Below are 72,089 nucleotides of genomic sequence, written 5' to 3' on the forward strand. Positions count from 1 at the left end.
CACTTGTGTCAACCGACTCCTACGACATATTTGACTCACCAAATGAAGGAATTGGAAGATGCTTCATGGCCAAAAGTCCTAAGGTAACACACCCCGAGTATGTTGATTTCAATAGTGATGAAGATGACTTGTTAGGTGATGGTTTGCTTGTTGACAACTCTAGTGATGAATACTACGATGAAACGTCAATTAATCATGCTAATCAAGATAAAACGAATGACAATGATAAGGAGAAGATTGAGGCTCTAACTAAAGAACTAAACACTCTTAAGTTAGCTCATGAAACTATCTTCGAAGATCATCAAGAACTTTTAAGAGCTCATGAGAAATTACGCTTTGAAAAGCTCAATCTTGAGCAAGAGCATGAGTTCTTAAAAGCAATCAATGATGATCTCCGCAAGAAAAGTTCTTCTTACATTGCCAAGCGTTTACTCTTATCCACTTACATGCCTCAAGTCAAGTCTAGTAACAAGAACAAGAAAGATTCTTCCTCTAGCAGTAACAATGATCATGTTAAATCCAATATTGTTGCTTCTAGTAGTTCTCTTGATTCTACTAATGATTCTCTTAGCCAAGTTACACTTGAGCAAGAAAATAGCTTATTGAAGGGAATTATAGAGAAAGGAGTGTACAAAAGCCTTGCCGGGAGTAAGCAATTCGAGGAAATTGTGCGCAAGCAAGGAATGCACCGGAAGAATCAAGGTGTTGGTTTTGAACAAAAGTTCAATGCCAATGGAGTTGAGTGGGAAGAAGATCAATACCCCAAGACAAAGTTTATTCCTCAACAAGAGAAGTATACTTCTTTCAAGGGGACACAAGCTCAAGATGATCTTCCACCACAAGACTACAAGCAAAAAGGCAAGGACAAGATTCAAGAGGAAATTGACGCATTTGAAGAAGCTCCAAAGACCTTAGTCAAGTGGATTCCCAAGACTACTTCAAGTTCCACTTCATCAAGTACGACCACAACTCCAAGGATTCCCATCAAGATGATGTGGACCCAAAAGAAGAAGAACTAGAGAGTTCTTGAGGGTGACTCCGCCAACATACTTCACTCTTATCATTTTGGCAAGAACAAGTGCAATCAACTTCCACATCTTGCACTAGTTCAAGGAGTCACAAACCCTCTTGTTGGTAAGACAAGGGACAAGGTAACCTAAAAGTTTTCATGGACATCATCTTTTGTGTGCATCACTCTATGTCTATGGATATCCTTGTTTGTTCCTTGTGGGACTAACCCATGTAGGTATTGAAAGTGCAATTCACTCAAATGGATAGCTCCAAGTGATCTACATCAACATTGAGCATCCACATCTTCAACATCTACATGAAGTCATCATCGACAAAACCCAAGGTTAGTTCATCCCTCTTAGGGGGGATATCACATCTAGGGGGAGCTTTACTCTAAGACTTGAGCTAAAGCAACTCTAAAGATGTGAACACAACAATGCTTTATGTAAAAGTGGTAACCCCACTAGAGCTTAAACGATGAGTATGACCTATGATCAAGTGTTCTCACTTGACTCCTAAGTCAATATACTCATATATAGATGACCTAGTCATCGCAAATTGCTTGATAGATGCTAGAATTGGTTGTGCATGCCTTGTCACATATTTCATTTGCCATCTTATTGTGTGAGCATGTTGGTTGCATCTTTTACTCATTCGAGGACATCCACTTGTTGTTTTGATTGTTTGGTTTTATCTTCTTCTGCCAAGTGGATGGACAAGAATGCCTAAGAACCTCCTCTAGCTATCTATGCTTTTCTTGTCTCAAACTCTATTCATGCTGCATCACAAAATTTGATCAAGTCAGATTCGAACCACTCTGTGTGAGGAGCGCTCGGAGTCCCCGATTCGTCATAGACTTAAACTTCCAAAACCTCTTTATGATTCTCGGTCTGACCGATACTCCACTTTCGGTCCTACCGAGATCATTAAGTTGATCTAGGTTTTCGATCTCGGTGCAACCGATTTCAACATTTCGGTCACATCGAGTTTCAGTAACTGCTTGCAGTTATGAATCTCGGTGCCACCGAGTTGTTCCACTCGGTCACACCGACAGGGTCGGGCTATATATAGTCACGGGCAAAATTTGGAAATTTCTCCGAACCCCTTCGCCCGCGCGATAGCCTGCTCTACCAACGTGGTCTCTGGATCGTCTTCTCGCCGCCAGCCGCCTCCAGTCGCTGGTCTCCGTCGCCGTCAATGGGAATTCTGCCCCGCCGTTGCCGCCGTAGCAAGTCTCCGCCGAACTAGGGTATGGACTTGATCACAGTGCTATTCCCCGTCCAATTCCTAGCATATTGTGTTCTTCATGATTCTTGCCACGATTGAAACACTCCTATCCAGTCAATGCGCCCGTAGATTAGCTTTGATTCAAAAAATTTAGGGTTAGGTTTCCGCCGAAACCATCTTGGACCCACCGAGTTGAAAAACTCGGTCCCACCGATTTGGCTTATGCCATTGCACAAGTGAGACTCGGTCTGACCGAGAATTACTTATCGGTGTGACCGATTTTGGAACTCAGTGAAACCCTAGCAGTCTCGGTGCCACCGAACTGTGACTCGGTCTGACCGAGTTCACTAGTTTAGGTGCCAAAACTGCTTCGGTATCACCGAGTTTAAAAATCGGTAGATCCGAGATGATTTCAGTGGGAAACTAAAACTAAGTTTTTGGATCATTCTTTTGCAAAAATCTCTGCATTTTGTGATGCTCATCTAATCTATCTCATCTATAAACTATTCACAGGGTCAGCAGTCAGAGTTTGCAGCATGTCTGATCAAAGTGATAGCCAGAACATGTCAGAGCAGCAGGTGCACATGAGTGAGGGCACTAGTCCCTCAAGTTCTTCAGATGAGGGCAGCAGGAGCACCCCTAGCAACTTGCCAAAGGCTGCCACGAGACAGAGGAAGAAGAGAACTTCAGACTCCGAAGATGAAGACTATGTGGCAGAGGAAGAGGCCACTTCCAAGAGAGTTGAGCCAGCTCAAGGCACAAAGCCAGGCCTAAAGATCAAAAGGCCAGCAGGCAGGCAGCCAATGTCAAAGGCCAGAATGTCAACTGAGAAGCCCATAGAGCCAGTTGCAGCTGAGGGCAAGAAAAGAAAGGAAAGGGTGAAGAATACTGTGGCTAGAGTGCTTGGCAAAGCTTCCATCATGAAAGAGGAAGAGGAAGAAGAGGTAGCTGCACCAGCGCCCAAGGCACCCAAGCTAATGGGAGATGCCATAAAATCAGGGGGAGCTGCTTCCAAGGCCAAGCCAGCTCCAAAGCCAAAGCCAAAGAGGAACACAAGAAGCATTCCTGCAGCTGAGAAGAACAAGGCCCCAGTGCCTGAGACTGTTGCTGAAGAAGAGGAAGAGAATGTTCTGAGAAAGCTCAAGCCCAAGATCCCAGACCACAACGATGCTCATCCTGTGGCTGAGGACATGAAGCTCAGGAGAGATTCAGGGCTGAGGAAGTGGAGAGAAGCAGATCCGTATGCTTCAAGGAGAAGGACTGCCGTGGATTACAGATTTCACACCAAGGAACAGCAAGACTTCTATGAGACAGTGCTGCTAGATAAGAAGCCCATTGTCTGTGACATGAGATGGGTCGACTGGACCTACATGAGGGAGAAGGAGGAACACTACCCGGGAGTATATGACAGCTTTAGTGCTTGTGGAGTTGCTGACTTTGTTGGGCAGAAGCTCACAAAGTGGAACGAGGAACTGATCATGCAATTCTACTCCACGGCACACTTTTACCCAGATGGAAAGATCACATGGATGTCTGAGGGTACAAGGTACCAATCTACAGTGGCTGAGTGGGCACAACTCATTAATGCCCCAGAGGAGCATGATGATGACATGGACATATATGCCAAGAAGAAGATGGACCACAATTCCATGTCCAATATGTATAAGGAAATTCCAAATGAGGCACTTGACACTTTCAAATTTGGCTCAGTGCACTATCTTCTGTCAGGACTGCCAACCATCAATTGGATCTTGAGGCACACCTTGTTGCCCAAGTCAGGTGATCACAAGATGATCAGAGGCCATGCGATCAACTTGCTACATGTATTTGATGTACCTCAGAAGTTCAAGGTGATGAGCCTCATAGTGGAAACTATCAAAAGGACTGCAGCAGATCAGAAGAGGAGTTGCGGATATGCCCCTCAGATCCAGGAGCTCATTACCTCCAAGATGGGCACGGGCATATATTTATTGGACAAGGAACATTTGCCCATCCGTCCAGATTTTGAGGACAATCAAGTTGTCATGACTGAAAACGAGCCATCATCTGCCCAAGCATACGCAAAGAAGGGGAAGGCGAGAAAGGAGAAAGCTGCCAAGATGCCAACTCAAGAGGAGGCATCTGAGTATTTCTTGAAGACTAAACAAGAGCAGCTTGGTTACTTGATTGCATCCATGCTGAGGATTGAGCAAAGTCTGGCCAACCTCACTCAGAATCAGCAGAGCCTAGAGAGAATCATGGAACAGAAGTTCTATGACTTGGATGTCAAAGTAACGGAAGTTCAGTCTGCAGTGGAGCAGCTCCAGGAGGACATGCAGGAGAGGAGAGGCAGGACTACCACTCATGCCTTTGCCAGAGTGCCACGAGGCCCGAGGTCATCTGCCGTACCAGTTGTTGACACCAGAGCCACCACTTCAGCACCAGCTACAGCCTCAGTTCCACCAGCTCCAGCATCTACTTCAGCTCCAACTCCAGCATCTACTTCAGCGTCTACCGAAGCCTTCGTCCTTGGAGTGATCCGGACTCCACCACCACCAGAAGATCAAGCCTGAGCGTCGATCTAGCACTATGCATTTTCTAGGAACTTTTTGGTAACTTGTTGCCAAAGGGGGAGAAGATGTATAGATCATAGGCTTCGAGAGAGAGTGTGTTGCTTTTTTCTCTCTTGCTTTATTTGGTGGTTTTTCGAACTTGTTTGCTTTTGAGTGCTTGAGATACTATGCTTGTGAGACATTGATGATCATGTGTTTGATCATAAGCTACACTTAATGCTTGCTTAATGCTATCTATCTTGTGTGGTCTTTCACTATTCTTTGTGATGAGTGCATGTATTTCATTCTTATCATTTTAAGCGCTCCACCAAGATGTATGTGACATGGAAGAGTAACCCATGACTCTAACTCTTTGTGCATTTGCAGTCCAAAGCAAATTTTAAATATGCACAAATTTAGGGGGAGCTCTTACTTATCACATACTTCTCAAAGCGACGATATATTTCATGCTTATTATCATTTGTCGAAGCTTTGATCTATATGTTGTCATCAATTACCAAAAAGGGGGAGATTGAAAGTGCAACTATCCCTAGGTGGTTTTGGTAATTCATAACAACATATAGCTCATTGAGCTAATACTATTCCAAGATGATTATTTCAGGAAAGCTCAATGATTGGCATGGCATGGATGTGAAAGTGGAACCCTCAAAATGCTAAGGACAAAGGATTGGCTCAAGCTCAAAAGCTCAAGACTCTTCATTTTATATTTTAGTGATCCAAGATCACATTGAGTCTTTAGGAAAAGCCAATACTATCAAGGAGGGATGAGGTGTTGCTTAATGAGCCTCTTGCTTCATGTGCTTAGTGATATGCTCCAAAACCCTCAACTACTTTCCCATATCCACATATAACCTAAACCCTAAGCCAAACTCGGTCCTACCGATTCTTCCTATCCGGCGCCACCGAGTTTTCATTTGTCATAAGCCACTGCCAAACCCTAGCAATTCGGTCCTACCGATAGGGATCTCGGTCTCACCGAGATGGGGTTGCAAACTCTCTGTTTCCCTTTCGTAACTTTTCGGTCTCACCAAAAGAGCGAATCGGTCCCACCGAGATTGCAATGTAAATTCAGTGTTTCCCCTTTGTAACTTTTCGGTCTCACCGAAAGAGCAAATCGGTCCCACCGAGTTTGCCTGACCAACTCTCTGGTTAGCTAATTACCAAATTCGGTCTCACCGAGTTTGTGTAATCGGTCTCACCGAGATTACGTTATGCCCAAACCCTAACCATATCGGTCCTACCGAGTTGCATGTCAGTCCCACCGAAAATCTCTAACGGTCACTAGGTTTACATTTTCGGTCCGACCGAGTTCGTTGATTCGGTCCCACCGAGATTGGAAAACTGTGTGTAACGGTTGGATTTTGTGTGGAGGCTATATATACCCCTCCACCTCCTCTTCATTCATGGAGAGAGCCATCAGAACACATACACCATTCCAACTCATATGTTCTGAGAGAGAACCACCTACTCATGTGTTGAGACCAAGACATTCCATTCCTACCATATGAATCTTGATCTCTAGCCTTCCCAAGTTGCTTTCCACTCAAATCTTCTTTCCACCAAATCCAAATCCTATGAGAGAGAGTTGAGTGTTGGGGAGACTATCATTTGAAGCACAAGAGCAAGGAGTTCATTACCTACACACCATTTGTTACTTCTTGGAGAGTGGTGTCTCCTAGATTGGCTAGGTTTCACTTGGGAGCCTCCGACAAGATTGTGGAGTTGAACCAAGGAGTTTGTAAGGGCAAGGAGATCGCCTACTTCGTGAAGATCTACCGCTAGTGAGGCAAGTCCTGTGTGGGCGATGGCCATGGTGGGATAGACAAGGTTGCTTCTTCGTGGACCCTTTGTGGGTGGTTGCTTCTTCGTGGACCCTTCGTGGGTGGAGCCCTGTGTGGACTCGCGCAACCGTTACCCTTGGGTGGAGCCCTGTGTGGACTCGCTCAACCGTTACCCTTCGTGGGTTGAAGTCTCCATCAACGTGGATGTAGGATAGCACCACCTATCCGAACCACGGGAAAAACATCCGTGTCTCCAATTGCGTTTGAATTCTCCAAACCCTTCCCTTTACATTCTTGCAAGTTGCATGCTTTACTTTCCGCTGCCTATATACTCTTTGCATGCTTGCTTGAATTATGTGATGATTGCTTGACTTGTCCTAATTTAGCTAAAATCTGCCAAGAACTAAAATTGCGAAAAGGTTAAGTTTTTATTTGGTCAAGTAGTCTAATCACCCCCCTCTAGACATACTTCGATCCTACAACATCTAACTTGTCATATTATTCCATGAGCTTCTTCTTATTTTTTCTAAGGCCAGCCTCTATATTGGCACTCCACCCCTTAGTGAGTTTCCTAAATCTTCTAACCTTCTCTTGCCACACCTCTATTGAAGTTTTGCCAGAGACAGGGGCCTTCCAAATGTTTTCTACCAGAGCCTTAAAATCCTCTCTAAGAAACCACCATTTCTCAAATTTATAACTACTTCATTTAGCCTGTCTATTTAACCCAGAATCCAAAATAATAGGGATATGGTCACTCCCCAACCTGGGTAGTGCACTACTAGAAGCTAGGGGAATTTTTTTTATCTAGTTCAGTATTGCAGAACATCCTATCTATGGTGGACATAATCATACCAGCTTGATTATTGGCCTAGGTATATTTTCTGGAAGAGAGCTTAATCTCCAATAAACTTCAGATCTCTATCCAGGCATTAAAGTTATCTGCCCATCTATGATTTATACTACCATTACTTTTATCACTACTGTATCTAACCAGGTTAAAATCCCCACCAACTAGAGTGGGTGTGCCTGAATCTATAATGATAGAGTGGAGTTCAGAGAGGAAATCCTCTTTACCCCTCTCATAAGCTGACCCATAAACAGTGACTACTCTCTAAACTTAGCCTGATTGCTTCCCAACTTATGGTTGCAGGAAATTGAGGAATTTCTCACTTCCCAACTCATTACTTAAAAAATATCTAAATCTACTCCCACTAGGATTCCACCTGCAGAACCAACTGAAGGAAGATGCTTCCATTCGAATAATCTATTGCCTACCAAAGATCTAAGGTAAGAATCAGAAAAATCCATTTTCTTGGTCTCCTGGAAACCAAGTATGGATGCATGGGTTTTATTGATGTAATGTAGTATGAGAGGTTTTCTACCTGGGGTATCTATGCTCCTGACATTCCATAACATGCAATTCATTGGAAAATTCCATTCCTAGGGTGCTTGCCCCGTCTATGGTCACAAACAACAGCCCATTTACTACTATGATTTAGAGCTCCATTAGTTCTATTTAAAATAGAAACATCTTCTTTATGAAATTATTAGGAAAAGCCTTAGGGGTAGAGGTGCAACACAGGGAAGTTTCTAGGGCCTGTGATTGGTCGTGAGGCATTGGGTTAGATGAAAGGGGTATATGTAAAAAATTAATCAAGGGCATTGGTAGTTTGAGTGCTTTACAATCTGATTGATCCTTCTCAATTAGTCATGTACAAAGCGAGCTAGCTTTCTTTGGCGGCTGATGGGATCTGATCTGATTGATCCTTTTACTAACGGCTGGATGGTTCTGATTAATGTCGGATTTTCTAGCTAATTCCTCTATTTTTGCACAATAACTCTGCAATTACTGTTACGGAAACACCTTCCTAACCAAGGTTGGAAATCAATCTCTGATAAATCAATCTCAATGGTTGCTCCTAGGTAATGTGTTTGTTATGTGGCTTTGTGCGGGTTATAATTTAAATTTGGCTGATTTGACATCTACATGTTGTTGCTCATGGTCTCTTGCTCCTTTTAATGTTGGCTCTCATTAAGTTTGTACAAGACTTTGTAGCGGAACAACTGTGCATCCGAACGAGGGTATCACTTGTCCACATGCACTTCAACTAATGATCGACCATCTTATTGTATTTTGGAAAAAATGGTATGTATGTTGGTGATGCTGCTGATCATGAACCTAGGTGACTTAGAAATGTCTGTATTTTGTTGTCATTGCTCTAAGCAATGTGATGAATGAGAATCAGAGTGGTGTCATGTATGTGTAGAACTCTTGTTGCTTTTTAGCAAATCCATGTACAACTTCTCATGTCAATTACTGGACGTACAACCATTGTTTAATGGATTGATATGTATGTAAACATTGTTTTTGGATGCCTTTCCTAATACATGTGACATTGAATGTATGCCATGTATCAACTGAATTTGTATATATTAGAAGGTTCTAGAACTATCGATTACATGGTGAACACTGCCAAGAGAGCATGTAATTTCTGAAAGTATATACCCCGACGGCCATCCACCACAAAATGGTCTACCATAAACCTGGCGAGACTAACGATTTTTAACTTTATGTACAATTCAAGTTGTTCTTACTTTCTGGTAATGAACCAGCCAATCTCCTATTAATCTTGAAGGAATGCACGAAGGTTAATATAGATGCCAAATTTTGAGAGGTGGCCAAATATTTTGAATATGAGGCGAAGTCCTTTAAGGCTTACAACATGAATGTGTATCACTTCCACACTGATAAAAATACACGTGAGAAGCCCAATCGAAGGTCAATAAGTAGTAGGGTCTATTGTCTAGGGACACACACAGATAGAGAGAGAAGGTGCTACACATTTAATGATTAGTTTCGTTCTACACATTGCATGATTCCCAATTTGATGGACCATTCCGCTCGTCAATCGAAATGTTAAAATATCACACACAAAAATAACCAACTTACATGATAGCTTGCTAAGTACACATTTATTCGATGCATCAGTGTAATATATTCTGGTAGATTATTATTTTCCTTTATATAATATCATATACAATTATAATAGGCTGCCTCCCAGCAAAAATAGATCATCTAGCCATATACCTGGCAGCCCCCGTTTTAATCGACAAAGCATGACCAAACATATTTGAACCGTCGATCTAAAATATCTGTATTAGTTGAGAACAAAAAGGCAGATCCATACATCTGATAGACAGTCTTTTAGTTAACAATGTACCAATAGGTCTAAATTTATCGTTGTAACCAGACGTAATAGAGACCTTAGATATTCATAATTATTTCAGCATGTCTTTCAATCATTAACCTATATAATGTATATATGATGATCACAATGATAGAGCCTCTCTATGTAAGAAAACTCGAGACTTTGATTATGTATATAACTCCATGTTTAATAATGTCGTCATGTCATCAAAATGTTGCCACTAATCTGCCACATCCTACAATTTCATATACTATAGTTGTGGCTGCCAGATATATGGCCACAAAACATGCTTCTGTTATAGCACGCGCATGAAAAAAAAACAGCTTCCTGTAGGGGTGGCAAAACAAGCGTGGAAACTAGGCAAGGTGCAAGATAGTAGGTAAGTTAGCACACAAACGCAAATCATGTGCTCAACATTTTCAACATTTTCCATAGCACGAAGGTTCAACAGGGCGGGCAGGGGGGGGGGTACAAAGGGGAAAATCCATTTTGGTGCAAGATAAAAGTCAAGGTATTCAGAAGACATGGTACAGGAGACTTTTGCAAACTAGAAACACGGGAGGTGGGGGACAGTCACACTAGTTTACAAGGGATCATGAATTTTTTTCCTCAGAGAAGGAGGCCCTTACCTGTGTGTTTTGGGGGAGAATTTGTTGCACAGTTGCTGGTAGTTTCTTGCAGAAGTTTCTTCCATGGTGTTGCCTGATCCACAACACATAGTTGCAAGGCAGAAGCGTATGTGTTCTCTAGATTTCATTTGTTTTGTTGCCTGTTCTTTTTTCTCTTATGCTCTTTGTTGATAGGACCCCCCCCCCCCCCACAACACACACACAAGCGAGGCCATGGCGGTGCGGTGCGGCTGGGGGATGGGGGAGGAAGAAGTTGCCGGGGGATTTGGTGGTCGCCCCCAGGCGCCGTATTCAGCCCAGCTTTCGGCCCAAAAACGGCCCGATATTTGCGTGAATCGACCCATATTCTGACCTGTTCGGCGTGTTTCGGCGTTAATTTTCGCATACAAATATATAAATCAATTATTTCGTCACATAGTTCGGCGTGGTTCGGCGTGTTTCGGCATGTTCAACAAATAGTTCACTACAAATTATATAGTTTAACAAATAAAAACTCAAGTTTCATCGCACGTCATTCCCGGCCTCGCCCTTGAGCCTCCATAGGTGCTCCACCAGATCCTGTTGCAGCTGATGATGCACCTGTGGGTCTCGGATCTCCTGACGCATCCTGAGGTAGGCAGTCCAGGTTGCCGGTAGCTGGTGATCAACTTCGGTTAGAGGGCCTTGCCTGTAGTATGGTTCAGTGTCAAACATTGGGTCTTTTTGCTCGCTTTCGATGATAATGTTGTGCAAGATGACACATCAAGTCATGATATCCCACATTTGATCTTTCGACCAGGTCTAAGTGGGGTACCGGACAACAGCAAATCGAGATTAGAGCACACCAAATGCCCGCTCGACATCCTTCCTGCAAGTCTCCTGTATCTTCGCAAACCAGGCGTTCTTGCCTCCTGCCACAGGGTTTGAGATGGTCTTCACAAATGTCGACCATCTCGATAGATGCCATCAGCTAGATAGTACCCCTTGTTGTAGTGCCGCCCGTTGATCTCGAAGTTCACCGGAGGAGAATGGCCTTCAACAAGCTTGGCAAAGACAGGAGAGCACTGCAGCACGTTGATGTCATTGTGAGTTCCTGGCATACCAAAGAAGGAGTACCAAATCCAGAGGTCCTGTGTGGCCACTTCCTCAAGCACCAGACTACAACCGCCTTTGGCGCCTTTGTACAACCCCTGCCAAGCAAATGGGCAACTCTTCCATTTCCAATGCATGCAGTCGATGCTTCCAAGCATCCCAGGAAATCCTCTTGCTGCATTCTGTGCTAGGATCCGAGCAGTGTCTTCCGCATTGGGTGTTCTCAAGTATTGCGGTCCAAACACTCCCACCATTGCCCGACAGAACTTGTAGAAACACTATGCTGGTGGACTCGGCCATGCGCCCATAGTCGTCGAGTGAATCACCGGGAGCTCCGTATGCAAGCATCCTCATAGCTGTCATGCACTTCTGGATGGAGGTGAATCCAAGTGTGCCGGCGCAATCCTTTTTGCACTTGAAGTAGCTGTCGAACTCCCGGATAGAATTCACAATCCTGAGGAAAAGCGTTCGGCTCATCCGATAACGGCGCCGAAATGTTTTCTCACCGTGCAATGGAGCGTCGGCTAAGTAGTCCGAGTAGAGCATGCAGTAGCCTTCCAGACGATGCTGGTTCTTTGCTTTCACCCGCCCAAGTGCCGAGCCACCTCACCGTGGCTTCTCACTGCTCGCGAGCAGGCCGGCGAGGGCGGCGAGCACCATGAGATGCTCCTGCTCCTGGACGTCGGCTTCGGCTTCCTCATCTTCGGAGTCCATCGCCGGACCGGGCAATTCACCGAACACCTTGTGGGCGAGGTGGGTGCAAGCCCGCCGGTCTACAGGCCCTACGCGGCCGGAGCGTCGGAAAAGGTGCCTGGGCGGCGGCTGAGAGGCTGCCTCGGCAAACCCCCTTCTTTTTCCCGGCTGGGGATGGTCTACCTAGCTGCGGCAGGCGATGGTCGGCGCCGGGATCGGCGGGGGTGGCGCAGGGTGGCGGCCGAGCGCGGGGGGTAGGAGGCGAATCTGGGCGGGTGGCTTGACTTTTCGCCTGTCAATGTGGCCCCAGGAACGCTTTTCCCTTGCGCCAGAGCCCCCGAGCGCCCCCCCCCAGTGCGCCGGGTTCGGCTTGCGAGCGCCGGGCGCAAAAACGGGCCGGGCCGGCGGAATTCGGCGTCCTGGGGGCGCGACTGGGCCATTTTTCGGCGTCGGCGCGAATAAACCGCCTGGGGAGGCCGTTCTGGAGGCGCGACTAGAGATGCTCTTAGGGTTTTCTTGGTTGGGCTACTGAGGGATCACGTGCGGTGGAAGGGGGCCTTTTTTTGGCGGGACATGGCAACACGGGGATGGATGGAACTACCTTTTTCAGCAGAGAGGTGGCCCCATACGTTGGAACTTTCCTAAAAAGACCGGCCGCTAGATATGACCCATAGCGCGCATGCGTTGTACAGCATCGTCCTATTATTAATATCAATCGGTTTTGGTTTAAGGATCTTTTTGATGGAGTGGCTTAAGGATAATAATAATTAGTAAAAAGGAAAAAAATTAAGACGTGCGGAAGGGAAACGTTATTTCCATTACAATGGCAATGGTGGGTAAATTATTTTTACACGAATCCAGTCTAATGGCTATAGGTTTATAGTTTATCGAGTGAAGTGCATCCTATAAAAACATCAAATATCGAGTGAAGTGTATTGTAGGTGTCTGAACTATTTTAGGGTTGTTATGTAGGTCTTCAAACTATGAAAATTGATATCCAAGTCCTCGAAGTGCTGTTAGTGTGTCATCTAGATCCAAAATGTACCGACCCCGCCTGACCGGGCAGCCGGCGCCATTAACCCGTGACACGTTGGACAAGGGGTCCCACAAGATAACGGCCGGTGACCGAAATATGCAAATAAATTCAATTAAATATCAAGGAACGATAAATGCACTACACTCCAAATAAATTCAAATTCATGGTTTCAAAAAATATTTGTGAATATGGAAAAAGTGTTCGCGAAAGTTAAATTGTAAATATGTTCATGGACCACAAATATTTGTGGTTCACAAACATATTTTTAAAGTCATGAACACATTTTCACTATTCGCGAACATTTTTTGAAATCATGAAAATTTAAATTAATGAACATTTTGTAAGTACATAAGCGTATTTCCTAATTCATGAAAATTTTCTTTTAACCTCATTTTTTTTTTAAATTCATTAACATTTTTAATTCGATTTTTTTAGAAATCACTAAATGTTTTAAAACATGGATGAAAATTTATTAAATTTGTGTGAATTTTTTTCGAATTCATCGCTCGTGAACATTTCTTCCAAATTCACGAACATATTTTGCGGTTCACAAACATATTTTCAAATTTATCTTTCGCAAAGAATATTTGTTGTTTGCGAAGATATTTCCTTTTCTTTTAAAATTTATCGTTCGCAAACACCTTTTCAAAGTCATGAACATTTTTTTCCAAATTCATCATTCATGAACATTTCTTCAAATTCATTGTCCGCGAACATTTTTTTAAAGTCGCGAACATCATTTCCATAAACAATATTTGTGGTTTGCGAAAATATTTTTAAATTTACCGTTTACGAACATTTTTTGTTGTTCGTGAACATATATTTAAATTTGTCATTTTTGAACACATTTTTTTCTTTTAATATTAGTGGCCGGACAGATTTTGAGGACCCGGATGCCTATTTTTACAGTTTGAGGACCTACATGACACCCTTGAAATAGTTTAGGGACCTACGATGCACTTCACTCTTTCTGATTAATGTGGGATTTTGTAGCCTATTTTCCTAATTTTGTCCCGTATTTTTATTTTATGATATAACAGATAGATAGAAGATTTCATTAGCATCTCTTGAGTTCAGATGCAGCATGATCTTGAGAACTGAGTTCTTTAAGATTATATTTAATTTGAAAGTGTTCATAACTAACTAAATCTGCGCGGGCAAAGTCATGCGCGTAAGAGCCGTACCATTCACTTCCAGAAAAGTGAGAAGAATCTGTACCGAGAGGGTGAGCTCTATGCAGAAGCAATGCCCAGGTCCGAGTGGTATCGACAAAGCCAACGAGTGGGATAAGCTGGAGGTAGAAGGCGATCTCATTCTGCACCGGATGGAGCTGGTCAGCTTGCTTCCCACTCATAAAGCAGCTGTACAGGTAGCTGCCGTCCTGACAGGATCTGATGAGCATGTACGTATGCCGGAGCGTCTCCTCCAGCTGCTCAACTGGGTTCCTCGTCTCCGTGTGCTGCATCAGCTGCGTGCTCTCGAGCTGCTGGAGAAGGTCTCCAATCATCTTCACAAGCCGCGCCAGCAGCTGGCAGGTTTCCCGGTTCCTTCTGACTGTCTTTGCAGCTTCCACGATCATCGTGATGAGCCCATACGCGTCCACCCCGGCAAGCTGCGCTATGTTAGCCACCTGACTCATGCCATTCCAGAGCATCATCTTCTCTCAGTTTGTTGACGAAGAAGACCGGAGTGTGTTGAAAACAGCCACTCAGTAACCAGCTCCCATACCTTGGAACTTCTCTGAGCAGCGAGTCACAGTCTTCAGACTTCATGATTAACTATGTGGTTGAGAAGTTGTACAAGGAACCTCCCCTGATAGGATGGCCACATCCAAACTGTTGAGGTGGTGACTGGACTCTGATTTTTCTGAAAGTAGGTACTATACTACAAGAAAATGACTTTTCAGAAACAAACAATTTGGCATGGCATTTCAACACCACCAACAGTCCAAGACTACTTCCTACACCCTAAGAATATCTAACAGAAACGTAGATATTATCCTGGCACAATCAGAAGCACAGATTCTCCTCCTGCGGAATTTCCACAAACGCCTGGCCTGCGGCTGGAAGAGGCCAGTCCACAGAGAGAGATAATCCTGAATATCGGCCGGCGGAGACCACTCCACAGTCCACACGAACCCATGACTGAGCAATCGATCAAAGGGCAGGACATCCATTAAATGGCAAGGAGGAGGCACTGCCATCTGGACAGCTCCACGCGGGCATCCATCGCCGATCGAAACCAAACGCCGTCGCCAGACCCCCGGCTGACCGCGTGAGGCACTTCCACGAGCTCCCGACCACTGTTCTGCCACGAACACGACGCCGTCTCACTCACACCGCCTCCCACTAGCTAGGCGAAAGCGCGCGTGCAGGGAGAACCGAGAACGCGTCGCGACTGCTGCGCTGCGTGCGGTGGCCCGGCCTCTCGGAGAGAGGACAGAGGTGGACGAACGGAGACGGGCAGGCTACAGGTGGCGGGGCTCCGGCGAGCGGCGTTGTAGGGAGGATTCGACCGTGGTCGTGGGGAGGAGGACGTTGACAAGTCAACTCACCAATGCTGGTAAGAGCATCTTCAATGACCGCCCAACGCGTGGCGCGCTAAAAATCAGTTTGCAGCGCCTTAATCGCCTGCTTTGGCCCGACGAGGAGCGCTATCTTCAACGGCCGCAATAAATTTAGCGCATGTGTGTTGCTCTAGCAAGCGCGCTAAAATACAGCGCGCGGCACGCTAAAAATCAGTTTGCGGCGCTCCGATCGCCTGCTTTGGCGTGGCGAGGAGCGCTGGCTCCAGCGGCCGCGATAAATTTAGCGCGCGCGTGTTGCTTCATCAGGCACGCTAAAATGCAACGCGCGCACTCTCGCACAAACAACATATGTGCTTCAAACACATGCAAGAAGATCAAACACAAACAAAAATAAATCAACAATAAATAGTTTAATTCGTTATTACAACTCAAACAAATTGTTTATCTTTTAATCCAACAAATAATTCGACAATACAACATCAAACGCACAAATCATGATGCTTTTTGTCGGCCATTTCAAGCCCACCACTCCTTAATGAGATCCTTCTGAAGATCATCATGCGCTTTAGGACGTCGAATGGCATAATAGGAGGCAACAAAACGGAAGAATCATATGATGAACTCATCATGCGCTTTGGTTTTTTATTGATGTGCATAGCTAGGATCATTGCAAGATCCTCCTCCTCTTCCACATCAAATTCTTTTTCGGAAGAATCATACGATGAACTTATCTACAATGTTCAATTTAAACTAGACTATAAAAACTACAAACAATATGCACCAAATTCATGTAAAAATGTGAAGTTGAAGCAATACATACCTTGCGGGCGTTTTGTCGAACATCTTGCGGGCGCCGAGCGGCAATGAGCGGCCGGGCGCTGTTCGTCGGAGGACTGCCACGCGCGACGGGCGGTGGTGACTAGAGGGAGACGGGGGAAGTCGCGGCGGCGCGGCGATAGGCCGGGGAAGCGCCAGAACGGTCCCCGGAAGAAATGGGGTGGCCGGGCGGCGGCGGCGCCAGTAGCTGGACGGGGTAGGTGGAGTTACGAGCGAGCGCTCGAGAGTCCAGCGCGCGGGAGCGGACGCAGCAAATAAGCGGCGCGCGATGGCGTTTCAGCCCACGTGTTGAACTGGATATGCTGCGCGCACGGTTTTTGCGCCTCCGCTGGAGCGCCCGGAGCGGTAGCGCGCGCAAAAAAGCACCAAATTTTCAACGCGGCGCTTATATAGCGCGGCTGTTGGAGATGCTATAAAGACCCTCGAAGACATCTTTTACCGCCTCCATGTGATCCCGCTGGATACCAACTATATAACCTTAGATGTTCTACCTGACGTGTATATAAGATAAGACAGAGGGTTTAGCCCGTAGAGGGGGCTGAATCACAATTACATTTACCTAGCCCTAGGGTTAGAACATAACTTACGATCTCAAGATAGATCAAGCTTGTACTCGGTACATCTTCATCAATATAAACAAGAGCAGGACGTAGGGTTTTATCTCCATTAAAGAGGGCACGAACCCGGGTAAATATCGTCTCCCTTGTTCATGCTACCATCTGTCTGGGATCCACAGCTCGGGACCCCTTACCCCGAGCTCTGCTGGTTTTGACATCGAGACCGATGCATGTGCATTCTAGATTGACCATGGAGCAGGCGTAGGCGTATGCATGCACTTTGATGCCGCCATGGCGGAGGAGGAGCAGCCTGCACCGTCTACTATGTCGGTGTTATTGCAGGCATAGGTGGAGCAGTAGTACAATCTCTTCTTCTTCCAGCAGTATCGGTTGGTGGAGGGTCAAATCTACTACGAGCGCGCAAGCGAGGAGGCCGTGGCCGCCATGGTCACTGCGAACCCGAACTTCTTTACAAAGCAGTGGGTCGTCTACGTGGCTGCGCATGCTCAACGTGCCACTCGTAATGAAGCGGCGGCGCAGCCGGACACAGACTCGGCAACACACGCACATGCGCTGGCGGCCGAGGACAAGAACACCACCAGCTGCGTGTCCTATGTGCGGCCATCCAAATTTTGAGGGCGCATGTGGCAGGTAGACAGTGACGGACCGTCCACGTCCATCATCAAGCTCACATCCACCGGCAACGACGACAGACAGGTCACAGACTTGTTTGGGGATGAGCAAAGGCATAGTAGGCGGTAGTGCCTGGTGTCTCATGTGGGCCGGTCCTTGTCCCATGTCCTACGCTTCCTGGTGTCTCAAGTGGGTCGGTCTCCGTCTGCCATGTCCTATGCTTCCTTGTCGGAGACGGCACATTCACTTCATCTTCACAGGTCTTGAACCACGTTGGCGCTCATGCAGATTGCAGATGAAGGATGTGGTCATCAATGCGGAATACAAAGGAATTGGAAGTCGCACGCCGCTTTGGTCTAGCCGCTTTTTTTAATGAAAAATGTTTGAAATGTAATGAATTTCGTTTAGTTTATACGAAGATCAGCCGTTTACAGGATTTACATCTAGTATATTTAGACCAGTGTTTGAATTGTATGTGAATAGCGTTGAATTGCCGGCTTCTGTATTTGTGTTTCCGAACTGGTCCTTTGTCCAACGAATGCGGAAGCAAATTTATGGCCTTATGTGTTAGAATAATTCGAGGCACTCCATTGATCTATCGAGGACCAAACAATTATACAAGCACGACATCAAGATTTGTTAATGAGGTTCACCGATATGGTTACATCCCCAAGGCATGACTATGACGCTCCTCTCTATGACATCGCTACAATACCGCACCCCGGCCGCCCGGGCGCCGGCACACGCCGCCGGCTCCCCCGCGTATCCGTGCTATTATGTTGGCATATGTTACATCGTGTGTCTACCCCCGATATATATGAGAGGCCTAGGATACAAGTGTCCTATTAGGACACAATTCCTACCCTGTCTACACACAGTCCAAAACCAAGTCCAACTGTAACCTACCTTGTACAATAATATTCGACACAACTCTAACAAACTCCACCTTGGCGAATATTCTCCACCACCTTGAATTCGTCCGTGCGTCGAACCTCCATGTATATTGGACTTGAGATACGTCATGAGCACCGCTGCTACTCCCAGACTCCATGTGACTCCATTTGCAATTGTAGTCCCTTCTCGTTTTCTTCACAGTCAACACTCGAGCAAAATTAAGTTCCTCATTACTCTACCTTGTGCTTTGAACTTCCGGAGTATCCGTTCAACGACATCACACACCAACCATTGTCTGCGTGAAAAATGAACAACTCACATATTGGACACCACATATAAGAGTTACGTGAACTCAACGTCACTGCTCTTTCTATACTGCTTGTCTAAAACTTGAAGGAATTTCACCGTCGCCCTGTATCACCCTGAGTCAAATTCACAGTTGTCTCACGCTTCTTTCGGATAGTCTCTGACATGTCCCACCGCTATAGCACTCCGCCTCCTTCTGCCTTGTCATCCGCACTTTGCCATGTGCACTGAACACCACAGAATATACGGCCATGTACTCTCTCAGCTTTAGACAATTTTGTACTTTCCGCCACTTTCTCAGATTCTTCATGGTCAACTCTTGTCCATCAACTAGCACCGATAGACCCAGTCACCAACTTGAATCTGGTACTCGTCAACACTGCTTCAGCACCCTTGCAAACTTTGTCTGACCACATGTCTGACCACTAGTGCATTGGCATGTCGCTGTTTCCTGTACTTACCGCACACCTCGTCGCTATCACCGCATCGAGCCTCTGCTGTCCTGGTCGAGTCTCCCAAGGTCGCGAACCCACATCACTCAACCCCCAACTGTAGAGAAACATCGATCATCACCGACCGATGCGGAGTATCACGTCTCCATCAGACCATTGGTACCCAATCCGATCCACGTGTCTCTCGCTATCCCGCTGAAATAGGCTTCGACTCTTCATGCATTTACGCCATAGCCCCTCCATCAGCACAGAGTGAAGTCCTCCGTCAGACTCCAGCTCCACCTTCAACATGACTCCATGTAGCTGCGCCCCGCTACCCTGCGCCTTGTCGACTTCAAGCTCTCTCATGTGTGCACCATCTTGAATCAACCCCGCGTCATAGTCTGTCGAAGCCGCACAAGCCCTTAGGCATGCACCACGTATTTCCGCGTCCCAGAAGCCGGCCACCATCAGCATCACGCTCCTATGTCGTCGTTGCTGAAATTAGCGCCGTCTTCTGTTTTGACCGACATCCCCGTCGATCCGTCAGACAGTCCAGTCCGACCCAACCGAAATTATCCAACTGCAACCATGCTCCACCTTGCGCTGTGTCCGCCCGCACATCTCCATGAATTGTTTGACGCCCTGTGTATGCATGATCACGCACGACACGCTCCAGACTCCCAAATTATCTTCCGCGAATTTCCATCCAATACATGATAGTTCTATCTTAGCTGTCCTGACTTCTGCAACACCTTCAAACATCACTGCTATGCCAACTAAGTTACTCCTCCTACCGTAAAATCCAACCATGAAAATTTCATTTGGTCCTCACGGGGTGGTGCTTCTCTTGGCACAATCCCAATGCTTGATGTTGCTTTTTTCAGCCAACGTAACTGCCACCAGATGCAAAACTACCCATTGTATACTAGCTTCCTTCGCTGATTAATTTTCTTCTAGCCTCCATGCACGTGCTTTTTCTTTTTCACAAACAAATCTCGTGTAAAGCCGCATCTTGCACGCCTCGCCTCAGCAGGCCCAACCAGCCACGCAGAGCCATTGGGCCGCCTGCCTCGTGCACCTTGGGCCACGTCAGCCCTCGCCTCGTGCTGCTACGACCTCCAGACGCTGTTCCGCGTACGCCGCCGCCGCCGCCTGATTCGAGTCTGCACCGAAGATCCCACGCCGGCTGCCTGCTCGCCCCGATGGACCACGCCCTTGCCGCGTCTGGGTGGCGCACTCGCACTGCCTGCCATCTGAGCCACGCGCCTAGCGTCTGCAAGCGGGCTTCTCCTCTGATTGCATCTTATCGCCAGCACGCTTCCGAGTTCCCGTCGAATCCTGTGCTTCTCGTCAACTTCAATCTTTCCGAGTTTCATTGCTCCCGATCGCCGGACGTAACACAGATCAAACCGAACCGTTCCGTGATTTCTCTAGCCTTTTCCTCTAGATCAATAATCCACGAATGATTGCTTCCAATGCCGCCGATGCGTTTCCCTTGCTTCATTGCATCGATCCGACCAGCTTCTCATTCGATTTATCACGAGCGATAGCTTCCGATCTCACAATCATGCACCGATTTACATCCCGAACAATCACAACCTTGTCAAACCTTGCTTATGATACCACTTGTTAAAATAATCTGAGACACTCCATCGATCTACCGAGAACCAAACAATCACATAAATACGACACCGAGATTTGTTAACGAGGCTCACCGATATGGCTATATCCTCGGGGCGTGACTACGGGCGCTCCTTCCCATGACACCGCTACAATACGGCTCCTCGGCCGCCCGGGCGCCGGCACACGCCGCCGGCTCCCCCCCCGTACCCGTGCTATTATGTTGGCATATGTTACATCGTGTGTCTACCCCCGATATATATAAGAGGCCTAGGATAAAGTGTCCTATTAGGACACAACTCCTATCCTGTCTACACACAGTCCAAAACCAAGTCCAACTGTAACCTACCTTTGTACAATAATATTCGATACAACTCTAACATTATGGGTCAACATTGAAAATGCTCTTAGTTTGGGTAGACAAGACATTAAAGCTGGTTAGTACTATGATTGAAGCTAGCGTATGTTTGAAGCTAGCGCGTGAGTTTAATTGTGAACAGGAGACGTCCTCTTCTTCCAGAGAGAGAGAGAGAGAGAGAGAGAGAGAGAGATGATAGGTGAGGACCACACGGTTTCCTCACGCTGCTCTTCCGCGTAGCTGGACGAAAACTCGGTAAACACTCTGTTTAGCTGGCTCTATATTAATTAATTAGCTTGCTTGATTGATCTCGTCCAAACCCAGATCGGAGCTGATCTCACGCTAGGAACGCCACTCATCCGACACGCTCTCCACTAGACAGTGCAGGTCGGGCTCGTCGGGGTTCTGCCGGAGCACCGATCTTTTCATATTGATCCGCCTCTCTCCCCTCTGGTCGTCTCCTCCGTCGGCGCGGCACTGAAGCAAGGCCGAGCGGACGCGTTCTGCTCCGGTGGGGAGGTGAGCTGTGCTTGTGCTTCGCTTCCTTTGGCGATCGCATGCCTTGCTTGTCGATTGCTCTTGTTTTATGTCAAAAATGGAAGAGAGGACCCGGCGGTCTAGATTGTACTAGCAAAGTTCTTAAATAAAGGTAATATTATGATGGTGCTTAAACTTGTCACTGATGTTTACTTTTAAGTGTTTAAACTTGAAAAATACGCCGAACTAGTTCTAGAATTTGGCATGAGCGTGCAATTACGGTGATGATCTCATCCGTAGATGTATAATGCTCTGATGTGTCACAGTGGCTAGGGCAGCCTGTTTTCTACGTCTACGGATGGATTATTACGGTATTTGCACGCTCGTTATGGCTTTTGGTTGAGCCGCCGCTAAATTGCATAGCCCGAACGCTATTTAAAACATTGGATTGTAGTAAAACTAATCCGCAATCATTCCCAACGCAGAAACGCAAAAAAGGACTTCAGCTGTGAGCACTTGCTCTCCTGTTCAGCCTTGGCCATGGAAATCGCCTGCACAGACCTCACCCATGTCTTGCGCTCGGAACGGCGGTTCAAGTACACCGGGTATAGCAAGAGCTTTCACATGCCGGGCAGGGACAATCACATCAAACGCAGATGGAATTTCGGTGGGCATGACTGGGAAATCCGTGTATATCCGCATGGCGGTGAGCCATCGGCTCCCTCCTGGGTGGCAATCAATGTTGTCCTTCTCAGCGAGTGCGCTGTGGCTGTGGTGACGACTATACGTGGTTGCTTGGTTGACCCGGAGGGAGTTCGTGAACCATCCGAGGAAATTTGTCAGTCAGTAGCATTCAGGAAACCCCAAGATAAATCATCTCAAATGCTTCTCATGCCATGGTATACCCTGAATAAATCGCGTTATCTCAAGGATGATTCTTTCATTGTGCAATGCACCCTTGAAGTTCTCAAGGAGCTGCCAGATATACCAGAACCAGAAGTGCATGTGCCAGTGCCAACCTCTAACCTGCACCAGCACTTCGCTGAACTCCTGCAGAGCCAGATGGGAGCGGACGTCACATTTCTCGTGTCCGGTGAGTCCTTTGCTGCGCACAAGTACATACTCGCGGTCAGGTCCCGTGTCTTTAAGGCCGCGTTCCTTGGTGACATGATTGAGAGGGGCTCGGAATGCGTGGAGATTAAGGACATGGAGGCCGTGGTATTCAAGGCGTTGCTCCACTTCATCTACACCGACACTGTGCTAGAATTCGAACAGCAGGAGGGTGCAGAGGCCATGATTACCGACACCGTGCCAGAATCCGGACAACGGGATGAGGCGCATGAGCAGGCGGCATCTGTGATGGCTCTTGCTCAACATCTACTTGCTGCTGCTGACAGGTATGGGCTGGACAGGCTCAAGCTCATCTGCGCCAGCAAGCTCTATGATGGCATCAAAGTGGACACAGCAGCGACAACTCTGGCTTTAGCCGAGCAGTACAACTGCTGGGAGCTCCAGAAGAGGTGTGCTGATTTCATTACCAAAACTTATGCCCGGAACTCATCTCTTGATGCTGTGGCGGCGACGGAGGGGACCTCTGGTCGTGATTGATCTTCTCAGGTCTACGTGTGGGATAACAACGGGGCATATATTTTATGGTCCATGGTATTATTGTATCTGTTTGAGCTTGCCGGGCATGCTTGTCTACTATGTGCTGATAAAAATGGTTGTATCTAGACTTATTTTAGTTATAGATACATCCATTTTTAACCATTTCTAGAACAAGTATTTCCGGACGGAGGGAGTATCTGTTTGACCTTGCCGGGCATGCTTGTCTACTACGTACTTTATGCCTGTCTTTCAATAAAATTACAGTCTTTCTAATTTTCATACGTCTGCTTTTAATTTTGCTTTAAGTCGTTTTTGTGGCCGTCGGATGTGCACGAATCTTGGCGCTGCTCGCTCTGTCTGTGTCATCTCATTGGGGCTTCAGTAGTCTTTGTTGGTCTGTACCCGGATCCGTTTGCAATCTGTGTTGGTCAGGAGAAGGGAGGGGGGAGGATAGGTGGAGGCGGTGGAGGGGAGTCACCACAGTCCGCGAGCAGCAGCGAGGAACTAGCGGGAGGTAATGGAGAGCGGGACTCTGCCAGCGAGCAGCCCTGGGGCCTGGAAGAGGGAGCCTAGCTGTCGTGGAGCAGCAGGAGGAAGGAGAGAGAGTGGTACCGAGAGGAGGCCGGCGGAGCTTCTCCGCCAGTCCCGCCACCAGCAGGTGTTAGCTGGTGAGGTCGGAACCGGGCGGGAGGAACATATGTCGTTGCCGCTTCTCATGTCGTCTGTGTGCTTACACCAATTTCATGAGGTATCAACAACAACGTCTCGATTCTTAGTTCAGTGGACCTGTGGCGTCCGATGTTTCGCCCAAGAATTTTGGGGGCTGTGCGTTCAGCTATTTTTTTCCCTTCAGATTATGTTTATGTGGGGGTACTCGATATCAGTATATTGCCTAGTGTATTTTGTCTGTCGATCAGTATTGCAGTTCAGATTAGTTAGTCTTTTAAAAAGATATTCAGATTAGTTAGCCTGTCGTGAATTTTGGTTTAGCGTTTTTCGTGAAGTGTGAAGAGACAGCAAGCTCTGCTGTGCTTTGGTGGCTTATTTTCTGAATTTTAAGCAATGTCATGGTTTAAAAAAAAATTGTTGCCTCTTAGGTTTGTAATCATGCTTTGGGTAGTTTTATTCAATATTTTTCTGATCGATCGTCCTTTGGAGTGCATGGATCCTTTAAATATTCAGTTTTGCAGGTACCTTTTTTTGTGTAAGTGATTTGCCGATTGCTTACACTATTTCTACAAGTTTTCCCAGGAATTTCCACAATTTTTTTGTAAATGTACTGTCCCAAGAATTAGGGGCTGTATATACTTGATGAATGGCACTGTTAATCTGACAGTCTATATTTTTTAATGAACCAAGTGCTTAAGCTAGGACGCGGAATGAAAAAAAGACTGCTAACTTTCGACTGATCGGAAGATAAGCAACAGATCCAAACACCTCCTTCTTCCTGCCTAATCACGCATGCATGCAATCTTACTAACTAATCCCGTGGATGGTGGCGGAGGAAACGCATCCAACCAGCCTTGATTTGATGATTCCATGCATGCATGCAAAGTAAAAGATAAAACAAATAATGTGAGCAAAAGATTCTTCCAATTTTGAAATTTTAAAATGTTTTGTACCTCAAACTGTCGCTTCGATTAAAAATCTGTTTTCACGTAAAATACTTCACCACGATGAGAGCATCGAAACAAGATCCCATGTTAGTATGTTTCGATGACATTTTTTTCAGGCCAAAAGTTACCACGCCCATAGTATGTAATTATCATGGTGTTACACTGAAGTTATCAGGGGTATGTTTCAACTACTTTTTTTGCGCATTGTGCTTAGCTAGACTGGTTTAGGTATGTGCCAGACCATACAATGCTTAGGTCTATGATGCGTAGAATACCATGGCATTTACGTTGAGGTTATTGAGGGTATGTTTTTTATTTTGTTCTCCCCGGATTAAAGTTACTGCGGTCTGTGGTCGAATATTACCATATTATTTACACAGAAAGGTATCGAGGTTATGTCTTTTTCAAAGAAAAAATGAGTGAAAGTTACTGTGGTGTTCGTACATGAGTTATCAGCTCTGCTGTGCGTATATTATCATGTTATTCACACAGAAATTATCAGAGGTATCTTTTTTCAACAATTTTTATTCCCGGGTCAAAAGTTATCGTGGTATTTGTACATGAGTTATCAGCTCTGTTGTCAATGTATTATCATGTTATTTGCACAGAAGTTATCAAGACACCTACTCAAAAGTTACTGTGGTGTTTGTACGTGAGTTATCAACTTGGATGTCAATATATTACCATGTTATTTACATAGAAGTTATCGGAGGTGTGTTTTCAACCCCCCCCCCCCCCCCCTCCAATGTTTTCAACAACAGTTTCCCCCTGGGTCAAAGTTATCATGATGTTCGTACGTAAGCTATGAAATCCACTGTGAGTAAAGTATCATGCTATCTACACAAAATTTATTAGGGGTATGTTTCCAACAACTTTCCCCCAGGTCAAACTTACCAAGGTGTTGTATATAAGTTATCATGGTTGCGGTGTGTAAATTAACATGCTATTTACACAAAAATTACCGGGGTATCTTTTCAATACTTTTTTCCCGAATCAAAGCTATCATTGTGTTTGAACGCAAGTTATCGGAAATGCGGTGACTAAATTATCATGCAATTAACACAAAATTTTAACCGGGAGGCAGGGGGTTGCTTTCGACAATTTTTTTCTCGGGGTCAAAGTTATGATATTTGTATCTTAGTTATCATGTTTACGGTGCGTAAATTATCACGTAATTTACATATAAAGTTACTCGGGAAACTTTTTAACCCCCCTGTGGGTTAAAGTAATTACCTTGGTTATAACAACTTTTTTCTTGGGTTAAAGTTATCGTGATGTTTATACCTAAGTTATGAGATCTGCGATGTGTCTCCTATCATACTACTTATCACATAAGTTGTCGGGCGGTGCATGAGCGGTGATGCATGCATAGTTGGATAGCAGGTTTTTCCCCTCGGGCAGGGGGGGGGGGGGGGGGGTTGGGAGCTCCATCGCAATCTCGAGCATCTCACCTGACAGATGTCGAGTTGATCGGGACTGTCGGAAAACACAATGTTTGGTACTTAACTGTTTGGAGGCTTGCGGGCTGGCATGGCATGCTATGGTATTTACACAAAAATTTACCATGAGTATGTTTTTAATTTTTTTCGGATGGAAGTTATCAAGTGTTTTTATGTAAGTTACCAAGTCGGTGGTAAGTGAATTACCATGCTATTAACGGGGTATGTTTCGACACTACAACAGAAACCCCCGTATAGCAACGCATGTCTTCCAATGATATGATAAAATGTGTTGTTGGCTGTGTTCCCACCTCCCACGTCCCACGGAGAGCTAACCTCCCTCAACCCACCTCCACCTTATCTGTACTTCCTCCGTGTAAATATCACGCACCGAAGCAGATTTGTAAAGAAAAAAGTTTTTCTCCCTGCCACCACTCTCCGCCGATTCCTCTCTCTCTCTCTCACCGGCGCGGCTCCCCCTAACCTCTCTCCTTCGATCCTCCACCTTGGAGACGTCCTCCACGCGCCTCCATGCGCCTCCTCATCCATGGGTCACCGGCTCGGCTCGGTGCCTCAGCTGGTGTGACGGCCCGGCGTCTACGCATGCGCGGGAGCCAACTTGGGCTCGACGGAGCTGCTCGGCCTCGGCCACCTCAACTTGGATGCTGAAAGTTCAGTAATGCACTCATCCCCTCTCCTCTTATCCTTCCCGCCGCTTCCCACCTACATGCCCGCGGCACCTCACGCGCGAGCGCGAGCCCAAGGGCGCAAGGCACACCGCCTCCGTGCCCCTTCCCCGGCGTCTTAGCGCTGTTCGACGCCACCGCCCAACCCTCCACTGCAGAAGGTGGCTGATGCCTTCCCCCAAAGCGACGCCTTGGCATCCCTCTCCTGACCACGACAGGATTGATTATTGCGCCTCCATCATCTCTTTTTAATTGTGCATTCCTCTCCTAGTTAAAATTTGGGTACATCTTCTCTGCTCATTAAGATGCAAGTAGTGTGTGCTCCTCTTCTGGTTGATATGCAAGTAATGTGTGCTATGCCCATTGGAAGTTGATGAGTATGTGTCAGATGTGGAAGACGAAAGCACAACAATGAACTGCAGTTGAGTCTGACAAATAATTGTTCTTATAATAAAGTTTGAGGACTATTCATCGTCAGAGCTTAGTTCGTGAGCTCTGTTTCAAAGTCCACTTTTATAGGAGTAAGTACGGTGCCACAATCCTGACCCCCCTGTTCATGTTAGTTCTTCAAGGACCTGATTGTGCTTGACCGTGTCGTTTTGATGTTGTGAATCACAAGCTAATAATAATTTTCTGTGTGCCTGCACCAAATCCTTTTTAAAAAATATGCTTTCAACACTGTTTGTATGTCAACTCCTCTGAAATAGGAATGCAACAAATGACACCATTGGGAGTTTGGGTACTACATTTTGATCAGTTCCTAAATTCAGTAATTTAGCTCTGGGTGAAAAACTAAATGACTTGATTCTTATACGATTAGAAGAATTATCTTTCTTTTTAGTGTGCATTTTGAATTAAATTAACAGTATGCATTTAACTTTTAGCAGTGCATGTGCAAGTCAGCTTTAATGGCAATCACAAACCGAAAGGCTCCTATGAGAAATTACATCGTCTATGCCCTATGGGCTTTTTTTTTGAATTTTTGCCCTATGGGCTTTAGCATACTTAGTACGTCAATAGGAGCAGGATCATGCCATACATGTCCGCTTGTGAGTTGTGAATAAAAGGTCTAATAAACATTCCCAATTGTCAGATGCATAAAAAGGTGATAGTAGTTTCCCTGTGTTGTTGTAGTTGGATTGTGTTTATATTATTCTGTCATCGAAGTTAACCATGGGTTCTGTCATATTCAGGGTTCTGTTCAAAGAAGTACGTAGCTTGCCTTAATTCTTCTCATCGGAGTTGTGCAGAATCCAGGACAATTCCTTCTTCCCATAACTACTTTGGTGTCCTGTTATGGAGCCAATTATACATCACTCAGGTACATCCACTGCCCACTTATCTTTCATGCCTGCATATAGTGATAGTGTTCATATATAATTCTTATGTAACTCCCAGCTTGCTTAGTAACTAGAAAACCCCAACAAGGCACTCTTTCTGATATCTCTAATTTAGATCCATGCTCAAGCAGGAATACAGGTAGAGCTACTCTTGACTCCCCTTTATATGTATACATGTATTGCAGGAATGTTACTACTGTTCGTATTTAAATTTTGTTATGTTAACAAAAAAATGTTCAAAATATGTGTATGAGATGTCCAACAGGGCAAACAATGTGTATGACCGATGTATATCTCTAGATACCTCTTTGAGTTTCAGTACAAAACATGCTGATGTACTCAAGTGATATGGGGCTTATTTTGCAAGTGGTTTATGGAAGAAAATAATTTGTATGCGGAGATGCTATGTTCATTATACAGAGATTATGCTTGGATTTTGTCATGCAACTTGTACACGTACATTGTTATAGATAATTCCATTGAGAATGCATAAACGTCAATTTGAGAATGGTGCCAGAACAACCTGTATACTGTATATTGCTATTAGTGGGATATTTTTTTATCCCTGATTCTTATATTAGGACTCAGGACTCCATGTACATCAAGTCGCGTGTCTACAATAATCAAAGGTAAAGCCATTTGCCATCACCTCTTCATAGACCATGTATCGATTCTATTCTCATCGCATTTTTTATTTTCAGAGATCTAAAAAATGGTGAATACTGGATAGCATCTTCAAATTTTGGGAAATACTCCCTCGGTTCACTATTATAAGAACTTTTTCTGAATCGGATGTATATAGATGTGTTTTAGTGTGTCTGTTGACTCATTTCAATCCGTATGTACACCATATTAAAATATCCAAAACGTCTTATTATAGTGAACGGGGGAAGTATATAAGCAAAAATGCAAAATCCATGTCCCTGTTGGCTGAGAGAAAATCTGATTGTTACACTGGTAGTACCGACCTAGAATATAAAACTGAGGCTATTAACTTCGGAAATGAATTGTAAGCAATCAGCAATGCCTGTTGATGCTACATTAGAAAATATGATCAGTTGATATGACCACTCAAAAATGTCAGAAGTATTTTTCATGCAGATAGATCAGTTATCTCATGGCCTTCAACATTTGTATTTGCTTTTTTTTTTCAAATTTATTGCTCCGTTAACCTTTTTTATTCTTTGTTTAATAATACATTGTCCTTACTCATGTCAGCTTTTTGTTGTTGTTGTAGATCGCCCAGATAAATGGATGGTGCATGACTAAGTTGATTGCAAGGTGGAGAGTTGGGCCAGTACCAGATAGTTCTACATTATGTTACAGAATGTCACTTTCATGGTCAATGTATGGAAATCATGTATATATTCTTTGGATTGTGTTCTATGTAATGCAACCGACTGGATTTAATAAATGAGATCTTTCTCTTTACTGGATTTGCCACTCATGCGCACTTTCAATGTTGATTTACTAATATTGTTGGTAATGTATAAAATACTACTTCATATAACGGTTGAACTAATCTGCTATGTCCATTTCAAAATCAGTTTGTGTAGGTTACCCACCAACACCAACGCATGCGAAGTGTTGTTAGGCTGCAACCATATACGTTGCTACCCTGCAACGCTTTTTCACGTTGATTACCAACGCAATTATATATGTTGTTGTAGACCCTTGCAACACCACCAACGACAACGCATGATAATCCGTTGGTGTAGACCTTAGCAACGGTTATATGGACATACGACAACGCATCGATGCGTTGCTAAAGGGGGGTTTGTGTTGTAGTGCGACAAAAAGAATTCCTCGGTCAAAAGTTACCAGGCCCTGGGTGCGAAAGTTATCGGGTCTACCTTTCATAAATTACCATGTTATTTACAAAAAAAAATTCAGGGTGTGTTGTTAACAACTTTTTCCCCGGTCAAAACTACCACGGTGTTTATATGTAATTTATTAGATCGGCAGTGCTAAATCATCAGAGTTTAATCCCCTTGTCAAACACTTTTTAAAATGTATTTAAAATTGATGTAAACATGATTTATAAACGTGTATGCCTCTCCCACTATAGTCAGTAACATGACGCACTAGTGAAAAAGAAAAAATCAGTAGATATAATGCTTTTTTCTGATGCGTAATAAAGAAGGATAAAATGTTCAGTTGCGTTCAAGTGCACAACAAGTAATGCTAGCCAGTTGGTTAACCTCTTTGAGGTAGCAGTAGGTGACCAGAGTTTAAATCCCTGCTCCAGCAATTTTTTTCTTCCACACAGCACAAAATCGCGTGGGGAAAAAGAAAACGGGATCGTGCGCGAGGGAAAACGGGATTGTTCGGATCTTTCGCTAACTTCCAGTCGACTGGAAGCTAGCATTAATTTGTAGTTAACTTTACAGTGGTAGTAGGCTAGTAGCAGCAGTTCATCTTTTGTAGGTCCAGACAAGTAAAGGATTTACAGCCTCGAAAACCCAGTAGCAATGTAGCATGACCTTTTGTCAACCACCTGATATGTAGCTCTGCCGAAACTGTTTTATTTTTCTGAAGTAGCTCCATGTTGCTCCAGTTTAGGTTCAGATCTGAAGGTTTTCCAGTGATGTTCATCAGACGTCTCAGTGTGTGTTTATGCTCTTTTTTTCGCAAATACGCAAAGCTTACGTATCATTTCATTGATAGAAGAAAATGGAGGAAGTACAAGATAGGATACAACACACTACACGAACGCTAAAGCGCGAGTATGGTGCCCAGAGTAGAGGGAAGAGGGATGCTCGGCCTAAACAAGGGACACATACGGCTAAACCCACCTACCCCGGCCTCCGGCCACATAAGGCAAGGAGACACGGGGCACAGGACACCCATACCGCGTCACGACTAACACAAGCACCACCACCGAATGGCCGCGGCTTCAGATTTGACATGATCAACGTACTCCCACCGAGAACGCTTAGAGATCGGCGAGTGGGCTGCAGGACCCGGCCAGGCCGAAGACGAAAACCATGGGAGAAGCATCTGGTAGGATGTACATAGCGCCTAGGATGCCCATGCCATGAGATGCAGCACGAATCGACGCGATCGCTCTCAAGACTCAAGATCCAACACCAGGGACGCCGAGCAACAAGACAATGCCTTTAAGAAGGGGAACAACGTTATAGCGTCGTCGTTCTTTTTGAACTAAACCAAGAATCCCCAGGATTGCATTCGCTTTTTAACATGGGACTACATATAGTCTAGAGGGCAATGATATAGTATGAAGGGAGATTGGTATCAGAATATGTTGAACTCTTAATTTTACATGGATGTTGGATGATTTGGGCAACAAGCAATGCATGAACATATGAAGAGTCCACAAAATCACTAAGGGAAATGATTCGTTAGACTTGAGAGACTACCTATGATTTGCTATAAGATGGAAAAGAAAATAAGCCCAAAGCCACATGTGTCAGAGCTCGTTGAAAGTCACCTGATGGTGACACTTCCAAAATCAATGTCAACTCATCGTTCATTGATTATGAGTGTCAAGGTGCTACGTGACTAGTAGTGAGAAATAGGCATGGCACCCTCATTTCAGCTCACACTTTTGTGGTACTAGCAATGCGACGTTGCCTATATGTTGTTGGAGGCCCAACCAATTCAGGGTGGAGTCCACATGATGTTGGATAAGGGCAAGGGAGCAAACCAAACACTACCATATAAACTCCGTCCAACTACAGGTGATAAACACCCCAAAGTGATAGAATCTAGTGCCCCTTATAACTGGTTCGACAAATTTCACCTAAATAAAGATTCACAATATTATTGATTTATTGATCCTTTCTTTTCTTCTTGAATATAAAAGGTGGATGTTTTTCTTTTTTCAGTTGATTGCTAGTTCAAGCCAAGATTGATGTATATTAAAGTTCATAGATGTCTCGAGCCATCTAGGGTGTAATCTAAGATTCTATACAATTCTCACGTGAACGAACAAAAATAGTACAATTCATCTTATATACTCCTTCCATTCCATAATGCAGTGCGCCCATGCTTCTTGAGATTTAACTTCGACCATAAATTTAACCAACATGGGCGACTGCGGCGGGAGCATCACAGATACCTTTGAATTCGTATTCGAAAGAAGTTTTCAAAGGTATAATTTTTCAGTAAAATGATTTATGTATTATTGGTCTAATTAATGATCAAAGTTGAATCTCAAAAAACGTGGGCACACTACATTATGTTTTCACTACATTATGGAATGTAGTAGTACTTTGTAGTATAGAAACATAAATTACAAAAACACTTGATTCATATCATATGTCCGTGCAACTTACACTATGGAGGAAAAGGAAACACGAGGTATGCACTTTTTAAGAACCGTTCCTAAACAAATAAATGAGTTAATGTCAATGCATTTCGGAGTTTTTAACCATTCAGCAATAGAAATCACGAGCCCGGGTCCTCGAATATCTCAATTGGCACCACAACAAATAAGAAAATTGTAGATATGATAATAGCCAAGTCATGTCTTATTGTCTTGCTTGCATAGAGAGAGGGAAGCTACCCCCCCCCCCCCCCCCCCCCCCCGCCCCCCCGGCGCCCAACACAGACACACACAATCCTTGCTTTCATCAATAATAGAGGAGACATGTTTCTGAAATCAACCTATTTTGGAAGCACTGGGATGGAAACCTGACTTTGGTGAGATGAGAGCCATCCGAAGCTCATCAAGGATGAGTGAAACTCCATAGGTCAGCATGGTACCTCTAGGCTAGGCGGCTCAGGTTCGTGCTACTACCCGCACATTGCCAGATTATGATCATGCAAAAATTTAGTGTCATTTTTTATTTTTGAAAGTTCGAACCCTTCAAACACAGACATCACTAGCTCAGACGAAATATAGGAACCGTTCAGTTTCGGCTGATGCGTCAACTGGCACCATGATAACAAAAGGATTGTAGATACCTAGCTAAAGATAATGGTTGCTAGATAAAATTTGCATTCTGATGCTTAGATAAGTAACCAGAGAGGTAAATGGATAGTGCACACATCTTGTGAAATACACGAGGATATGTATTGAGCCCAATGCTAAAGAAGCTTAGCGAGGAAAGAAAGCATGTGGGAATTGTGAAACTAAATTACACAGCTTGATCATAGTGATATATATTGAGCGCAATGTTGAAGAATAAACTTAGCGAGAAAAAGAAACATGTGGGAGATACAAATGAACCACGCCCATAAAACTACTAATGAAATGCCACATCAAAGCATTACAACCACAAGCGTTCACTTTCGACCTCATAATGAAATGCACGCAACACTTACATTACAAGCACCCAAAACGATCTAAAAAATTAATACGACATAGTTTAATATTACAAAAATGCAAGCGATCCATACCAAATATTTGAATAGGAATTTAAATGACTATAAATAGTAGGTAATGCTTGATCATAGCCTTAATCGAGGTTTTTGGAATTACATACCAAATATTTGAATAGGAATTTAAATGACTATAAATAGTAGGTAGATAGATAGATAGAATGCCTAGACTAAACTGGTAAAGCACATGGACATTGACACACAGTAATGTCTTAATCGAGGTTTTTGGAATTACATACCAAATATTTGAATAGGAATTTAAATGACTATAAATAGTAGGTAGATAGATAGATAGAATGCCTAGACTAAACTGGTAAAGCACATGGACATTGACACACAGTAATGTCGCGCCGAGCTGCCGCCGACGATACAGCATACACATGAATCAACCTAGAGAATCAAGAAAGTGAGAGTTGAATGAGCGTGCATGATCCGGGTGCATGCACACGGACGCCTGCACTCCGCCGTTTTTGGCGGCGACCAGCACCACCCGCCCGTCGCTCATGGTGACCACCTCCGTCCTGCTCGGTGCACCCCAACCGAAGTCGGTCACCTCGTATGCCTTGAACCGTGTGGACCCGTTGATGCCCACCAACCGGTCGAGTGGCACCCATGACACAATGTCCATCCAGTCCCAAAGGCCGAGCGGGTCCTCGGCTGTTCGCTGCACCTCCCGCTGAATCACCTCCATGGCAACTGCGACACCGTCAACCGCGAGGAGGTCCCGTGCCATGGCCTTGACGAGGCACCCGGTGATGCACGTCCCGAAGTAGTTCTCACTCACAGGCGGGTCAATGCCAGGCCGCCCGCGACAGTCGATGAAGAAGAAGAGGTAGACGTTGTGCCTGGTGGCGATGGCGGTCGGGTGCTTGGAACGGACGAAGGACACCCAGGCGAGCGCTGCGATAGCCACAAAGCTGGATGGCATGGGTGCCGTGGCGGGCTTCCCGGAGGTCGTTTGGCCGGACATGCATTGCTTCAGGTGTTGGATGTGCTTTGCGGTGATGGTGAACGTCCGACGAGGGAGTTTAATTGGGGCGCTAGGGAACATGTTGGCGGCCTGCAATGCAATGAGTGTCCGAAAATGTTAATTTTATAGCATTGGCAATAAAAGGAAATCAGTACTCTAAGGATGCATATTCTAGTGCTTATCTTAGGTCCTGTTTGTTTGGGTTGCGGTTGAAATGACAAGCAAGTGAAGCTAGTAGAAGCTGAGAAACCACTGAAGCTGATATAAGTCGAGAACACCAAAACACCTATGTTTCGAAACAGCTTTTAGAATGCCTTGCGAGCCCGTAGTTGGTGGCGGAAGTCTCAAATGCCCGTGTGCGTTGAAAATGTTGTTCAAATAGTGATTTTATATGATTTATTATGTTCTATATTAGCTCAAATCATGTGCAAGGGGATTTCGTGACAATACACATGATTTGGAAGATTTTGAGGAGCAAGGCTTGCGTGGATGGTATATGTAGGGGATTCACATTGATGTATTTTATGTAGGTTCGGGCCCTAGGTAATACCCTACTTCTCCTATGTGTTTTATCTGGCCTCGTATGAAGAGTTTGAGTAAAATGGTACTCTAGTGTTGTCCGGTCATGTCTAGATTCTCGCCAAGCCTTGGCTTAGTTGGCTAATATATGGGTGACGAGGTTATGCGCACACGACCAAGCCTCTAGCTTTATTAAGTTACAATAACACCAGCGTTACTAAGTTACACCTATTTATAAAAAGCGATAAATTTTGAACACCTCGAATACTAATTATGCATGAAAAGGTTGCAGATCAACATTTCTCCCCTATATAAGAATTTTATATTGCAATACTATCTCAATTCAAAGATTTGAGTCCATCCAATTGAGTGTGTGAGTATTGAGTTGATGCGACCAAACAAAATAAAAGCATAGAAAAAATGAAGATCTCATTATGGTGACTCTAAGTTTGCGGGTGGCCTCGACAACCTCTAAAAGATTATGAAGTTTGCTTCATAGTTGTTTTACAAACTGGGGATATGACGATTATGCTATTTAGAAACCTACGAAGAAACATATTGCTTTATGTTGCACTATAAGAATTTTCTATACTATAATTTTTTAGCCGTGGTTTTTTTATAAATTCGACAACATCTACCATACCGAATATATATTCCATGAAACTACATTTCATTATGAATTTAATAATATTAATTTGTCATTAAAAATCTTGATACTTTTTTCTATAAGTTTGGTCAAAATAGAGATGCTTTGACTTTCGACAAAAACTTAGGCTGGCAATAGTGGGGGTAACATAACTAGTATCATGTACTACCTCCGTCACGGTTTAGAAGGCGCGTTTGGAAATTCTCTGGGACCTAGGTGATTATCTATTGGTTATGAGATGGGCTAAAAAATAGCATTCACACTACGCATGCATATAGAAATAATATATCGGAGTACTAATTAGCTAGTAGAAATAAATGCAATGCGCCCTAAACCTTATCTATTGTGGAAACGCATGCAAATTTAATTGTGCCTTCTAAACCGCGACGGAGGGAGTACTTGGGACTCGCAAACATGCTTACGTGGCAGATAATTAAAGAAGAGAGAGGCAGTCATAGTAACATAGGTATATACCGTAACATAATAAATGTTATGCTATGTGTCATGCGGCAATAAATGAGACCACCTATGATACTACTTTATGATACTATGCACTATGGATGTAGTATCATACACTAGTATCATATGCATGATATTAATATATGTTACTCCTCACTATGATTAGCCTTATATGCGGACTAAAAAAGACCGAAGGGAGTACTAATACCTTCGTCCGGATTTAAAAGGTCTTGTGACCATGAAGCCCCGCCCGGAAAAGTTAGGCTGCTCGAGCTGAAAGCCTGCACGGCTGCACCAATGACTTGCATTTTCCTTTTCCTAAGGCTAGTCATAGTGAGAGTAACTTAGCTAGTAACATAACACATCCCAAGACAAGTTTGCTTATGTGGCACCTAGTTAATGAGGAGAGAGGTGTTTGGAGTAACATATTATGTTACCATCACATAGCGCTTCCCAAGAAATGTTGAGTCTATAAGCTAATAAATACAACCATATATAATACTAGTATTTTTATGATACTTTGCATTATGAAGGTAGTAACATAGACTAGTGTCATATATATGACACTAGTCTAAGTTACTCTCCACTATGACCAGCCTAAGGCTGCACACCTTACTTCCCATGCGTAGCGATGAGGTTTGCATGCAAGTCGTTGCCTGCAACCGGCCGCGTATGCTGCGCCTCGTTTCCTGTGCGTGCAGTTAATCTTTGCATGCAAGCGTTGGTAGCTAAAACCGCTGGACTGAAGCCGGCTGATTGGCCATTTTGAGCTCTACAAAACTGGAGGGTGTTTGTTTTCAGGGATTATAAGTCCCATCTAAACTAAATAGGAGGGATTTATAGGGACTTAAAGTGGGCATTTGAGACTTATGAAATAAGACTTTCAAGGAGAGACTTATAGTTATAATATGGTCTTATAGAGACTTATAAGTCACAGGAACCAAACAGGTAGAGACTTTTTAGGGACTTGGGATTTATAAGTTGGGACTAAAAAAAGTCCTAGGACTTATGAACCAAACAGGGTCTTAATGTTTCAAGCTTCGAAGATTACTAGTCCCTCTGTCTGAAATTGTTTGTCGTAAATAGATAAAAATGAATTTATCTAGAACTAAAATGCACAACTTGAAGCCACGTAGGTAGTGGCGGATTCAGGATTTCAAAATTGGGTGTTCAAAAAAAATAATTGCACTACAATATCTAAAAGGTTCATGTAGCTAGTAAGAACTTTTTTTCAAAGAATAATGGCAGTATCCTACAGAAAATAGTAAAATTTGAAATTCTTTTCTACACAATCATAAAATATGTCATGGCCAAAAACAAGGCGTCGTGAAAACCATAGTTCATGTAGGGCTGGTAATAGTAATAGGGTGTTAATGCAAGATATGAGACAGTGAAAAAGCATCGATGGTAATTGGTCTTAAGGGAATCAAGATGTTTGTGATTGTTGGAACGAAGATTTGAGGCCAGTTTATATGAAACAACATGATGTTTATTGCACAAACCACACCACTTTTTATACATGCATCTAGTATAAATCATATATAAAAAATTTCTGCCAAAACATTTGGGTGTACACCCTTGACCCCAGGTGGATCTGCCCCTGCACGTAGGGGGCGATGGTGTCGAACCTCCACGAGAAAAAACAATAAAACATGAAACTTACCCAAAAATTGATGGCCAGTGGTTGACCTGAGTTATTAGGAAATCAAATCTACACGGTGCAGACTGCAGAGGTAGAAAGGTAATTTAATTTTTCCAAGGAAAGGGAATCGGGCTGCTTAGTTTGACCGCGCGGCTAGCTAGACACTAACGGACATGGAAGGGAAGTAAGGGGCGAGCAACATACCAGCGGCAGATTGGGCGCATACTTCCGCAGCGTGCTCCTCGCCAGCTCCTCGCCGCCGGGGATGGCGACCACCGCGCGGTCAAACGTCATGGTAGCCACGGCAGCATCATCATCGCCGCGGCAGGCCGCGGCCCATGCCTGCAGGAACATCCACACCGACCGGCCGTCGACCACGGCGTGGTGCAGAGCCACGCCGACCGCCACCCCGCCCTTGAGCCGCGTGACCTGCACGGCCAGCACCTCCGCGGGGAGCGCCTCCACCTTGAGCTCCGGGACGAGCGCCTCGAACGCGTCCACGTCGTGGTCCGCGTCCCCCGCTAGCCGCCGCACGTCCGTGTCGTCGCTCTCCGCGACCACGAACCGCACGCCGCCGCCTCCCTCGGGGCCGGAGCAGTCGATGGCGGCATCGCCGGTGGACGGTAGGAAGACGACCCTCCCGGCGAGCGGGGGGAGCCGCGCGAGCGTGGCCACGAGGGACGCGCGGAGGGAGCCCACGAGCGACTCGAAGGGCGGGTGCTGCTGGCCGCCGGCGTCATGGACGAAGAGGAGCACGCGCTGGATTAGCGGGTTCGCCACCCACGGCGCGTCCAGCGCGGATAGCCTGACTACCAAGTCCTCCGGTTGTGGCACCACCACGTGGCCGACCTCCACGATATTTACCGTCGGCATGACTAGCGAGGACGACACAGACGAGCGAGCTGGGTGGTGGTGGTGGAGGACTGCGTTGCGTGCCGACCTGCCGGGATCTGGACCTGCTTAATTATCCGGAGTACAGTACAATTCTGACCGAGAGAGCTCACTTGCAAGACTGACGGTGGGCCCCATCTCTGTAATAAGAGAGTGGCACATATCTGTAATAAGAGAGCGGGGATCGGGGCGTCTCTTCAGCCTATCTATCGAACCGGTACGTATGGCACTTGGCGGTGGCACAACTCTGTAATAAGAGCGAACTCCAGTTTTTGCGTTTTCTCGGATTTTCAAGGGCGTATTTGGTTGCAGTTTGCAACACTAGTTGTATTGCATGTTCATCTCCAGCCAATTTCGTTGATAAAATGTAGCCTTATATGCAGCAGATGCAATCTGTTTGGTTGCCTGCATCACATGGAGAGGCATTTATCCCCTGCTGTTTGGTTGCCGTTTTTGTGCTTATGGTGTGAGCAGATGCAAACTTCAGTTGTTTTGTTGCGAACAACGTTTGTGTTCTGCTCACCCCATTCAAATATGATGGCCTTACCACCACATGATCAGCACAACAGCAACAGCAGAACAACAAGATCAAACAAAGCAAGCAATGTAATGACAGCAAACTTAACACAACAAGTAAGGAAAAGACAGCAAACTACTTAACTACATAGCATAAGTCTAGATTAAAAGCAGGGGCATCCTCCTTTCCTGCTTCATACCAAGGTGCTGCTCCTGGCCAAAATATGAACAAGTTCCAGCACAAGTCTCGCCACACACCATAAAAGTTCTCCACTAACACTTTACTTAAGTTAACTACATAGCCTGCTCGATGTTACCAACGCAATTGTGCCTGGTGCAACGAAACATGCACATCACCGAGGAGTCGTGGTTGTAGATCTGAACCTTCAGTCCGAGTCCGGAGATGCGCACAACGACGAGGTCGCCGGGGACGATCCGGTGGCGGCGGCAGAAGTAGTTCTAGCCCCGGCCAAGCACCATGTGCCCCTCGAAGTTCTGCACCAGCATCCAGAACACGCACCGCTTGTTCGCCGACAGCCTGACGACGCGCTGGAGCTGCTTGATGACCAGCCAGGTGTTCATCACCTCCATGAACTTGGGAGGCATGACGAGCATGGCGAGGTCCTCGTTATCCTTGATCTGCCGGTATAAGCGCATCGGCTCCCTGGCCCCCTCCTCGTGGCCCTGCCTCGGAGATCGTCCCCTTGAACGTGGCACGCTCATGAAGGCGATCCTGCCAGGCAGGTCCACCTTCCCGAGCCACCTGTTCATGGGGATGAAATCCTCGACGCGCTCAGCTCCGGCCACCACCTGAGCTCCTCCTCCCGGCACATCCCAGCCAGTCTTCAATATCTTGTCAGGTAAGATGACAAGTATTAGTGCGCAAACTCTTTGCAAAATGGCACTAATCAGTGCACAAACTCTTTGAGGAAATGCCACTTATCAATGGCACTTGCTGTTGGGCAAGTCCACTGATCAGTGGACTTGCCCAACAGCAAGTGCCATTGATAAGTGCCATCTTCTTTGATGGAACTGACACTCAACACTGCACTATCCTAAACACGGTAACATCTAAAAATAGCAACACCAAGTGTCAATAGCACCCATGTGCAGCCATGCAGATTTGGCACCATCCTAAAATGATCCTACTACATGCACGTATAACATTCAACACAAACCCTAGCAAGAACATGTATGTTAGCACCATGAAACATGAACATGATCATATCTAGAACATGAACATGCCATTAGTCAACATGATTCTAGCATTCATCACTCAACATGAACATGACATCAGTATAACATTCATCACTCAACATGAACATGATTCTAGCATGAACACACCTACTAGCATGAACACAAATCATAGAACACACAAGCAGTAGCACAAGAAAAATTATCCTAGCACACACACTGTACAAAACAAGAACAGATCAGTCCGATTGGATTCGATTGGGATAGCATCCAATCGATCTGCTATAATCCTATCTAATCCTATCGAATCCACCTACTACTACAATATGCCTAAGAAATAAACATATAATCTATATCTAGGAGCAAGGATCGAGGGGTTTGACTCACCGGAGCACGTGCAGCCGCGGCAAACCGAGGCCGGGGTGAAAACCCCGGCGGGAAGGAGAGAGGGGGCGGAGCAGAGGAGGCGCCGGCCCCGGCGCCGGCCTTGCGGCCTCGGCCCCGTGTTCAACGCCACGCCGGAGGTCGAGAAGGACGGCCCGCCGACCGGAGAAAACCCTTGGACGGGGGTCAAGAAAACCCCCATGGCCAATGGGGTCCCAAGAAGGGGCGGCTTCGTCGACGGCGCCGGCGCCGAGCCCAGGACCACGAGGTCCGGAATCGGCGGCGGAGCAGGAGCGGCCGGCGCCGCATTGTCCGGCGCTCGTGGTGGCCGACAACAGATGGGGGATGGCCCAAGTTCTGGAGCCCGGCCAGCCAGCGCTCCTGGATGCCGGCGATGCGCTGGTCGACGGGGGTCAGAGGGTGGCGCGGCGGTGGGCGTGGCGGAGCCATCGGAGGAGAGGAGAGGGAGCGGCGCTGAGGGAGAGAGAGGGAGCGGTGGGAACAGTGCATCTGGGCGGTGACAGGAGAGTGGGGAGAGAGTAATGAGACGTCGCCTCCGTCTCCTGCGCTTCCTGAGGCGTGCAATTGCCTCGCACGCGTGGCCGCACGCGGCCAGGTTCGCGAGAAACTACCGATTCGGCAGTTTTCGCCGGGCCAGACTGCGGGCTGCTTTAAGGTCCGTGCGGGCCTCAAACCGCATGCAGCCCAGGCAACCAAACAGGCCGCGTACATCCCGCGCGGGCCTGGTTAGGCTGCATGCGGACAACCAAACACGCCCCAAATAAACTGCTCCACGTTTTTGTACATAGCCCGGCCTGATCCGGGAAGCCAGCTTCGTGGAGCCGAGCCGTTCGGGCCAGCTCCAGTCGCGGATTCGGCAAAGCGGGGAGCTGGGAAGCTACCGAACAGGCCCTTATTCAATCTGGTCACAATGTGCAGTTTCAGAGTTAAATCATTGTTAATGGACAACGCTAACGCCCACACATGTGGTGGGAGCCAAACTCGCCCACACGCCATATAACACACAGACTACGCCATGTCACCGCATGCATGCATGTGAAAATCTTTTTGGTTTTTCAGTTTTTAAAATGTTTTATCTCTTAAATGAAAAATCTGATTAAAGATCCGTTTTCACCATTAAAACCCCCGCGACGAGATCTTCGAAACTAGATCTCATATCGAGATATTTCGGCGAATTTTTTTTTTGTTAAAAGTTGCCATGTCTATTGCACATGAATTGCAGATATTTGCACTGAAATTGCCATGATATGTTTCAGCTATTTTCTTTTACATTTAAAAATAAATTTTAACATATTATAAAACGGGGAATTAAGACACTAGAATTGCCATGCACCATAAACTAAAATTGCCATGATACATGCACTTAAAATTTCCATGGTTCATAAACAAAATATTTTCATGGTAAAAGTACTGGAATTGCCATAATAAAAAAACGAAAATTGTCATGATCTACAAACTAAAATTGCCACATGGCAACTTTAGTTTAAGTACTATGGCAACTATAGGGTAAACATCATGGCAACTTCTGAGGAAAAAAAAAAATTCTTCAAAACATATCAACATGGGGTCTAGTTTTGAAGATCTCGTCGAGGCGGATTTAATGGTGAAAACGGATTTTTAATTCTCTTTTTTAATTAGGAGATAAAACATTTTTAAGCTGGAAACCAAAAAGATTTCTGCTGATGTCATTTATTTATACGTGGCAAAATGAGTGGTGATGGAGCTGTGTGAGCGATGTGCAAACGCCCACACATGTGGGCGTTACTTTTTCCGTTATTAATTATTATGTATCCTTGCTGCAATTTTGTATACTGTATTTTCTAATTTATATGCAATTGGAAGCTTACTAAACTCGGGAAAGGAACTATCGTCTAGTGAACATACATATGAGTGTCTTGTGACTGCAAGACTAGGGGTGGACTAACGAGCAGCTCGGCTCGTTAAGCTCGTACTCGTTAAGCTCGCGCTCGTTAAGGCTCGGCTCGTTAAGCTCGTTAAGATTAACGAGCATAAAACCCTGCTCGGCTTGGCTCGTTTGAAGCTCGTTAAGCTCGTGAGCGCTCGTTAACAGATTATAATGTGTTACTATATACATGATGAACGTGTAGGTATGATTCTCAAGTTGAAATATGGTGACTACAAAAAGAAATGAAGTAGTTTGTTGTCTCGTATGTCGATTAGATTAAATAGATGAGCTGAGGTGTTACAAAAAGTTTGTCATGTAAGATGAAAATATGTATTCTGTTGTTACTAACGAGCTTAACGAGCTACTCGTGAAACTCGTTAGCTCGCTCATTAAGCTCGTTAAGCTTAACGAGCTAAAAACAATGATTGGCTCTGTTCATTAAGAAGCGAGCTACGAGCTTAACGAGCTGAACTATCAAGCACTTATTAAGCTCGCGAGCTACGAGCTTTTGGTAACCCAGAGTTCGCCTGGGCCATGCATATTGGACTGGCCCTGCTTTACTTTATTTCTAGTTAGTTATGTCCCATTTGCTTTAATTAGGTTCTTTTGAATTTCTCTAATGCTGAGAAGTGATTTTCAACAGCATGCTCACATCCTTTTCGATTTATTGTTTACTCGATACATTTCTAATTTCTACATTTATGTATATAACTAGCGAAGTGGCCCGCTCGATGCGCGGGCTAGAATTTTATAAGTTTTTTTATAGGACCATATCATCTGGTTTATCTAAAAAATATAACCATATATGATATCATTTACAAATACGTACATGTTTTATATCCATTTAGCATTACCTTCTAATTATGTATTGCATGTCGTACTAACTGCATGTTTTTGATCAGCCACGGTGTTAATATTATATTTGTAATGTTTTTCTGGTACTTTTATCATGCTACATTGTTATATCCTTTTTTATAAAATTATATTTTATGGTTTCTTTGTTTTCATGCAGACATAGGTAAATTTGCTAAAATTGTGAATGTTCGACATATTAATTTTATTTTTAATGATTGTTTATTCTAAGTGATTTTTAAAATTCTTCTATGTAGTTAGAGTGCATTTATATAGTATATATATCCATTAAAATTGTATGTTCTGTGTAAGGTATTTATTGTCACGATAATTTTGCTAGACATGTGCACTAAGAAGCACCAACGTTGGCTCATATTTTCACATATGCAAATTTGGATATAACAATATTCAGTATGGCAGTGTTTCCACGGGCCGCACCAGGTTGATACTTCACTTTCCCCTTTCTCAGGTCTTCTTGTCATTTCAGGAACTTCTTATCAGGTTTTGGGATATGGGGAACCACAAATCAACCTCATGCATGTAGTATAGGTTCTTTGTTAAGTTTCTGTGTTCTTGGCCGCGACAATATCTAGATGGTTGAGATTGTGTCATACGGAATAAGGTCTTGTAGCTCCATCATTGTAGTAGTGTGGCCATTCTGGTCTACTCCATGCATAGATCCATTGGTTACCATGAGTTGCTTTATCATGTTTTTTTTTCCTTTTTAGTTCAATGTTGGTGCCATAGATTGTTAGCATCTATTATGATTGTAGTATAGTATTCATGGAGAAAGCATGCTCAACGATCTTAGGGTCCCACCAGTAAAGCCCGGCTGCTGTTAAAAAAAGGATAATCAGAAGTACATGCACACTTGAGGAGAACATTTTATGAAGAGAGAAGTGCATATTACACCCCCCAACTCTAGCCCTAGTCTAATATACACCCCTCAACTCCAATACCGTCTAAAATACACCCCTCAACTCTCAAAACCGGCTAGAATTCAACCCTCCCCTCCCTTTTGACCGGTTTTGACCCAGTTTGACTGAGTGAACAGTAAAAATAAAATTTTAAAAAGAAAAAAAATATTTTTTTGACAAAATTCAAAAAGTTCCAAGTTTTTGCACCGCATGAACAGTAAATTCAAAAAAAATCACCTTTTCAGCATGTTTGGATACCTGAGTAAATTTGAGATGTCCGTAAATTCGAAAAAAATTCAAAATTTTCAGCATGGTGAACAGTAATTCGGGAAAAAAATCCAAAAAAACCAGCACGCGCTCAAACATCATCCATGCAAAAAAAGTGTTTTAAAAAAATCGATTTTACTGTTCACCAAGCTGAAATTTTGAAAAAAAAAATCGAATTTACGGACATCTCGAATTTACTCAGGTGTCCAAACATGCTGAAAAGGTGATTTTTTTTAATTTACTGTTCACGTGGTGAAAAAAACTTGAACATTTTTGAATTTTTTTCAAAAAAAAATTATGGTTTTTAAAATTTTATTTTTACTGTTCACTCAGTCAAAGCTGGTCAAACTGGGTCAAAATCGGTCAACAGGGAGGGGAGGGTTGAATTATGGCCAGTTTTGTGAGTTGGGGGGTGTATATTAGACGGTATTGGAGTTGGGGGATGTATATTAGACTAGGGCTAGAGTTGGGGGGTGTAATATGCACTTCTCTCTTTTATGAATTATGTTGTAAGTCTTTTATATGTTTTACTATTGGTAGTCTACAAATATATGTCTACATGTATATTTTTTTAAAACAAAATTGAGGAGCAGAAAAAGTATTTTCATTGGGAAAAAAAATAAAGAGCTCAATGGAGCTCGGTCTCTGTAGGCACTTTTCGAAAGTGAGAGTAGGTACTATTGGTTATTTCTGGATTTTGAGATGCATGCAACAACTCTCTCAAATAACTCTTCGCAAGGCTGTTAACGCTACAACCCACCGTGTACTTTCCAGTGATGGGTCTTTACGAGAGGCTAAGCTAGCTAGCTAAGTTAATGTTAGCTTGATGGAATTATCTTTGTCGCGCCAGGTTCTTTGTTTGGTACATATTACACACATGGTGATTATTTTAACAGCTATCTAAGGCTAGATCAAGTGGTACCTTGCTTTGTTGAAGGGGTTCTGGTCAGTTCACACTCCCATTCGTGTTTGCGCACAATTGATCATTGATTGAAACACATGTCCAGCTCTGATCCAGTGGCGAATCTTGGGAAAAAATGAAGGGCGGGCTCAAACTAGACGAAGGAAGGATTCTGGACGAGTATAAACAGGATTTGAACTATGTGGGCTTAATGGGTTGCCGCTGATTGCCTGGGCTGGGCCAAATACTAGTAGAAAAAAATAAATTCCTCCCCCTCCCCCCCCCCCCCCCCCCACAGTAGATTCGCCCCTGCTCTGATCAATCATTGGTCAGTTGCCGCTCCGGACAACATATAGACCCACAGGGCATTCCCAACTACGATGCTCTATATAACTGAAAAACAGTTACATATCTATACTATTATTAAACAAGCAAAAATATTCATCCCTAACTGCACCCCATCTAATGCACACGAAACAAACCGAAACAATTAGAGCCTTAGATCAGGCCCACTCATATCAATCTAAGTCACGATTAACAACTAATCCTCCTTAGATGTGCATTTAGCAATTTTAGGTGCCCGGACGAAAACTCTGCCAGCATCGCTATCGATTCCAAAAAGAAAGGAAACAAATCCCTACTATCACGTAACACCCAATCTTCTCCCGAACTGCCCCCGGTACACCTTCATGGGCGCCCTTCGCTCGAGCCTTTCCTGCCTCCTACATGTCGTCGCCGCCGCTCCCTCTTTCACGGGTCGCCGTGCTCCCTCCCTGCAGCCTCCGCCGTTCGCTGCAGCAGACGCTTGACGCCCACGTGGTGCTACTGCCGCACACAGCAGCAAGGGTTCTGCGGCAGAGACATGGAAGAAGGATGACGGAGAGGGGCCGTTGACGCCGACGAGCGCAGCTGCGAGAAGGCTCTTCAGACGAGGCTGCTTCTCTCCCTCTCACTCTCCATGTTCGTTCTTCCCTCCATACTCTCCTGTCCCTCCCAAGCTGCAGCAAGGCGTCACGGCGGTGCCGGCATAAGGGCGTGGGTGGCGGCAGGATCAACTGCACCCTCTAGGCCTCTACACCCAATCTCTCTTTCTAACCTCTCTGTTCAGTAGGGATCTCTCTTTCTGACCTCTAGATATTTATTACAGCATGTTGACGCATCAAAAACTTCATTAAGGATGGATTGTCTAATGGTGTGTTTCTTATATAGGTTGAGGATGGTTTCTGTGACCAAACTGGAATGATGCAATGGAGAGACCGAGGACATGGGGGAAGAGGTTGTGGCTGGGGCCTTTACCATGGCGAGAGTTGGGACGGCGGGCATCCAATTGGCACTCTTCCATCGAATCACATTGCTGAGCATCCGGTGGTGTCAAAGCCGCCTCCTGGTCCACATATGCCGGATGGCAGAAAAGGATTTGCCAGAACAGCGCTTATATGACCCATTTTTATGTGATCCCATGAAGAGGAAGGATAGTAATACCCTGATAGATGCGTCATGTATACTGCATTACTGCTGGTCAATGGACATGCGAACCTGTCTTTTAGCAGCACATATATATATGCTGGTTCATGTCATCTTTAGTGCTTAACAACTTAACAAGATAATATGCAGGTTATCAAGGGCAAATGACCAGATTCAGTTTCAGGATTAACATTTACAATTGAGCTGGACGCCTTCAGGCTACAACCAGAAGCTCTTGTATTTATGATCATGCACATATTTAATGCAAAGTAAAGTTTTTGTTACCATCCACATGTTCATGTTTTAGATTACAAAAAGAAGGATTACCTCAAAGAGCACCAGGAACTCAGTTCTAGAATCTCTAAGAGCACATATTTATTGCTTGGAAGTGATTTGTTTCATTATCTATTTATTTCATATATATATGGGACCATTTTATATTGACGCGTATCACATTTGGTTACCATTGTGTATCTGAATGCTTGCTTAATTTAGGTGTATATGTAAGAGCTAAAACTTCAATACTGATTCTCTGGCCGTCCATGTTGGCAATAAAATACTATATAATCCCAATGATGCGAAAGAAGGTTGCTACAACTCATCCAGTCGATCGCCACCGCTGCCCCGTTGAGGCCCTTAGAAAAGGTAGACAACATCCAGGAAAAGGTCGACTCAGCTCCTCCACTCATGCTTCTCTTAATTTAGACAAGCTAAATTCAGAACATGGTTCTCTGAATTTCTATAGGATAAATTCAGTACATGCTTCTCTGAATGTTGCCTGCCAATTGGTATTGTATTGCAGACTTCAGAGGATTGTATCCAGACCATTTATGCCAATGAATTACTGCATTTTTATGTTAGTTTTAAGGCTATTTGAATGTAAGGACTATACATAATCTCTTTGACAATCTACGGCAAACCATTTTGTGCACAGATAATTCAATACATGCTTTATGAATATCTGCAATACAAGAAGGAAAATTTGTTCTTATATGTTGGCCTGCCAATTAGTATTGGTAGCCTTGCATGCATGTTTTAAAAATGCTTAATCCAATTGCCACTTCTGTACTAAATAATCTGAACTTTGATTTAGATAACTAAATGTTGGTTTGCCGAAGTTTTCTTGTGGTTGAATTATGGAACTTACATTGTCCAGTTCGCAACTTTACATATGGTCATGCAGTCATGCCGTTCTGTCTATAGGTTCTTTTGTACTTGTCTTATGTTTAACAGGTTTGGCTGTTCTTCCTCTATACAACTTCATCTTATAGTATCGACCAATAATTCATAGTTAGTACATGGTTCTTCAATACTGTGGTAATAATTGAGGAGAATATTATGGTGCTCTAGGGCTTTATGTTACCTTACCGTACCATCCAACAAAAATGATCCTCTTCTTCAATACCTGTCTAACCACCTTTGACATGTTATTTGTTGGCTTGGCCTCTACTCTTTTCATAGAGGTGTCGACTTGTGATGCAAGGTTTTGCCATGTTGTTGGTGAAAAGATATCTACATCGAAGACTATATACTAGGATTGCTTTAGGGAAGGTAATACATTTTGATTAAGAAGGACAAACGAGCTGGTTCTTTGTTTATTTACTCTGGTTGCTCAGGCCTATTATTATCCTTACCAGTAGCTCTTCTAATGGATAACTGGAGAATTTTATTGAATTTCACACAATTGAAATTGTGTTTACACCATCTATCTCATCGCATGGCATGTTTAGGCACCATGGCTCTACTACTACAAATTCACTTACCTTTGTAGACATCTGCCAAAATTTAATCAAAATAAATATTTGTAAGTTGAAAATTTCTTTTTGGCGGGCTAAAAGGACGAAAGTTGTCCGGGAAGAGATTGTTGTTATTGAAGGCCAACTATTGTTGTTCACTCACTTCCTCTTTCTATTGCTGGTATGAGGTTATCCATATATATGATAGCTGGTATTGAAAATGCAACTACCTACCCATGCTCACCAAGCATTGACTAATTTTTGTCTTCATACACAATGATATGCTAATTTTTTTGTTTTACTTGCTTGGATATAGTACCATGTCATTTATTTAGAATATTACCAGGTCACACTAGTGCAGAACCGGGCAATAGCACCGGTTCGTAAGGCCCTTTAGTGCCGGTTTAGGAACCGGCACTAAAGTTTCGGCACTAAAGGCCCCCCCCCCTTTAGTACCGGTTCAGCACGAACCGGTGCTAAAGGGAAACCACGTGGCACGAGCCAACTCCGAGGGCCGGGAGCCCTTTAGTACCGGTTGGTAACACCAACCGGTATTAAAATGTTTGGGGGGTTTTTGGTTTTATGATTTCTTTTTCATTTAATTTTGAGTTTTCCATTTTAATTCTTTTTCGTTTGCTGGTATTTTACGGTACTACACGTTATGCATATATATATATATATATATATAGAATTTCTAGTAGAACCAATCATATATATATCATCAATGTCTCACAAACCACCATATTAATTTACACATACACACATGTATAGCTATATGCAATTTCTCTTACATATGCATGTTGCCTTCGGAGCCAGTGGCATTAGCCTAATTGGTGCCTTCGGAGCACGATGACAATTGGAAGTGGTTCATGACCTGGTCGATGGGGGCGGTAGCGGGTAATAGTATTCTCCCTTCGAATTTATGACCTGGTCGAGCAAAAATCCCGCTATTTCCTCCTGAAGTGCTTCTACGCGCTCCGTTTCTAGGAGCTTGTCCCGCACCTTTTTGAACTGTTAAGAAGGAGATCAATATGCATGTGTATTAGTTGTGTGACTAGATATCGATAATGGTGTAAAAATTGTGAATAGTGTTCTGACAAGCGTACCCATTCCTGTCTTTGAGATCTGCTCCTTTCGGACGCCATCATGCGAATGTTCTCGCAAACGCAGAATGCACACAGATTAGTCCCCTGCGCCTGCTTCAGGGCCTTTATTACGAGAATGGAATTTAATTTGATCAGATAATAATTAATCAAGCATGATAATTAAAGAGATGGCAGCTAGCTAGCTAGCTAGTACTACTTAATTACTTACCTTGGGTCGAAATCATTTCATCTGTGGTTTCCATTCGCCTTCCGTGACGCTGATGAACCTTGCCCAAGCCCTGCCCGCCGACAAAGAAAATGAATAAAGGGGTTATTAAATAGTTCATATCATGAAATGACGAACTAAATAGGCCGAGATATATAGTTAATAATGATTGAAATTACATGTTGACTATCCCAAACAAGATGTTATAGTCACTATTTGCTTTGAGTAGTGAGTCCAGTATTTCAACTGTTCCGGCATCAACTTTAATGATACACAAGATCCAGTGAAATCTGCATGCACACATGTTTGCATGTCTTAATTAAGCGGGCATATGTAAGCAAAAACATGTAGCTAGCTAGTAGGCAAAAACAGAGAATTTGTAGTACAAGAAAGTGTGACTCACTGGAAGTTGTAAGGAAGTAGTATATCTTCATTGTATTTGAGGCGCTTCAAGAACTCTAGCATGCTGTCCTCTACCTATTTTTCATGATGCTTGTTTATTTTCCATGTGTATTCATTAACGGTGTTTGGGTCAATGAACCCAATGCCATAGCGTCCACCTTTTCTCATTTCATACATCTTCATCCTGCATAATACCACATAAAAGAATATAGTGAGGATAATTACACGTAATGATTGATCAAAAGGATCACTACAGCTAGCTTGAGACTTAAATTACAGAAAGAAATCACTTACAGACAATAGCAACTGACGATAGATTTGTCGAGTGTGTCCTGATTGTATAACTGAAACAGTTCAGAATACTCAACGGCCACAGCTTTCTCATGATAGTAATCATCCTTCTTGACATACACCATGAAGGACTCTCGATCGGATCTCTTGATAATGTCCATGTACCATTGATGCAATTCATACATTCTCGTTGGGAGCTTCTTGACATCTTCTGGCTCGACCAAAGATTGGCCCCGGACATATTTCCGTTTTATTTCCTCCTCTGTAATCACAGGCATGTCCTCGATCTCGAGGAGTTGTCCAACAGTGATCTTGAGTTCTTCAGTCTGCATTATATGCTCCTGGGTTATTACCACATCGCCCACCTCGGGAACGTAAACTGTTTGGCCACAATAATATTGGGCGCGCGTACTGTCACGTGTTGTTGGCGGCACAACAAGCGGGGGGATCGATTGCGCCGCCTGTTTTCCCAGCTGGGCAACGGTTTTCCCGCATTTTTTGACAGCTGCTTGTTGTTTGCTCGAGCTCGAGCTCGCCTCCTTCTGTAGACGTTGTCGATGTAACTTCCTGATGTGGCGTTCATAGTCTGTGTCAACAGGCTTAGGAGCTGGTGGTTGAGCCATACGAATGAAGTGGTCAACTACTTCCACAGGCACTTTCTCCCTTGGCGGCGGTGGCGGTTTCGGTCCAAAATGGGCGTCGACTTTTGCCCGCACTATGGCATTGGTTTGCTCCTCGGTCCTGTCGTAAGCCCTCACAGGAAGAGGAGTAGTGAGGTTTGGACCATATTTATATCGCTTGCCTCCGCCTGTACTTCCTGTACTATGACCTCGACTCGTACGGTACGCACCATAGCTGCGGGGTGTCTCTTCTGCGATTGCTGAGGCGGCGGAGACGGCTGACGGGGCTGAGTTGGACGAGGAGGAGTGGCCTGAAGCTGTGCCGGACTTGGAGGAGGAGTGGCCTGAGGTTGTGCCAGACTTGGAGGAGGAGTGGACGTCTGACGCTGTGTCGAACTTGGAGGAGGAGTGGCCTGACACTTTGCCGGACTTGGAGGAGGAGGAGTGGCCTCACGCGTTGGTGGACTTGGAGCGGGAGTCTGCTGACTCGGTGGCGGACTTCGACGAGGAGTCGGGTGACGCGGTGTCGGTGGCCTTCGAAAGATGATGCAATCCTTTCTCCATAGGATGACATGATGTATGGCCTCTCCCAATGTGTGCTCGTCGTCACCTCCAGGAATGTCAAGCTGTAACTCCGAATATGGGTCCACCACCTCATCAACTAAGACACGAGCATAGCCCGCTGGAATCGGGTTGCAATGGAAGGTTGCCTCGGGGGAATTTGAAAAAGCAACGGCGTCCGCCACCTTCATGGATATGTTCTTCATTTTGAAGTGTAGCTCGCAGTTAGTGTTCTCCATGATGTCATCCACGGGGTATCTATCCAGCACTGCGTCGCCCGGGGCGGAACTCACGCTGCTTCTCGGCATGGATGGGGCGGTGCTATCCAATGCTGGATCATCCGCTAGCTGCTGCAGATGCTGAGACCCCCTTTGCTGGCTAAGTGAGTCGATCTGCTCCTGGTGCCGCTGGAATTTAACTGCCAATTCTGCTTGACCTGCTTCTAGGCCTTGAAGGCGTTCATAGTCCCGCTTCCTCTGCTCCTCCTCCATCTTCCTATTCTTCTCCTCCGCAATCTTCTTTCTCGCACGGGTTCTGTAGTCGGCGTTCCAATCCGAAAACCCCTCATACCACGGAATAGCGCCCTTGCCTCATGTTCTTCCCGGGTGTTCAGGATTTCCCAGGGCACGCGTAAGCTCGTCGTTCTCTCTGTTGGGCTGGAACACCCCCGATCGAGCCTCTTCTATTGCAACAAGTAGCGCATCGTCGGCTCCGTTCAGACATGCCTTCGTCGAAACATTGCCCGTCTTCGGGTCCAACTCCCCCCCATGCGCATAGAACCAAGTCCTGCACCTGGGGGGCCAGCTCTTAGTAACCGGAGTGACACTTGCATCCTCCATCTCTTTCTCAGACTTATCCCACTTAGGCATTGCCACCGCGTAGCCACCCTGGCCCTAGCTTATGGAACTTATCCTTTTTTTCGGCATTCTTCTTGTTTATTCTCGACCGTTCCTTAGCTAATTCTGAATCCTTGAATTTCACGAAATCGTCCCAATGAGCACTTTGATTCTCTAGTATCCCCTCGAATACTGGAGTCTTCCTTCCTCCCTTGACGTACTTCTCCCACGTCGTTCTCTTGTGGTTCTTGAATGCAACCGCCATCTTCCTAAAAGCAGCGTCCTTGACTTTCTGCACATCTGCTTCTGTGAAATGATTTGGTAGGGTGAAATGTTCCATGAGAGTATCCCAAAGCATTTTTTTTATTCTCGTCGACAAAAGTAACATTTGGACGTGGCTTTGCTGGCTTTCTCCATTCTTGAAGGGAGATCGGGAGTTGGTCCTTCACAAGAACTCCGCACTGACGGACGGACTCGTCCGCAATCTTCTTAGGCGCTAATGGTTCGCCATTAGGTTTGAATGCCTTGATATTGTACTTTACGCCCTCCTTCAACTTTTTGTTTGGGCCTCGTTTCGTCCTTTTGCCTGAAGATTTGCTCGATCCGGATGGCTGAAAGAAGAAAGATCGATTCGTTAATATATCTTCAACTCATTTAAAACATGCGATGATCACCAGATTCCTGCTTATATAAATATATATACCTCGCCGGTGTTTGTTGTTTCAGGATCAACATGTTCTTCGTCGTAGTTCATGACATCATCTTCTCGGTCGTCGCGATCGAATATCATATCACCCTCTCCGGTGTTGTTTAGAAATTCGGAGCCGTCAAAATCTTCTTCATTCTGATCATCATCTGGCCCGCGTATGATATCGAACATGGTCTGTTCTCTCTCTCTGTCGGTATTGTCCGCCATAGCTTTTATTTAAGTATGCCAAAAGAAATATAAAACAATTTAGTATAATCTCGAATAATAGATATAATCTCGAATACATCGTCTCGAATAATAGATATAATCTCGAATACATCATCTCGAATAATAGATATAATCTCGAATACATCGTCTCGAATAATAGATTTAATCTCAAATACATCGTCTCGAATAATATATAATATTGAATAGTACATCACTGGCTAGGCGGTGGACACCCAAAGAGAAGGAACCCTCACAAAATCATAGCTAAAGTGAGATCCCTGAAGAAACTGCCAGGTATTGGAGAACCTGCCTCCCTCTAACGCAACCATGTAGCGATGGACGTGCTCGTCCTCCTCCCTGACACGACGACGTACCACCTCCGGCGGGGCCGGCTCCCTCCGCACCGAAACTGGCCCACGCGAACGCCACCAAACGAGATCAGGGTCGACGACGGGACCCGGGGCCGGGTTCCTCATCAAGCGGCGCGCCCCTCCAGGCAGCACCTCCCAGTGCCAGCCCGGTGGAGCCCAGTCCCGGACATGGGTCAGCTGGACGTCGTCGCGGACGTGTCGACGGCGAGGATGCGGGCTGGGCATCGTCGACAACAAATACTAGCTATATGCCCGCAAAAAGTAACATTTTTTTAATGATTGGATTTTGATAACTAAAATTTCTAACATTTCTATATAACACTAATTATGCTATCATTGCATATGTCAAAATTCTATATGCTATTTCATACTAATTAAGCATCTAACACTAAAAACAGAAAACACAACTTTTATACATCCATTAAAAAACTGAAAAACAACATTATATAAAAAAATTCCATACTAATTAAACACTAATTATATCCATCTAACATGCATTCATACATATATACTAGTGAAAAAATAATAATCTAAAAAATCTAAACTAATTAAACATACAAAATACGAATATACTAATATATACATGCATTAATTCATACATATTGTTGGAAATATGCCCTAGAGGCAATAATAAATTGATTATTATTATATTTCCTTGTTCATGATAATCGTTTATTATTCATGCTAGAATTGTATTGATAGGAAACTCAGATACATGTGTGGATACATAGACAACACCATGTCCCTAGTAAGCCTCTAGTTGACTAGCTCGTTGATCAATAGATGGTTACGGTTTCCTGACCATGGACATTGGATGTCGTTGATAACGGGATCACATCATTAGGAGAATGATGTGATGGACAAGACCCAATCCTAAGCATAGCACTAGATCGTGTAGTTCGTATGCTAAAGCTTTTCTAATGTCAAGTATCATTTCCTTAGACCATGAGATTGTGCAACTCCCGGATACCGTAGGAGTGCTTTGGGTGTGCCAGACGTCACAACGTAACTGGGTGGCTATAAAGGTACACTACGGGTATCTCCGAAAGTGTCTGTTGGGTTGGCACGAATCGAGACTGAGATTTGTCACTCCGTGTGACGGAGAGGTATCTCTGGGCCCACTCGGTAGGACATCATCATAATGTGCACAATGTGATCAAGGAGTTGATCACGGGATGATGTGTTACGGAACGAGTAAAGAGACCTGCCGGTAACGAGATTGAACAAGGTATCGGGATACCGACGATCGAATCTCGGGCAAGTATCGTACCGATAGACGAAGGGAATTGTATACGGGATTGATTAAGTCCTCGACATCGTGGTTCATCCGATGAGATCATCGTGGAACATGTGGGAGCCAACATGGGTATCCAGATCCCGCTGTTGGTTATTGACCGGAGAACGTCTCGGTCATGTCTGCATGTCTCCCGAACCCGTAGGGTCTACACACTTAAGGTTCGATGACGCTAGGGTTATAAAGGAAGTTTGTATGTGGTTACCGTATGTTGTTCGGAGTCCCGGATGAGATCCCGAACGTCACGAGGAGTTCCGGAATGGTCCGGAGGTAAAGATTTATATATGGGAAGTCCTGTTTCGGTCACCGGAAAGGTTTCGGGGTTTATCGGTAATGTACCGGGACCACCGGGAGGGTCCCGGGGGTCCACCAAGTGGGGCCACCAACCCCGGAGGCTTGCGTGGGCTAAGAGTGGGAGGGGACCAGCCCCAGGTGGGCTGGTGCGCCCCCCCACAAGGGCCCAAGGCGCCTAAGAGGTGGAAAGGGGGCAAACCCTAAGGGGGTATGGGCCTTAGGGCCCATCCTGGTGCGCCTCCCTCTCCCCCTCCCCTCTTGGCCGCCTCCCCTTTCCCATCTAGGGCTGCCGCCCCCCTAGTGGTGGGAACCCTAGAGGGGGCGCACCCTCCTCCCTCTCCCCTATATATAGTGAGGCCTAGGGGCTGCCCATCACACGCGATTAGATCTCTCTCGTTGGTGCAGCCCTCCCTCTCTTTCTCCTCATATCTCGCGGTGCTTGGCGAAGCCCTGTTGGAGTGCCACGCTCCTCCACCACCACCACGCCGTTGTGCTGCTGCTGGATGGAGTCTTCCTCAACCTCTCCCTCTCTCCTTGCTGGATCAAGGCGTGAGAGACATCGTCGGGCTGTACATGTGTTGAACGCGGAGGTGCCGTCTGTTCGGCACTAGGATCTCCGGTGATTTGGATCACAACGAGTACGACTCCTTCAACCCCGTTCTCTTGAACGCTTCCGCTTAGCGATCTACAAGGGTATGTAGATGCACTCTCCTTCCCCTCGTTGCTGGTTTCTCCATAGATAGATCTTGGTGATACGTAGGAAAATTTTGAATTTCTGCTACGTTCCCCAACAGTGGCATCATGAGCTAGGTCTATGCGTAGTTACTATGCACGAGTAGAACACAAAGTAGTTGTGGGCGTTGATTTTGTTCAATATGCTTACCGTTACTAGTCCAATCTTGATACGGCGGCATCGTGGGATGAAGCGGCCCGGACCAACCTTACACGTACGCTTACGTGAGACCGGTTCCACCGACTGACATGCACTAGTTGCATAAGGTGGCTGGCGGGTGTCTGTCTCTCCCACTTTAGTCGGATCGGATTCGATGAAAAGGGTCCCTATGAAGGGTAAATAGCAATTGGCATATCACGTTGTGGTCTTTGCGTAGGTAAGAAACGTTCTTGCTAGAAACCCATAGCAGCCACGTAAGACATGCAAACAACAATTAGAGGACGTCTAACTTGTTTTTGCAGGGTATCCTATGTGATGTGATATGGCCAAAGGATGTGATGAATGATATATGTGATGTATGAGATGATCATGTTCTTGTAATAGGAATCACGACTTGCATGTCGATGAGTATGACAACCGGCAGGAGCCATATGAGTTGTCTTTATTTATTTATGACCTGCGTGTCAACTTAAACGTCATGTAATTACTTTACTTTATTGCTAACCATTAGCTGTAGTAGTAGAAGTAATAGTTGGCGAGACAACTTCATGAAGACACGATGATGGAGATCATGGTGTCATGCCGGTGACGATGATGATCATGGAGCCCCGAAGATGGAGATCAAAAGGAGCAAAATGATATTGGCCATATCATGTCACTTTTGATTGCATGTGATGTTTATCATGTTTATACATCTTATTTGCTTAGAACGACGGTAGTAAATAAAGATGATCCCTCATTAAAATTTCAAGAAAGTGTTCCCCCTAACTGTGCACCGTTGCGACAGTTCGTTGTTTCGAAGCACCACGTGATGATCGGGTGTGATAGATTCTAACGTTCACATACAACGGGTGTAAGACAGATTTACACACGCGAAACACTTAGGTTGACTTGACGAGCCTAGCATGTGTACAGACATGGCCTCGGAACACAGAAGACCGAAAGGTCGAGTATGAGTCGTATAGAAGATACGATCAACATGAAGATGTTCACCGACGTTGACTAGTCCGTCTCACGTGATGATCGGACACGGCCTAGTTGACTCGGATCATGTAATCACTTAGATGACTACAGGGATGTCTATCTGAGTGGGAGTTCATAAGATGAACTTAATTATCCTGAAAATAGTCAAAAGTATTTTGCAAATTATGTCATAGCTCGCGCTTTAGTTCTACTGTTTAGATATGTTCCTAGAGAAAAAATTTAGTTGAAAGTTGATAGTAGCAATTATGCGGACTAGGTCCGTAAACTGAGGATTGTCATCATTGCTTCATAGAAGGCTTATGTCCTTAATGCACCGCTCAGTGTGCTGAACCTCGAACGTTGTCTGTGGATGTTGCGAACATCTGACATACACGTTTTGATAACTACGTGATAGTTCAGTTAAACGGTTTAGAGTTGAGGCACCGAAGACGTTTTGAAACGTCGCGAAACATATGAGATGTTTCGAGGGCTGAAATTGGGATTTCAGGCTCGTGCCCACATCAAGAGGTATAAGACCTCCGACGATTTTCTTAGCCTGCAAACTAAGGGAGAAAAGCTCAATTGTTGAGCTTGTGCTCAGATTGTCTAAGTACAACAATCATTTGAATCAAGTGGGAGTTGATCTTCTAGATAAGATAGTGATGTTTCTCTGAAGTCATTACCACCAAGCTGCTAGAGCTTCGTGATAAACTATAATATATCAGGGACATATATGATGATCCTTGAGATATTCGCGATGTTTGACACCACAAAAGTAGAAATCAAGAAGGAGCATCAATTGTTGATGGTTGGTGAAACCACTAGTTTCAAGAAGGGAAAGGGCAAGAAGGGATACTTCATGAAACGACAATTCAGCTGCTGCTCTAGTGAAGAAACCCAAGGTTGAACCCAAACCTGAGACTAAGTGCTTCTGTAATAAGGGGAACAGCCACTAGAGCAGAATTACCCTAGATACTTGGTAGATTAGAAGGCTGGCAAGGTCGATAGAAGTATATTGGATATACATTGTGTTGATGTGTACTTTACTAGTACTCCTAGTAGCACCAGGGTATTAGATACCGGTTCGGTTGCTAAGTGTTAGTAACTCGAAATAAAAGCTACGGAATAAATGGAGACTGGCTAAAGGTGAGCTGACGATATGTGTTGGAAGTGTTTCCAATGTTGATATGATCAAGCATCGCACGCTCCCTCTGCCATCGAGATTGGTGTTAAACCTAAATAATTGTTATTTGGTGTTTGCGTTGAGCATAGACGTGATTGGATTATGTCTATCGCAATACGGTTATTCATTTAAGGAGAATAATGGTTACTCTGTTTATTTGAATAATACCTTCAATGGTCTTACACCTAAAATGAATGGTTTATTGAATCTCGATCGTAGTGATACACATGTTCATGCCAAAAGAGAGTAATGATAGTACCACCTACTTGTGGCACTGCCACTTAAGTCATATTGGTATAAAACGCATGAAGAAACTCCATGTTGATGAATCTTTGGACTCACTCATTTTTGAAAAGTTTGAGACATGCGAACCATGTCTATTGGTGTATATGCATAAAGAAACTCCATGCAAATGGACCATTTGGACTCACTTGATTTTGAATCACTTGAGACATGCAAATCATACCACATGGGCAAGATGACTGAAAGCCTCGTTTTCAGTAAAATGGAACTAGAGAGCAACTTGTTGGAAGTAATACATTTTGATGTGTGCAGTCCAATGAGTGCTGAGGCGTGTAGTGGATATCGTTATGTTCTTACTTCACAGATGATTTGAGTAGATGTTGAGTATATTTACTTGATGAATCACGAGTCTGAATTATTGAAAGGTTCAAGTAATTTCAGGGTGAAGTTGAAAGATCGTCGTGACAAGAGGATAAAATATTTATGATATGATCATAGATATGAATATCTGAATTACAAGTTTGGCACAGAATTAAGACATTGTGGAAATTGTTTCACAACTAATACAGCCTGGAACACCATAGTGTGATGGTGTGCCCAAACATCATAACTGCACCCTATTGGATATGATGCATACCATGATGTCTCTTATCGAATTACCACAATAATTTATGGGTTAGGCATTAGAGACAACTGCATTCACTTTAAATAGGGCACCACGTAATTATGATGATATGACACCATATGAACTATGGTTTAGAGAAACCTAAGCTGTCATTTCTTAAAAGTTTGGGGCTGTGACGCTTATGTGAAAAAAGTTTCAGGCTGATAAGCTCGAACCCAAAGCGGATAAATGCATCTTCATAGGACACCCAAAACAGTTGGGTATACCTCCTGTCTCAGATCCGAAAGCAATAAGGGATTGTTTCTAGAATCGGGTCCTTTCTCGAGGAAAAGTTTCTCTCGAAAGGATTGAGTGGGAGGATGGTGGAGACTTGATGAGGTTATTGAATCGTCTCTTCAACTAGTGTGTGGCAGGGCACAGGGAGTTGTTCCTGTGGCACCTACACCAATTGAAGTGGAAGCTTATGATAGTGATCATGAAACTTCAGATCAAGTCACTACCAAACCTCGTGGGATGACAAGGATGCGTACTACTTCAGAGTGGTACGTAATCCTATCTTAGAAGTCATGTTGCTAGACAACAATGAACCTACGAGCTATGGAGAAGCGATGGTGGGCCTGGATTCCGATAAATGGCTCAAGGCCATAAAATCCGAGAGAGGATCCATGTATGAAAACAAAGTGTAGACTTTGGAAGAACTACTTGATGGTCGTAAGGCTGTTGGGTACATATGGATTTTAAAAGGAAGACGGACAATGATGGTAAGTATCACCATTAAGAAAGCTCGACTTGTCATTAAGATGTTTTCCGACAAGTTCAAGGAGTTGACTACGATGGGATTTCCTCACTCGTAGCGATGCTAAGAGTCTGTTGGAATTATATTAGCAATTACTGCATCATTTATGAAATCTTGCAGATAGGATGTCAAAACATTGTTTCCTCGACGATTTATGAGGAAAGGTTGTATGTGATACAACCGGAAGGTTTTGTCAATCCTGAAATATGCTAATAAGTATGCAAAGCTCCAGCAATCCTTCTAAGGACTGGAGTAAGCATCTCGGAGTTGGAATGTATGCTTTGATGAGATGATCAAAGATTTTGGTGTATACAAAGTTTATGAGAAACTTGTATTTCCAAAGAAGTGAGTGGGAGCACTATAGAATTTCTGATGAATATATGTTGTTGACATATTGTTGATCAGAAATGACGTAGAATTTCTGGAAAGCATATAGGGTTATTTGGAAAGTGTTTTTCAATGGAAAGCCTGGATTAAGCTACTTGAACATTGAGCATCAAGATCTATAAGGATAGATCAAAACACTTAATGGTACTTTCAAATGAGCACATACCTTGACATGATCTTGAAAGTGTTCAAGATGGACCAGTCAAAGAAGGAGTTCTTGCCTGAGTTGTAAGGTATGAAGTTAAGACTTAAAGCTCGACCACGACAGAAGAAAGAGGAAGGACGAAGGTCGTCCCCTATGCTTTTGTCATAGGCTCTCTACAGTATGCTATGCTGTGTGCCGCACCTGAAGTGTGCCTTGCCATGAGTCAGTCAAGGGGTACAAGAGTGATCCAAGAATGGATCACAGGACAGCGGTCAAAGTTATCCTTAGTAACTGGTGGACTAAGGAATTTTTCTCGATTATGGAGGTGGTAAAAGAGTTCGTCGTAAAGGGTTACGCCGATGAAAACTTTGACACTAATCCAGATTATTCTGAGTAGTAAACTGGATTCGTATAGTAGAACAATTATTTGGAATAGCTCCAAATAGAGCATGGTAGCTGCATCTAGGAGATGACATAGAGATTTGTAAAGCACACACGGATCTGAAAGGTTCAGACCCGTTGACTATAACCGCTCTCACAAGCATAACATGATCAAACCCAGAACTCATCGAGTGTTAATCACATGGTAAATGTGAACTACATTATTGACTCTAGTAAACTCTTTGGGTGTTAGTCACATGGGGATGTGACCTTGAGTGTTAATCACATATCGATGTGAACTAGATTATTGACTCTAGTGCAAGTGGGAGACTGTTGGAAATATGCCCTAGAGGCAATAATAAATTGATTATTATTATATTTCCTTGTTCATGATAATCGTTTATTATTCATGCTAGAATTGTATTGATAGGAAACTCAGATACATGTGTGGATACATAGACAACACCATGTCCCTAGTAAGCCTCTAGTTGACTAGCTCGTTGATCAATAGATGGTTACGGTTTCCTGACCATGGACATTGGATGTCGTTGATAACGGGATCACATCATTAGGAGAATGATGTGATGGACAAGACCCAATCCTAAGCATAGCACTAGATCGTGTAGTTCGTATGCTAAAGCTTTTCTAATGTCAAGTATCATTTCCTTAGACCATGAGATTGTGCAACTCCCGGATACCGTAGGAGTGCTTTGGGTGTGCCAGACGTCACAACGTAACTGGGTGGCTATAAAGGTACACTACGGGTATCTCCGAAAGTGTCTGTTGGGTTGGCACGAATCGAGACTAGGATTTGTCACTCCGTGTGACGGAGAGGTATCTCTGGGCCCACTCGGTAGGACATCATCATAATGTGCACAATGTGATCAAGGAGTTGATCACGGGATGATGTGTTACGGAACGAGTAAAGAGACTTGCCAGTAACGAGATTGAACAAGGTATCGGGATACCGACGATCGAATCTCGGGCAAGTATCGTACCGATAGACAAAGGGAATTGTATACGGGATTGATTAAGTCCTCGACATCGTGGTTCATCCGATGAGATCATCGTGGAACATGTGGGAGCCAACATGGGTATCCAGATCCCGCTGTTGGTTATTGACCGGAGAACGTCTCGGTCATGTCTGCATGTCTCCCGAACCCGTATGGTCTACACACTTAAGGTTCGATGACGCTAGGGTTATAAAGGAAGTTTGTTTGTGGTTACCGAATGTTGTTCGGAGTCCCGTATGAGATCCCGGACGTCATGAGGAGTTCCGGAATGGTCCGGAGGTAAAGATTTATATATGGGAAGTCCTGTTTTGGTCACCGGAAAGGTTTCGGGGTTTATCGGTAATGTACCGGGACCACCGGGAGGGTCCCGGGGGTCCACCAAGTGGGGCCACCAACCCCGGAGGCTTGCGTGGGCTAAGTGTGGGAGGGGAGCAGCCCCAGGTGGGCTGGTGCGCCCCCCCCCCCCCACAAGGGCCCAAGGCGCCTAAGAGGTGGAAAGGGGGCAAACCCTAAGGGGGTATGGGCCTTAGGGCCCATCCTGGTGCGCCTTCCTCTCCCCCTCCCCTCTTGGCCGCCTCCCCTTTCCCATCTAGGGCTGCCGCCCCCCCTAGGGGTGGGAACCCTAGAGGGGGCGCACCCTCCTCCCTCTCCCCTATATATAGTGAGGTCTAGGGGCTGCCCATCACACGCGATTAGATCTCTCTCGTTGGTGCAGCCCTCCCTCTCTTTCTCCTCATATCTCGCAGTGCTTGGCGAAGCCCTGTTGGAGTGCCACGCTCCTCCACCACCACCACGCCGTTGTGCTGCTGCTGGATGGAGTCTTCCTCAACCTCTCCCTCTCTCCTTGCTGGATCAAGGCGTGGGAGACATCGTCGGGCTGTACATGTGTTGAACGCGGAGGTGCCGTCTGTTCGGCACTAGGATCTCCGGTGATTTGGATCACAACGAGTACGACTCCTTCAACCCCGTTCTCTTGAACGCTTCCGCTTAGCGATCTACAAGGGTATGTAGATGCACTCTCCTTCCCCTCGTTGCTGGTTTCTCCATAGATAGATCTTGGTGATACGTAGGAAAATTTTGAATTTCTGCTATGTTCCCCAACACATATGTACGTGTGTGTGTGTGTGTGTGTGTTCATCATGCTTGTGTGTGTGTGTATGGGCTCAGGGAGGGGCGGCGCCCATGGTGGCCGCCGGGGGCGAGGGAGAGGGGTTAGAGGGGGAGAGCTCACAGCGGGGTGACGGCGACGGCCGGGGGCGGCGACGGGCCGGGGCGGCGACGCGGGGATGGGCCCGGGGCGGCGACGGAGACGAGGGCGGCGACGGGGACGGGGGCGGCGACGGGGACGGGGGCGGCGACGGGGACGGGGCGGCGACGGCGACGGCGTCGATCGATCGGGGCGCGCGGGCGGTGCTTCAATGGGGAAACAGAGGAAGAAACAGAGGGAGAATGAAATTTTCGTAAGTGTTGTATATATAGAAGGCACCTTTGGTACCGGTTGGAGCCACCAACCGGTACTAAAGGCCTGTTTTGGCCAGGCCAAGCGGCGGGAACCGCACCCCCTTTAGTACCGGTTGGTGGCTCCAACCGGTACTAAAGGCCCCCCTTTAGTACCGGTTGGAGCCACCAACCGGTACTAAAGGGTGTGCGCTGCCAGGGGAGGGGCACAAAAGTTTAGTCCCACCTCGCTAGCCGAGGGGCACTCGCACCTGCTTATAAGCCCCGCCGTCGCTGCTGTCTCGAGCTCCTCTCTTAAGCAGGCCTTCTGGGCCTACCTCTTCTGCGATGCCCTGTTGGGCCTACTGGGCTAGCGGGCCTGCATCCTGGCCCAACTTGAATTTGGGTTTCTAGTCGTATGCAGGCCGCTGTGGCCCAGTAGGTGGGCTTTTTTTCTTATTTTTTTGCTTTATTTATTTTTGTGAATAACTTAACTTTGAAAATAGATTTTTCAGTGATTCTTTTTTTATGTTTAATATTAGTGTGTTTTATCATTATATTCAATTTGGTAATGCTTAGGTTATTTAAAAAATGAAATGCCTTCGTAACGGATGAGTTTTCGTCCGAAACCCTGATACTTCGAAACAGATTGTCCATTTTATACATGAAGTGCATCCAGTTTTTGTGGTAACCCTCTCTACTTTTTTGCACATGCTATGTGGGTGAAATTATGATACCATGCCAACTTTCATCCTTTTCTGAGTTCATTTGAAATGCTTTTCAATTTCAGGGTCATTTAGCTGAAAAAATCAGTAAATGCATGAAAGAATTTGCTTGCACATAAAATTTCTCCGCGTTTCAAATGCCAAAACACATAACTAGCTACCCTAACTATTACAGAGATTCCCTCCTGGGTGTGAAACACAGAAGAAAGTGATGATAGTTAAGCCGATCACATCCCAGATCTTTGGGTGTGAAACTTTTTCTTCGCGTGTGTCCCTTTGCGTCGTAGCCATGGAGAATCTTCATTATTTAACGGGATGCTCGGGTCAATATTCACTGTGAATGGAGCAATTTCATCAAACTTTTCATAATCTCTTGACTTGTCTGTCTTGTCATCCACTCCCACGATGTTTCTCTTCCCAGAAAGAACTATGTGCCGCTTTGGTTCATCGTACGATGCATTCGCTTTCTTATCTTTTCTTTTTCTTGGCTTGGTAGACATGTCCTTCACATAGAAAACCTGTGCCACATCATTGGCTAGGACGAATGGTTCGTCTGCATACGCAAGATTGTTGAGATCCACTGTTGTCATTCCGTACTTCGGGTCTTCCGTTACCCCGCCTCGTGTCATATTGACCCATTTGCACCGAAACAAAGGGACCTTCAAACCACGTCGATAGTCAAGTTCCCATATGTCCTGTATATAACCATAATATGTTTCCTTTCCCGTCTTGGTTTCTGCATCAAAGAGGACACCACTGTTTTGGTATGTGCTCTTCTTTTCTTGGGCGATCGTGTAAAATGTATTACCATTTATCTCGTACCCTTTGAAAGTCATTATATTCGAAGATGGTAACTGGGACAGCAAGTACAGGTCATCTTCAATAGAGGTGTCATGCATGGTACGTGCTTGCAACCAGCTGGCGAAACTCCTGATTTGTTCACGTGTAATCCAGTCATCAGACCGCTCCGGGTGTTTGGAGCGTAGCAAATTCTTGTGTTCATCCATATACGGAGCCACCAAGGCGGAATTCTGTAGAACTGTGTAGTGTGCTTCAGTGAGAGAATGTCCGTCCATACATATTATTTGTTCCCCTCCTAGCGTGCCTTTTCCATCCAGTCTGCCCTTATGCCGCGATTCAGGAACACCAATCGGCTTAAGGTCAGGAATAAAGTCAATACAAAACTCAATGACCTCCTCATTTTGACGGCCCTTGGAGATGCTTCCTTCTGGCCTAGCACGGCTATGAACATATTTCTTTAAGACTCCCATGAACCTCTTAAAGGGGAACATATTGTGTAGAAATACAGGACCCAAAACGTTAATCTCTTCACATAGGTGAACTAGGACGTGCGTCATGATGTTGAAGAAGGATGGTGGGAACACCAACTCGAAACTGACAAGACATTGCACCAAATCATTTTGTAACCTTGGTATGATTTCTGGATCGATTATCTTCTGAGAGATTGCATTGAGAAATGCACATAGCTTCACAATGGCTAATCAAACATTTTCCGGTAGAAGCCCCCTCAATGCAACCGGAAGCAGTTGCGTCATAATCACGTGGCAGTCATGAGACTTTAGGTTCTGGAACCTTTTCTCTGCCATGTTTATTATTCCCTTTATATTCGACGAGAAGCCAGACGGTACCTTAATACTGAGCAGGCATTCAAAGAAGATTTCCTTCTCTTCTTTGGTAAGAGCGTAGCTTGCATGACCCTGATGTATGCCGTCTTTTCCGTGCATACGTTGCTGGTCCTCCCGTGCCTCAGGTGTATCTTTTGTCTTCCCATACACGCCCAAGAAGCCAAGCAGGGTCACACAAAGATTCTTCGTCACGTGCATCACGTCGATTGCGGAGCGGACCTCGAGGTCTTTCCAATAGGGCAGGTCCCAAAATATAGATTTCTTCTTCCACATGGGTGCGCGTCCGTCAACGTCATTCGGAACAGGTTGTCCACCAGGACCCTTTCCAAAGACCACCTTCAAATCCTTGACCATATCATGTACATCAGCACCAGTACGGTGGTGAGGCTTCGTCCGGTGATCCGCCTCACCTTTGAAATGCTTGCCTTTCTTTCTTACGGGATGCCTGCTCGGAAGAAATCGACGATGTCCAAGGTACACATTCTTATTAGCCAAATATATACTGTCGGTATCGTCCAAACAGTGCGTGCATGCGCGGTATCCCTTGTTTGTCTGTCCTGAAAGGTTACTGAGAGCAGGCCAATCATTGATGGTCACGAACAGCAACGCCTTTAGGTCAAATTCTTCCCCCATGTGCTCATCCCATGCATGTACACCTGTTCCATTCCACAGTTGTAAGAGTTCTTCAACTAATGGCCTTAGGTACACATCAATGTCGTTGCCGGGTTGCTTAGGGCCTTGGATGAGCACTGGCATCATAATGAACTTCCGCTTCATGCACAACCAAGGAGGAAGGTTATACAAACATAGAGTCACAGGCCAGGTGCTATGGTTGCTGCTCTGCTCCCCAAAAGGATTAATGCCATCTGCGCTTAGACCAAACCATACGCTCCTTGCGTCATCTGCAAACTCCTTCCCGTACTTTCTTTCGATTTTTCTCCACTGCGACCCGTCAGCGGGTACTCTCAACTTTCCGTCTTTCTTACGGTCTTCTCTGTGCCATCGCATCGCCTTGGCATGCTCTTTGTTTTGGAACAAACGTTTCAACCGTGGTATTATAGGAGCATACCACATCACCTTGGCAGGAATCTTCTTCCTGGGCGCCGGCCCTCGACATCACCAGGGTCATCGCGGCTGATCTTATAGCGCAATGCACCACATACCGGGCAAGCGTTCAAATCCTCGTACTCACCGCGGTAGAGGATGCAATCATTAGGGCATGCATGTATCTTCTGCACCTCTAACCCTAGAGGGCAGACAGCCTTCTTTGCTTCGTACGTACTCTCGGGCAATTCGTTGTCCTTTGGAAGCATATCCTTTATCATTACCAGCAACTTTCCAAATCCCTTGTCAGATACACCATTCTCTGCCTTCCATTGCAGCAATTCCAGTGTGGTGCCCAGCTTTTTCTTGTCACCTACGCAATTCGGGTACAACAATTTTTTGTGATCCTCTAATATGCGCTGCAACTTCTTCTTCTCCAAATCACTTGCGCAGTTTCTCTTTGCATCGGCAATGGCCCGACCTAGATCATCAACGGGCTCATCTGATGCCTCTTCTTCAGCTTCTTCCCGCATTGCCGGCTCAGCTTCTTCCCGCATTACCGGCTCAGCTTCTTCCCCCATTGTTGTATCATCGTATTCAGGGAACCCATGGCCAGGATAGCTATCGTCGTCCTCTTCTTCTTCATTGTCTTCCATCATAACCCCTCTTTCTCCGTGCTTGGTCCAAACATTATAATGGGGCATGAAACCGGACTTAAACAGGTGGACGTGAATGGTTCTTGACATAGAGTAATTGTGACCATTCTTACAATGAGCACATGGACAAGGCATAAAACCATCCACCCGCTTGTTTGCCTCAGCCGCAAGCAGAAAAGAATGCACGCCCTCAACGAACTGGGGAGAGCATCGGTCATCGTACATCCATTGCCGGCTCATCTTCATTACACAACACCGAATAGACCAAATTAATACAAGTTCATACAACACTTAAATGCAACAAACAAATAACTCTCTAGCTAAAGCATTTAAATGCAACAACAAATACGATCAAGATCGCAACTAAGGTAACAATGGATCCAACAGCATAATGATACCAAGCCTCACTATCGATGGCATATTTTCTAATCTTTCTAATCTTCAAGCGCATTTTCTCCATCTTGATCTTGTGATCATCGACGACATCGGCAACATGCAACTCCAATTCCATCTTCTCCCCCTCAATTCTTTTCAATTTTTCTTTCAAGTACTCGTTTTCTCTTTCAACTAAATTTAACCTCTCGACAATAGGGTCGGTTAGAATTTCCGGTTCACATACCTCCTAGAAAAAATTGCATATAAATCAAATACTAGCACACACACACACACACACACATATATATATATATATATATATATATATATATATATATATATATCCTCCCAAATTACTAAACTCGCAAATTAATCACTATATAAAGCATTGCAAGAGCATATCTAGCAATGAGAGATGAAAGGACAAAGTTGCTAACCTTTGTGATCATTTGAATGGATGGGGGCCTTCAAATCTTGACAAATTTTGGGCAAAATGTGTGATGAGCTCGAGAGGAAGAGGGGAAGAACAGAGAGGAGAGGGGAAAGGGGAAGAACAGAGCGAGTTCGGGTGGACGAAGGGTTTATGTAGGACGACCTTTAGTACCGGTTCGTGCCAAGAACCGGTACTAAAGGGGCTGGAGGGGCCCCAGTCTGACAACATCCTGTCACCACCCTCATTAGTACCGGTTCGTGGCACGAACCGGTACTAAAGGTTCGCCACGAACCGGTACTAATGAAAGCGGCCCGGCTAGCCGTTGGAACCGGCACTAATGTATACATTAGTGCCGGCTCAAATACAAACCGGCACTAATGTGCTTCACGTTTGACCCTTTTTCTACTAGTGTCATTTATTCAGAATAGTACTAGATCATATATTCATTTTAATGGGCACATTGCAGTATTCCTTGGAACTCTAGCCTGACCTGTAGGTGAGTTAGAAATCTACTTCTAAGTTATGGGATGTCCGCCAACCAACCAAAATTATGCTGGGAGTGCCATTCTTGTTGGCCTTCTACTTGAAGAAGCTCGCCATCTACACCACAAGTCAGAGCAGTTGTTTCCCTACTCCATAGAGATGTGATACTCAACAGCGTTGGTTCAGATGATGACGACAACAAAATAGAAAGATGATTATGAGAAGTTGGACTTGTAAGAGAATAATCATAGTACTAAAAATATATGTAGATCTTGAGTATATAGAAACATTAAATAGTGATTGTAACCGAGTACTTGAACATGGTAGTCAAGATTCATAGAATAAATTGGGTACTAATAGTTTGAAACATGAATGCAATACCTTTTCTTTGGTGGAAATTTATATTTTTGTATACAACAATTCATTTTAAATATTTCTCGCTACTATCAGATTATCCTTTTACATACAAGTGAATTTTCACATATAATTGTAATATTAGTCTAGACGTGCGTTGCACGTGCACACTTACTAGTAAAAATAAGATTGTGAACCACAATAAGACTGGCTATTATATTTCAAAATTTGTTGCATACACTATATATATAAATGGTATTACTGATTGAAGTATGTTAGTGTCGATTGGAACTTCATTAACACACCTGCTAGTTTGGAATGAATTGAACTTATTTGGTTTATGCTAATTGTAAATAAAACATGGTGCTATATATGTGTCACAGAAAGAAATTCAGATAGAAGAGAGAAAAAGATGGGAAAACTCACTGTCAGGTCCATAGTAGAATTGTAGGAAATCAGCCTTCATGCCTCCTTTCATGTTTAAACATCAACAGTCTAGAGCCCTTTTGTCATACATTACTGGGAACCATGTCATTAGTCCGGTACAGTTAATTCACCCGACAGCTTCACGACACCCACGGTAGCCTATGTTGGCACAGGCACGGCTGCACACCTCGAGTATTTTCTGACGACGGCACACGTACAAGCTACAGCCGATTACTTTCCAGCCGGTTGAGGGGAGGCCTGCCGTACGTAGAACTGTTTCGTCGAGACGGCCAAGACGTATACGGCGAGGTTCATGCACGTACAGAAAGCTAGCTTAGCTAGGCTAGCGATCAACTCAATACGAGCTAGCACAATGCCTTGATCTTTCGATCTCACCGAGACACAGCGTAACACACACACGGAGACGCTGATTTGATGGCTATAGGACCGTGTCGAGTCTGTTTTTCTTTCTTTGATCTAGGTCACAAAATCTTTCAGGTACAAGTATATATACGATCCAAGCTAGCCTAGACCTATACTACTCGGTGACTTGTTCATGTCCAACCCAGAAAATGACTGCGTGGTTGCATCATTACACCTTCTCCTCCTCCCTATCAAACAATTGTATGATTGATTCAGTGGTTGGCCTAAAAACAAATATTGGATTGTTTCATGCATGGTTCAAGCCTGGAACATGACGGGATTAATTATGAGAGAGGAAAAGGACTGGGGAGAGACACGAATTGACATGTGACATTGAAGCAGGACATACATGAATTTGGGAAAAAGAAAACTAAGCACCAAGGAGCTATGTACCTAGACCTGAGCGAGGAGGCTGTGGGCTGAGCACCATTGAATCAGGGATTATAGAATCGATGGTGATGTTTTTAAGAGCGATCATGGTGTTGTTTGATGGGAAACGTTTATTTTCTACCGGATGATCTTTCCCTCCCTTAAGGTGGTGTTCGGTTCTCTAGTCCTAGGACTCTTTCTAGTCCCTAGGACTTTTTAAAAAGGACTCTCGAGGAGGTGCTTCTAAGGACTTTTAGCAAAAAGTCCTAAAAAAATCCCACCCTGTTTGGTTTGCTAGGGACTTTTTCTAGTCCCAACACAAAAAAGTCCCTGAAACCAAACACCCCTTAAGCCGTGCGCTAAGGACGCCACGCATCCTGGTGAGGGGCCGCCCAGCACCTGCCCGGCTTTATCTCTTCAGCTGGAATGTGAACCGGTCCAAAATCCAACGAGCTCAATCCCCTTCGCCATGACCTCCCGTCCAATTCCCGTCCGCCATGGCCTGCTTCCCAAGCTCCACCTGCTGCTCCTCAAGACCCACACATCGGTGCCGTGATGCAGTAATGCAGCCTCGTCGTTGACTCGGATGCTGCAGGTGCTGCGACCCGACGACTCAACGGTGCTGCCACCATTGCAACGCGACCCTCGTCGGCGCTGGTGCGGCAACGCAACACATATAAGAGGTTGGGCTGCTCGCCGCCAGAGTTGCCACGAAAACTCTAGGCTGCCTCGTGCAGGGTGGATGAATGCAGACAAAGTTTCGGAGACACCGCTCTGCGAGCTGCCGCTGTATGATGGATAACACAGTCGGCTTCATTCTGACGGCAGATCAGCACCTGGAGAACTCGTGCAGGCACCAATTTAGCTAGAAGGTTTTGAAATCCCTTCAAAGATAGGAATCATGCTCATGAGCGGAGCATATGAGCTGGTCAGTTTCTTCTAATATCTCAACTTGTGCCATGACACAAGAAGGTTGTTGATATGACATCTGGCTTAATACTAGATGGTATATGGTTGATAAA

At 44.9% G+C, this 72,089-nt stretch overlaps 2 protein-coding genes across 2 annotated transcripts; one reads left to right on the top strand and one right to left on the bottom strand.

Annotated features, from left to right (window-relative positions):
* Positions 1-21,498: 21,498 nt before the first annotated feature.
* On the top strand, positions 21,499-23,739 carry LOC125530600 (BTB/POZ and MATH domain-containing protein 1). Its single transcript, XM_048694989.2, has 3 exons — positions 21,499-21,630; positions 21,700-22,024; positions 22,338-23,739. The coding sequence occupies exon 3, from the start codon at positions 22,393-22,395 to the stop codon at positions 23,458-23,460; it is 1,068 nt and encodes a 355-aa protein (XP_048550946.2). The 5' UTR covers positions 21,499-21,630; positions 21,700-22,024; positions 22,338-22,392; the 3' UTR covers positions 23,461-23,739.
* Positions 23,740-34,081: 10,342 nt separating this feature from the next.
* Positions 34,082-39,073, bottom strand: LOC125522453 (malonyl-CoA:anthocyanidin 5-O-glucoside-6''-O-malonyltransferase). Its single transcript, XM_087535525.1, has 2 exons — positions 38,328-39,073; positions 34,082-34,947 (listed from the first exon to the last, which is right to left on the bottom strand). The coding sequence occupies exons 1-2, from the start codon at positions 38,994-38,996 to the stop codon at positions 34,273-34,275; spliced, it is 1,344 nt and encodes a 447-aa protein (XP_087391651.1). The 5' UTR covers positions 38,997-39,073; the 3' UTR covers positions 34,082-34,272.
* Positions 39,074-72,089: the final 33,016 nt, after the last annotated feature.

The sequence above is a fragment of the Triticum urartu genome, chromosome 7A (assembly GCF_056163025.1).
Source record: "Triticum urartu cultivar PI428250 chromosome 7A, HENAU_Tu73, whole genome shotgun sequence".
NCBI lineage: Eukaryota > Viridiplantae > Streptophyta > Magnoliopsida > Poales > Poaceae > Triticum > Triticum urartu.

Excerpts from the sequence above, each read along its gene's own strand:
- LOC125530600 (XM_048694989.2), top strand. The coding sequence starts at position 22,393 with ATGGAAATCGCCTGCACAGACCTCACCCATGTCTTGCGCTCGGAACGG.
- LOC125522453 (XM_087535525.1), bottom strand. The coding sequence starts at position 38,996 with ATGCCGACGGTAAATATCGTGGAGGTCGGCCACGTGGTGGTGCCACAA. Across the intron at positions 34,948-38,327 it reads ATGCGCCCAATCTGCCGCTG|GCCGCCAACATGTTCCCTAG; the intron begins GTATGTTGCTCG and ends ATTGCATTGCAG.